Consider the following 72,089-nt stretch of genomic DNA (forward strand, 5'->3'; position numbering starts at 1 on the left):
CTACCGCATCATGTAACAGTTGAAACGTTGTTGTCCTAATGCGGTAAAAGAGAGCAGGAGCGAGAGAGTGGGATTGTATCAGAATGAACAAGGGGTTTTTGCTTGCCTGGCACTTCTGAAGATAGTATAGTTCATCATCAGTGTCATCGGTCACATTGTCGGAACCACGTCTATCGAGAGGGGACAAACACCGGTAACTGAGAAAGAACACAATCAATGCAATGCCACAATATGATGCATGATCATGACAAGGCAATATGCTGTGATTTGAGCTAATGCATCTAGCTATGATTTAAATGAAGTTGGTTTGAATACATGATTCAAATTCCAACTCCGTATATGATTATTTAAATGCCCTTTATTTGTTTTGTACAAAATAGAGGACAAACATTGTTCAAACATGCATGAAAATGATGCGGATGGATTCCTTGAATTTTTCTGATAAATTTTCATATATAATTTATTTCATTTGGAGCTATAGATTAATTTCTATGATTTTTCAAAGTTTTGGATATTTTCTGAATTAAACAAATCATTTAAGATTTATTTAAATTCCAGAAAAGGATTACTGCGTCAGCCTAACATCATCATGACGTCAGCAGGTCAACGGGGCACGGTCCAGGTCAAACCTGACCAGTGGGACCCACTGGTCAATGACAATGAGACACTTAGTGTCACAGACAGGTGGGTCCGTGCAACGGCCACGTCAGCAAGGTCAACGCCGACGCGTGGGGCCACTGTGTTTAGATTAAACTTAAACTATTTTTGTTAGCTGGTTAGTTAGGCAGTGGGGCCCGCGTGTCAGCGAGCCAGGGGGGTAGTTAGTGGGTCATTAGCCACTAATGATGTTGCCACGTCAGTACGCCGGAGTTGAACGCCGGCGACCAAACCCGACGGCATAGGATCTCCGAAGTTGCTCGGGACGATGATACAGGGGTCGGCTCGACGCGTTGGAGGCATAGAGGATGGAGGCGGAGCCCATGGGCACGTCAGAGGGGCGTGGGGGTGGCAGTGGATGTGACTACGGCGAACGGCGGCGACGGCGGTTCTCGGTCTCGCTTGGGGCCGAGAGATAGAGGAGGGGAGGAGCTCCAGGGAGAGAGGGGAAAGTGATAGGGGACCGAGGAGAGTCGCTTGGCAATGCTAGAAGGGCCGAGCCGTCGCGGTGGAAGCAGGAGGTAGCGTGTGCGTGTCGGGCACGCGCCCTCGTGCCCTCTGGCACGAGGTTGAGGACGACTGGCATATCTAGGTAGGCTGGGCCGGCTAGAGGACTTGGGCCAGGTAAGTGGGCTGCCAGGTAAACTCTCTCTCTCTCTTCTATTCTGTTTGTTTCTGTTTTTATTTTTCTGTAATTTTTTTGACTTAAATAAAATGCTAAGGCATTTTCAAAAACCCTAAAAATAATTGTGGGCACTTTTGAAAATATTTCCAATAGCCCTCAACCACTTTCAGAATTATTTGGGCATTTTTATTATTTATAGCAATTAAATGCCCAAATTCTAATACTCTATGAATTTATTCAAAAATCCAAAGTGACCTAGGAAAATGTGCACCATTTGTGGGAGAGGTTCTAGACCAATTCAAAAATGATGAACTTTTCCAAAGGAATTTTGGGTTCATTGAAAATGATTTTTTTATTTGAACCTGGTTGGATTCATCTGTGCTAGGGTTTCAATAGTCCCCAATTCAAATTCATTGAAATTTAAACATGATGCACACATGACTAGCTAGTCTAGGTCAAGGTAAAGGTAGGGATGTGACAACTCACCCCTACTAAACAAGAATCTCGTCCCGAGATTCAAGACGTGAGGTAAGAAGGAAGAGGGTCACAAAACTATCACAATCTTCTCGACCAACTGCCCTTCCCGAGGATGTTGATTTATTGCGTCATCTTGATCTTGATGTCTTTGCTTTCGGGATCTTCATCCAACATTATGACGGCAGAAGAAATTCTATAGGCATCGATCTCCTCGAAGATCGAGCACTCAAGATCAACTCATGGAGTGAGATATAAAACATCTCTTGAGCTGAGACACGAAACACACATCAGGGGTGTTGGAAAGAAGCGGATGATAAAGGTTCAATTTGGTAGGCAACAACTCCATGCTTAAGTAGGAGGGTGCATGGTTTCGAAGTAGCGAGGAGATAATTGTCATGATACCATAACGAGACATCTTAAGGAAGGTGACTCACAGAAATATTCCCTTAAGTGGCAAAAATAATTACTTTTGATTCATAGATCATTGAAACTCTTCATACCAGCCTAAGGCAATCACAATCGATCATTTGAAGGAGTCGGAAAAGGATGGCATACTCAGACTAGAATGGGTGATGTGGACTACCTTGTTGAAGACAACACAATGAGTGATTTTTGCTTATCACCATAAATAGATGGGACCCATGGTAGGACCACTTTGAAGATGATCCTAATTAGTAATTACTGAGAAGGTTAGTCCATAGTAGGATGACACAATGGCGGTGCAAGCTGGGAACAAAATGTAAATGTTGGGAATGTTTCAACCATCATATCTGCCTGAGATTCAGATCTGGTTGGTAACAGGATATTTCAGGCAACATGTCTGACAAGGAAAGGTTGCAACACAAATCAACGGGATGATGTTGCGAGGTTCTCGGGAAATGAACTATGATAGCAAGCTCCAAAACATGAGCTGGTTCTGCTACAAACCTGTTAACACGTTGTCCCAGACAAGCATGATCACATGGTAGTCTTACAACAAAATACTACCGAGTTCTGGTAGGGAACCATCATTAATGATATCGAAGTCTCCGCGCGGAAGTCTAAAGTAATGACCTTAGAACAGACTCCTTTATCTTGAACAAATCAATCAGTGGATTGGTGTGCTAGGAATTACCTATGGAATGGAGGTGGCCAAACCTATCAAACCAAAGAATACTTCGCGCATACATAACTGACTTGGGATGACTCCATAGGAAGCAAAACAAACTTTCTCAAAGTCACGACGGCAACTTGCACCAAATGCACGTGAATTAGAGGAAGTCACTTCTTGTATCCAAGCATGAGCTTCATGAACGGAACATGAAGGCATTGCTTACAAAGTTCCCAACACTAGGTTGATGTTCAACATGAATCATGGAGGAGACAAAATGCTGCTGATGGGCTCAAGAGCGACTCTTCGGAATTTCCATGTCACTAGACTTCCACCATTATCTGAACAATGTGTTAGTATTGGTCAGACCAAAAGATGTAATGGTGTATGCTCGAGGGATCAACCACGAGTAAGACAACATTACGAACATCGTTGGTACTGATTTGATTTGACGATAGCCCACACTCAAATCAACAGATTGATAAGACAATAGGTCCAACAACTGATCACAGGGACCAATCGATGGAGATATCATCTTTCTTCAACACACACTACACAAGAATATCCCTTTGGAACGAACTAAGTTAGGCAAGCTTTTATCTTCCAACTCTCCAAGTTGTTGTTCAGCTTAACCAACTAGCTCAGGGGTATCCAACAAGGATTCTTGGAGAAGGGGTGATTTATAAGAAAACCAACTTGATCATGAACTCAACATAGCGGTCAGGTGACAACCAGGTAATACTTCCGAGAAGATCTTCGGAAAATCACGAACCACCGATATGTTACTAAGCTCGAGAACAACCTTGCTTTTTAGGGCAAGATGATATGATCAAAAGAGTGAGGGATTGACATAATGCTAACTCATTAATCGAGGAGTGCACCAGAATAAGGACTAGATAACACGATCAATCTTAGGATGATGATTCAATAACCAACACGCTAAGAATGAGAATATTGTCCATTAACTACCAAGCAATGGAGTTGCTAGGAGTATTGATTTCACACATCACAACTCACTTGCCAGCATTCCGGTTACAATAACACGGGAGCCAAGGAATGAACAATGATGGCAAGAATTATCACTGCGTCAAAATTCATAAGAGATGGTGCAATTCCTATGATATTCTTGACATGAAGATGGTAACACTTCAAGGTAGAACAGAGCAAAAGCTGGATTGGCATTTTGATCTGCGGAATACAATTGCTTTGACCCAATCCTAGATATGGATGAGGTTCTGGAGTTTGTTTCTCCTAGTCATTCTGAACTAGAATGGCTTGATGGACCACAAGAACGATAAGCACCGATGAACGAATGCTCACATACTCTTGACTATCAATTGATAGATGAAGGTCGGAATATAACTGAAGGTGGACAACTCAAAGGAACATATAACTTTCTGAGTTGTGGATGCATAGATTAGTATGTCGAATGAGTTCAACATATTTCTTCCGGATAACCCATGCAGAAAGGTAGAACTGGCAGAATCACAATTATGAATGGAGAACTCCTCAGGAGTACTCTAATGGTGATCTTTTGGTTTAAAGAACTTCTGCCTTAATGATTCATGGTATTTGGAAGAAGGAAATAGCACGGACCTCGAGGACTATCGCAAAGGTTACTAATATCCTAAAGGAACTAGCAGCAATATCAACAGGAAGTGAACAGAGTGATTCTTGGGTCAAGAACACATGAGTAGAATACCTACTACTAAATGGCATCATGGGATGCTTTCAAGAATGATGGCCAGAATCATCACACTAGGGATACGAAAGCATTGCTAAATTCTCGAGGACACCTAGGGCCATAATACTAACTCCAACATACACGTCAAGGCAACAGAGTATCTCAACACACCGATTAGTGTGCTTAATCTGGCCCAAAAATACAACGGGAACATGGAGGAAAGATTTTCAAGTGCATTAGACTATTTAGAAACCGGGATGACTCGGACAGCATAACGGCTGTAAATACTGAAAATGATTTGAGACATCCTGCCAAAATGGTGGCATAACCACTCAACATCACAATATCAAGATTCCGAGACCAACTATGAACACACGGAAGTAGTAGAAACTGAATTGGGGCTTGAACTCAACAATCCTAGGGAACTATGGTTTAGTAACACATCATCCTGACAGATAGATGAGGAGGCCTAGTTCTTAACCCCATAGAAAAGATAAGATGACTCAGATGAGAAGGTCGTGAGGATAAGGAGTAAAAAGAGCCTTACGTTCCCATCCACAATCAATTCCCTTATATCACTAAAGCATTTCTAGACACAACTTTGACCAGCTTGGCTTGGTAATCCTGTTGGAAATATGCCCTAGAGGCAATAATAAAATGGTTATTATTATATTTCTTTGTTCATGATAATTGTCTATCGTTCATGCTATAATTGTGTTATCCGGAAATCGTAATACATGTGTGAATACATAGACCACAACACGTCCCTAGTGAGCCTCCAGTTGACTAGCTCGTTGATCAAAGGATAGTCATGGTTTCCTGACTATGGACATTAGATGTCATTGATAAAGGGATCACATCATTAGGAGAATGATGTGATGGACAAGACCCAATCCTAAGCTTAGCTCAAAGATCGTGTAGTTCGTTTGTTGTAGCTTTTCTCAATGTCAAGTATCATTTCCTTAGACCATGAGATTGTGCAACTCCCGGATACCGTAGGAGTGCCTTGGGTATGCCAAACGTCACAACGTAACTGGGTGACTATAAAGGTACATTACAGGTATCTCTGAAAGTGTCTGTTGGGTTGGCACGAATCGAGGCTAGGATTTGTCACTCCATATGACGGAGAGGTATCTCTGGGCCCACTCGGTAATGCCTCATAATAATGAGATCAATGTGATCAAGTGGTTGATCATGGGATCATGCATTACGGTATGAGTAAAGTGACTTGCCGGTAACGAGACTGAACAAGGTATTGGGATACCGACGATCGAGTCTCGGGCAAGTAACGTACCGATTAACAAAGGGAATTGTATACGGATTGATTGAATCCTCGACATCGTGGTTCATCCGATGAGATCATCGTGGAGCATGTGGGAGCCAACATGGGTATCCAGATCCCGCAGTTGGTTATTGACCGGAGAGGCTTCTCGGTCATGTCTGCATGTCTCCCGAACCCGTAGGGTCTACACACTTAAGGTTCGGCGATGCTAGGGTTGTAGAGATATTAGCACACGGTAACCCGAAATTTTTTCGGAGTCCCGGATACGATCCCGGACGTCACGAGGAGTTCCGGAATGGTCTGGAGGTAAAGATTTATATATAGGAAGTCCAGTTTCGGCCATCGGGAAGGTTTCGGGGGTCACGGTATTGTACCGGGACCACCGGAAGGGTCCCGGGTGTCCATCGAGTGGGGCCACCAATCCCGGAGGGCCCCATGGGCTGAAGTGGGAGGGGAACCAGCCCCTAGTGGGCTGGTGCCCCCCCCCCCTTGGGCCTCCCCTGTGCCTAGGGTTAGAAACCCTAGGGGTGGGGGCGCCACCCTTGCCTTGGGGGGCAAGGCACCCCCCTTGGCCGCCGCCCCCCCTAGGAGATTGGATCTCCTAGGGCCGGCGCCCCCCTAGGCACCCTATATATAGTGGGGGGAAGGGAGGGTTGCGCACCCAAGCCTCTGGCCTCTCCCTCTCCCTCCCGTGACACTCCTCCGTCTCCAGCGCTTGGCGAAGCTCTGCCGAGATCACTGTTGCTTCCACCACCACGCCGTCGTGCTACTGGATCTTCATCAACCTTTCCTTCCCCCTTGCTGGATCAAGTTGGAGGAGACGTCTTCCCAACCGTATGTGTGTTGAACGCGGAGGTGCTGTCCGTTAGGCACTTGGTCATCGCTGATTTGAATCACGTCGAGTACGACTCCATCAACCCCGTTCTCTTGAACGCTTCCGCTCATGATCTACAAGGGTATGTAGATGCACTCCTCTTTCCCTCGTTGATAGATGACTCCATAGATTGATCTTGGTGATGCTTAGAAAATTTTAGAAATTCTGCTACGTTCCCCAACAGTGGCATCATGAGCTAGTTCTATGCGTAGTTACTATGCACAAGTAGAACACAAAGTAGTTGTGGGCGTCAATATTGTCAATTATCTTGCCGTTACTAGTCTTATCTTGATTCGGCAGCATCGTGGGATGCAGCGGCCCGGACCAACCATACACGTACGCTTATGTGAGACCGGTTCCACCGACTGACATGCACTAGTTGCATAAGGTGGCTGGCGGGTGTCTTTCTCTCCCACTTTTGTCGGATCGGATTCGATGAACAGGGTCCTTAAGAAGGGTAAATAGAAATTGGCAATTCACGTTGTGGTTTTGGCGTAGGTAAGAAACATTCTTGCTAGAAACCTATAGCAGCCACGTAAAAACTTGCAACAACAATTAGAGGACGTCTAAATTTGTTTTGGTAGCAAGTGTTTTGTGATGTGATATGGCCAAAGGATGTGATGAATGATATATGTGATGTATGAGATGATCATGTTCTGGTAATAGGAATCACGACTTGCGTGTCGATGAGTATGACAACCGGCAGGAGCCATAGGAGTTGTCTTTATTTATTTATGACCTGCGTGTCAACATAAACGTCATGTAATTACTTTACTTTATTCCTAAAGCGTTAGCCATAGTAGTAGAAGTAATAGTTGACGTGACAACTTCAAGAAGACACGATGATGGAGATCATGGTGTCATGCGGGTGACAACGATGATCATGGAGCCCCGAAGTTGGAGATCAAAGGAGCAAATGATATTGGCCATATCATGTCACTATTTGATTGCATGTGATGTTTATCATGTTTTACATCTTATTTTCTTAGAACGACGGTAGCTTAAATAAGATGATACCTCATAAAAATTCAAGAAAGTGTTCCCCCTAACTGTGCACCGCTGCGAAGGTTCGTTGTTTCGAAGCACCACATGATGATCGGGTGTGATAGATTCTAACGCTCGAATACAACGGATGTAAGACAGATTTGCACACGCAATACACTTAGGTTGACTTGATGAGCCTAGCATGTACAGACATGGCCTCGGGACATAGAAGACCGAAAGGTCGAGCATGAGTCGTATAGAAGATACGATCAACATGAAGATGTTCACCGATGTTGACTAGTCCGTCTCACGTGATGATCGGACACGGCCTAGTTAACTCGGATCATGTTATACTTAGATGACTAGAGGGATGTCTATCTGAGTGGGAGGTCATTGAATAATTTGATTAGATTAACTTAATTATCATGAACTTAGTCTAAAATCTTTACAATATGTCTTGTAGATCAAATGGCCAACATTGTCCTCAACTTCAACGCGTTCCTAGAGAAAACCAAGCTGAAAGACGATGGCAGCAACTATACGGACTGGGTCCGGAACCTGAGGATCATCCTCATAGCTGCCAAGAAAGATTATGTCCTAGAAGCACCGCTAGGTGACGCACCCGTCCCACAGAACCAAGACGTTATGAACGCTTGGCAGACATGTGCTGATGATTACTCCCTCGTTCAGTGCGGCATGCTTTACATCTTAGAACCGGGGCTCCAAAAGCGTTTTGAGCAACACGGAGCATATGGGATGTTCGAAGAGCTGAAAATGGTTTTCCAAGCTCATGCCCGGGTCGAGAGATATGAAGTCTCCGACAAGTTCTTCAGCTGTAAGATGGAGGAAAATAGTTCTATTAGTGAGCACATACTCAGAATTTCTGGGTTGCGTAACCGCTTGACTCAGCTGGGAGTTAATCTCCTGGATGACGCGGTCATTGACAGAATCCTTCAGTCGCTTCCACCGAGCTACAAGAGCTTTGTGATGAACTTCAATATGCAGGGGATGGAAAAGACCATTCCTGAAGTATTTGCAATGCTGAAATCAGCAGAGGTAGAAGTCAAAAAGGAACATCAAGTGTTGATGGTGAATAAAACCACTAAGTTCAAGAAAGGCAAGGGAGTTGCAGCGCCCGGTAAGCAAGCTGCCGGGAAGAAGCCAAAGAATGGACCCAAGCCTGAGACTGAGTATTTTTATTGCAAGGGAAGTGGTCACTGGAAGCGGAATTGCCCCAAATACTTAGTGGATAAGAAGGCCGGCAACACTAAAGGTATATGTGATATACATGTAATTGATGTGTACCTTAACAGTACTCGTAGTAGCTCCAGGGTATTTGATACCGGTGCGGTTTCTCACATTTGTAACTCAAAGCAGGAGCTGCGGAATAAGCAGAGACTGGCGAAGGACGAGGTGACGACGCGCGTCGGGAATGGTTCCAAGGTCGATGTGATCGTCGTCGGCACGCTACCTCTACATTTACCTACGGGATTAGTTTTAAACCTCAATAATTGTTATTTAGTGCCAGCCTTTAGCATGAACATTGTATCAGGATCTCGTTTAATACGAGATGGCTACTCATTTAAATCCGAGAATAATGGTTATTCTATTTATATGAGAGATATGTTTTATGGTCATGCTCCGATGCTGAATGGTTTATTCTTAATGAATCTCGAGTGTAATGCTACACATATTCATAGTGTGAATACCAAAAGATGTAAGGTTGATAATGATAGTCCCACGTACTTGTGGCACTGCCGCCTTGGTCACATAGGTGTCAAACGCATGAAGAAGCTCCATGCAGATGGACTTTTAGAGTCTCTTGATTACGAATCATTTGACACGTGCAAACCATGCCTCATGGGTAAAATGACCAAGACTCCGTTCTCAAGAACAATGGAGCGAGCAACCAACTTATTGGAAATCATACATACTGATGTGTGCGGTCCAATGAGTGTTGAGGCTCGCGGTGGCTATCGTTATGTTCTCACCCTCACTGATGACTTGAGTAGATATGGGTATGTCTACTTAATGAAACACAAGTCTGAGACCTTTGAAAAGTTCAAGGAATTTCAGAGTGAGGTTGAGAATCAACGTGATAGGAAAAACAAGTTCTTGCGATCAGATCGTGGGGGAGAATACTTGAGTCACGAATTTGGCACACACTTAAGAAAATGTGGAATAGTTTCACAACTAACGCCGCCTGGAACACCTCAGCGTAATGGTGTGTCCGAACGTCGTAATCGCACTCTATTAGATATGGTGAGATCTATGATGTCTCTTACCGACTTACCGCTATCATTTTGGGGCTATGCTTTAGAGACTGCCGCATTCACTTTAAATAGGGCTCCGTCGAAATCCGTTGAGACGACACCGTATGAATTATGGTTTGGGAAGAAACCTAAGCTATCGTTTCTAAAAGTTTGGGGATGCGATGCTTATGTCAAGAAACTTCAACCTAAAAAGCTGGAACCCAAGTCGGAAAAATGCGTCTTCATAGGATACCCTAAAGAAACTGTTGGGTATACCTTCTACCTCAGATCCGAAGGCAAGATCTTTGTTGCCAAGAATGGGTCCTTTCTAGAGAAAGAGTTTCTCTCGAAATAAATAAGTGAGAGGAAGGTAGAACTTGATGAAGTATTACCTCTTGAACTGGTAAGTGGCGCAGCTCAAGAAAATGTTCCTGAGGTGCCTGCACCAACTAGAGAGGAAGTTGTTGATGATGATCATGAAACTTCAGATCAAGTTGCTACTGAACTTCGTAGGTCCACAAGGACACGTTCCGCACCAGAGTGGTACGGCAACCCTGTCTTGGAAATCATGTTGTTAGACAACGGTGAACCTTCAAACTATGAAGAAGCGATGGCGGGCCCGGATTCCGACAAATGGCTGAAAGCCATGAAATCCGAGATAGGATCCATGTATGAAAACAAAGTATGGACTTTGACCGACTTGCCCATTGATCGGCGAGCCATGGAAAATAAATGGATCTTTAAGAAGAAGACAGACGCGGATGGTAATGTGACCATCTATAAAGCCCGGCTTGTCGCTAAGGGTTATCGACAAGTTCAAGGGGTTGACTACGATGAGACTTTCTCACCCGTAGCGAAGCTGAAGTCCGTCCGAATCATGTTAGCAATTGCCGCATTCTATGATTATGAGATATGGCAAACGGATGTCAAAACGGCATTCCTTAATGGTTTCCTTAAGGAAGAATTGTATATGATGCAGCCGGAAGGTTTTGTCGATCCTAAGAATGCTGACAAGGTGTGCAAGCTCCAACGCTCGATTTATGGGCTGGTGCAAGCATCTCGGAGTTGGAACATTCGCTTTGATGAGATGATCAAAGCATTTGGGTTTATGCAGACTTATGGAGAAGCCTGCATTTACAAGAAAGTGAGTGGGAGCTCTCTAGCATTTCTCATATTGTATGTGGATGACATACTGTTGATGGGAAATGATATAGAATTCTTGGAAAGCATAAAGGCCTACTTGAACAAGTGTTTTTCAATGAAGGACCTTGGAGAAGCTGCTTATATATTAGGCATCAAGATCTATAGAGATAGATCGAGACGCCTCATTGGTCTTTCACAGAGTACGTACCTTGACAAGATATTGAAGAAGTTCAAAATGGATCAGTCAAAGAAGGGGTTCTTGCCTGTATTGCAAGGTACGAGATTGAGCATGGCTCAATGCCCGACCACGGCAGAAAATAGAGAAAAGATGAGTGTTGTCCCCTATGCCTCGGCCATAGGGTCTATCATGTATGCTATGCTGTGTACCAGACCTGATGTAAACCTTGCCGTAAGTTTGGTAGGAAGGTACCAAAGTAATCCCGGCATGGAACACTGGACAGCGGTGAAGAATATCCTACCTGAAAAGGACCAAGGAAATGTTTCTCGTTTATGGAGGTGACGAAGAGCTCGTCGTAAAGGGTTACGTCGATGCTAGCTTTGACACAGATCTGGATGACTCTAAGTCACAAACCGGATACGTGTAAATTTTGAATGGTGGGGCAGAAAGCTGGTGCAGTTGCAAGCATAGCATTGTGGCGGGATCTACATGTGAAGCGGAATACATGGCAGCCTCGGAGGCAGCACAAGAAGCAGTCTGGGTGAAGGAGTTCATTACCGACCTAGGAGTCATACCCAATGCGTCGGGCCCGATGACTCTCTTCTGTGACAACACTGGAGCTATTGCCCTTGCCAAGGAGCCCAGGTTTCATAGGAAGACCAGGCATATCAAGCGTCGCTTCAACTCCATTCGTGAAAGTGTTCAAAATGGAGACATAGAGATTTGTAAAGTACATACGGACCTGAATGTAGCAGATCCGTTGACTAAACCTCTCCCTAGAGCAAAACATGATCAACACCAGAACTGCATGGGTGTTCGATTCATCACAATGTAACTAGAATATTGACTCTAGTGCAAGTGGGAGACTATTGGAAATATGCCCTAGAGGCAATAATAAAATGGTTATTATTATATTTCTTTGTTCATGATAATTGTCTATCATTCATGCTATAATTGTGTTATCCGGAAATCGTAATACATGTGTGAATACATAGACCACAACACGTCCCTAGTGAGCCTATAGTTGACTAGCTCGTTGATCAAAGGATAGTCATGGTTTCCTGACTATGGACATTAGATGTCATTGATAACGGGATCACATCATTAGGAGAATGATGTGATGGACAAGACCCAATCCTAAGCTTATCTCAAAGATCGTGTAGTTCGTTTGCTGTAGCTTTTCTGAATGTCAAGTATCATTTCCTTATACCATGAGATTGTGCAACTCCCGGATACTGTAGGAGTGCCTTGGGTATGCCAAACGTTGCAACGTAACTGGGTGACTATAAAGGTACATTACAGGTATCTCCGAAAGTGTCTGTTGGGTTGGCACGAATCGAGACTGGGATTTGTCACTCCATATGACGGAGAGGTATCTCTGGGCCCACTCGGTAATGCATCATCATAATGAGCTCAATGTGATCAAGTGGTTGATCATGGGATCATGTATTACGGTATGAGTAAAGTGACTTGCCGGTAACGAGACTGAACAAGGTATTGGGATACCGACGATCGAGTCTCGGGCAAGTAACGTACCGATTGACAAAGGGAATTGTATACGGATTGATTGAATCCTTGACATTGTGGTTCATCCGATGAGATCATCGTGGAGCATGTGGGAGCCAACATGGGTATCCAGATCCCTCTATTGGTTATTGACCGGAGAGTCTTCTCGGTCATGTCTGCATGTCTCCCGAACCCGTAGGGTCTACATACTTAAGGTTCAACGACGCTAGGGTTGTAGAGATATTAGCACACGGTAACCTGAAAGTTGTTTGGAGTCCTGGATGAGATCCCGGACATCACGAGGAGTTCCGGAATGGTCCAGAGGTAAAGATTTATATATAGGAAGTCCAGTTTCGGCCATCGGGAAGGTTTCGGGGGTCACTGGTATTGTACCGGGACCACTGGAAGGGTCCCGGGGGTCCACCGGGTGGGGCCACCTATCCTCATGGGCTGAAGTGGGAGGGGAACCAGCCCCTAGTGGGCTGGTGCGCCCCCCCCCCTTGGGCCTCCCCTGCGCCTAGGGTTAGAAACCCTAGGGGTGGGGGCGCCACCCTTGCCTTGGGGGGCAAGGCACCCCCCTTGGCCGCCGCCCCCTAGGAGATTGGATCTCCTAGGGCCGGCGCCCCCCCTAGGCACCCTATATATAGTGGGGGGAAGGGAGGGCTGCGCACCCAAGCCCCTGGCCTCTCCCTCTCCCTCCCGTGACACTCCTCCGTCTCCTAGCGCTTGGCGAAGCTCTGCCGAGATCACCGTTGCTTCCACCACCACGCCGTCGTGCTGCTGGATCTTCATCAACCTCTCCTTCCCCCTTGATGGATCAAGTTGGAGGAGACGTCTTCCCAACCGTACGTGTGTTGAACTCGGAGGTGCTGTCCGTTCGGCACTTGGTCATCGGTGATTTGAATCACGTCGAGTACGACTCCATCAACCCCGTTCTCTTGAACGCTTCTGCTCGTGATCTACAAGGGATTGTAGATGCACTCCTCTTTCCCTCGTTGATAGATGACTCCATAGATTGATCTTGGTGATGCGTAGAAAGTTTTAAAATTCTGCTACGTTCCCCAACAAATCCTACAGGCAGTCAGGCTCTGATACCAAAGCTGTCAGGACCCCGATTCCAAGTGACAACGATCTAGCCGGTAACACCTCATATCACTTTGCGGCCTCACGCACGGTATTCCCACGGGTGTCGCCTTACCATGGCCCGGGACCGTTTGCGCCTTTTGGCTCACGTATATGATAGTGTTGCTAGCATCCATATGAGAGAGAACCCGGGCCGACATGACTAGTCGTGAACCCAAAGTGGCACTAACTTACGGGGACAGGCATACATGAATTAACATCGAGCATGTCGGTTAGCAGCGTGCGAATCCGGGCTGTAGCACTAGGCTAACAGGACTCCGGTGAACCGTGAACCGGGCTATAGCAGGCTAGGAAGGACTCCGGATGTCACCGCATGACATTTCCCTGAAGGGACAGACACAATAACGAAGTGAATCACATGCCGGCCAGTCAAGTGTTCCGGAGCAGTAGTGGTGGGCTAGCAGGACTCCGGTGAACCGGGCTGTAGCGGAGTACTATGGCTCATGGAAGCACAAGACTACATTTCTCCATAAGAGAGGCTACCTATTCGCACACGAACACGTCACGTGTACCCTCGACGCTGGGGGTGATGCACCGCAGCTCGCGTCGAAGGAGTCTCACCAGAAGCGCGATTCGCAAGTCGACTGGCGAGAGCTTTTGAGGAGCCGAAACACCACACTCCCGGGAGGGACCCCGTCGGGGAGTGCGGAGGCTATGGGCTGCCCTAGGTCGGTCCAACCGCCCCTAGAGCCTCGGGATTCGCAGCTCTCCAACATGAAGAAGAATGAAGAACGAGGAAGCAAGAACGGTGGAGAGACAAAACGTAGATGAAAAAGTAGTAGATGTGTTTTTTGCGATTGTGTGTTGTTCAATCGGCCGTCACCTCTCATCTATTTATGAGGCGGCTGGACTTTCCGTACAAGAAAAGGACTAAAAATTCCTAACCTAACTCGGACAGGAATCTTTGGCAATTTCTGGATCAATCTCGGTCTCACTGATTGGTTTGCTTCGGTCCCACCGAGTGAACGTGGCCAACTCTCTGTAACCTTCTGTAATTTACGAATCAATCTTGGTCTCATCGATTGGTTTGCTTCGTTCCTACCGAGTCAACATTGCCAACTTCCTGGTAAATTTTCGGACAAACTCGGTCTCACCGATCAAATCAACTCGGTCGGTCCGAAATGACTCTGCAGCTTCTGTTTCTGACCTTGTTTTGCCTCCACGGGTTGCATACGACCTCGGATTAAGACGATATTTATATCAAAATCGATCGTTTCGACGAGACGAAGACAATTCATGTAGATCATTTTTCCATACGAGGCAGTTCTGGGGTGTAATCAGCTGAATAGTGTTCTGAATACAAAATCTTGGTATTTCGAATACAACTTCGTCCTTCGAGATAAGATCGGATGCCGATGGCCTAAACTTCAAAGATGTTCTTATCGACAATACGAAACTTTTTTATGTAGATCACTTCTCCATTTGAAGCCATATTATTTACATTCTTGACCGTGCCAAAATCTGGTGTCAACACATGCCCCCTGTTTTTCGGCAAAACTTGCGTGCCGAAAAATAATTTGCAATGTATTTGTTCTAAGGACGATGTCAACACTCCATTGGCCATTTATTTTTCTCGGGACCGATACTTATGTATCGGCCATGTTTATGCTAAGGGCGATAGTTATCTATCGGCCATTGCCTATCTAGGCTTCTTGCCACACACTTGGGTGATATTTCTTTAAATATTTGCCATTGAGAGCTCGAGGTAACAATGTGCCTTGTACAGATTCCACCAAATATGAGTTTCCGGGAACCACTCTTGTAATCCTAAAAGGACCTTCCCAACTTGGAGACCATTTCCCGAATTTTTTATCTCTTGAACCAATCGGCAGAATCACTTTCCAGACGAGATCACCAACTTGAAAATTCTTCAACTTAACTTTCTTATTGTAACTCTCACAACCCTCAACTTGTCTCTCTCTATGGACTTCAAAGCGGCCAAACGTTTATCGGCAACCTCATCAATATTGTCCATCATCAAGTTATAAAAGTCCACTGCCGATAAATCATTTTGTTTGGCTATTCTCAAAGCATTCAAATTTACTTCCACTAGTAAAACAGCCTCTTGACCATATACTAGCTCAAATGGAGTCACCTTCGTAGCACCATGCCTTGAAATTCTATGTGCACACAAAGCTTCAGATAACAACTCATGCCATCTCCTTGGATTATCCTCAATCTTCTTCTGGATGAGTTTGATTAGAATTTTATTGCTACACTCAGCTTGTCCATTGGCTTGGGCATAATATGGAGAGGAATTGAACAACTTTATGTTATAAGATTCGGTAAATTCTCTGACTTGGTGTGACATGAAAGATGAACCTTGATCTTTAGTCAATGTTTTAGGAATGCCGGTTCTATGAATAATGTGCTCGGTTATGAATTTAATTACCTCTGTATGTGTCATTTTCTTGAGAGGTATTGCTTCAGACCATTTAGTGAAATAATCGGTTGCTACCAATACGAACCGATGCCCCTTTGAGGAAGACGGATGAATTTGTCCAATAAAGTCTAAACCCCATCCTTTGAAAGGCCACGGCTTGATAATGGGATGTAACATAGCAGCAGGAGCCAACTGAATATCACCAAACTTTTGACAAGCTTCACATCCTTTATAATATTTGAAGCAATCATTAATCCCAGCACGTCGTAGTAACCATTTCATCTTGGGAGCCGAGTGATGAGTGCCACAAATACCTTCATGGACCTCTCCCATAGCAATTCTCGCTTGGTCCTCGTCCAAGCACTTTAAAGGAACATCATCGACCGTTTGGCGATAGAGACCAGCATCTCTCATTGTGTATTTGAAAGCCATACGCTGAACAGCCCTGTCTACCCTTCTACGAGGATCACACAAATAATCAATGATGGGTTTCCTCCAGTCTTGATTTTCTCCTGCATTGAATATTTCATTAGCGGCTGAAACAGTGGACTCCGGTTCGGCCTCCCCTATGTTGGCAAGACTAGACATCGGCTTTTCAGAAATATGAAACATGCCATGATCAACATGATAGCCGGATGCTTGTTGTGCCAACTCATTTGCTTTCCAATTTTCATGTATAGATATATGAGTAATGCTAAAATAATCCAAAGTAGAAATTATATCTAGACATTTATCAAGATAGACATTAAGTGATTCGTCAAAACATTGAAAGACTTTGGATATTTGCTGCACTACTAATAATGAATCACCATACCACTAAGAATTGGTCTATGCAACATGTATTTAATGACCTCGGTCTGACAAGCTCCTATGCAAGCACTCGGCACTAAATAATGTCTCAATTTTGTGCAAGCATAATATAAACATAGACATAATTTTTCAAAAAATGTATACCTTGTCTCGGTGTCCAATAAACGGCGGCTCAAATAAGTGATGGCATGCTCTTTTCCTTCGGTTGAGTCAGAACAACACCAATAACTCCTTCCTCTGCTGCAATGTAAAGCCTGAAGGGTTCCCTATGCTTGGGTGCTTTCATCACCGGAGGAGTGCATAAATAAGTCTTGATCATATTAAATGCTTCTTGTTGTTTTGCCCCCCAAGTGAAATCAGTATCATTATTTAACCGAAGATAGGAGTAAACGCATCAACCTTCCCTGACAGATTAGCTATGCACCTCCTCAAATAATTGACCTTGCCAAGGAAATTTTGCATATCTCTCTTGTATGTTGCAGCCTCCACTTTTTGTATGGCCTCTATCTTTTTGGGATCAATCTCTATGCCATCTTCATGAATAATGAAACCCAAAAACTTATCAGCTGACACACCAAATGCACACTTCAAAGGATTCATCTTCAGTCCATACTTTTTCATTCTTTCAAAAGCTAAACGCAAATCGGCCAAGTGAGATTCAAAAGCATCCGATTTGACAACAATATCATCAATATAGACCTCAAGTATGACACCGAGTAAATCATGAAAAATTATATCCAAAGCCCTTTGATACGTGGCGCCGGCATTATTTAATCCAAAGGTCATCACCATCCACTCAAATAAACCAAGGAAACCAGGGCATCGAAAAGCCGTTTTGGACATGTCCTCTTCGGCCATAAAAATCTGGTTATACCCCGCATTACCATCAAGAAAGCTAATGACCTTATGTCCAGAAGCATCATTAATAAGCATATCGGCTATTGGCATAATATACTCATCTTTAGGTGTAGGTCTATTTAAATCTCTGAAATCAATGCACACCCTCAACTTGCTGGAGCCTTTCTTCTCTACTGGTACAATGTTAGAAATCCACTCGGGCATACCTGCAAGGCCTAATAAAATTAGCTTTAAGCAAACGATCGATCTCTTCCTTGATCCGGTCATACATTTTTGGATTAAACTTTCTAGCCAATTGTTTGTATGGTCTAAAACCGTCCTTTAGTTAACCGATGCTCCACTAGCTCTCGGCTTAAACCTGGCATTTCATGGTATTCCCATGCAAAGCAACAAACATATTCTTTCAACAACTCGATCAACTTAGCCTTATGATCGGCTCTTAAATTTTTGTTTACAAATGTCGGCCTAGGAATTGAACCATCTCCTCTATCTATCTCTTCTAATGGATCGGCTGATGTAAAACCTTCTCCTAATTTATCCATATCATCAAACTCTTCTATGGACTCATACATATCGTTCTCATTGGAGCGATATTCTACAAGACGCTTTTGTAACCACTCTGAGTTAGGATCCATTTAAATACATCATACATTGGAGCCAATTATCGCCAACCGGCTTTAAAGAAACGGGCACGAAACCACTTTTTGTGGCGCTAAGAAAATTAAATTCTAACAAGTCGCGCCCCGTCAAACAAGTAGCATTGGGATGTTGCCAATCCACCGATGCATCGGCCAAAGCAACACAGGCCGAATTATCCGCATGAATGACTTCTACTTCATCATCAACCCATTGAATCAAAAACTGGTGCATAGTAGATGGCACGCATTGGTTTGCATGAACCCAATCGCGGGCTAATATCACATTGTAGTTACCTTGCACCTCGGTGACAAAGAATGCGGTAGCCAAACTTTTGCTTCCCACCGTAAGCTCCACATACATTACACCTTTGGCTTCAGTTTTCTCTATGCCTTCAAATCCATTAAGCACCATGTTGGTCTTTATTAAATCTTCATCACGCAGCCCCAATTTTTTGTAGACCGAATATGGCATAAGATTCACCAAGCACCACCATCGACAAGCATTCTAGCAACTGGCGATCCATTAATATGACCTTTAAGGAACAATGGCTTCAAGTGCATCACTGGTTCTTTTGGCTTCTCGAATATAGCATTTTTAGGACCAAAATCTAGCTGAGCTACTTCCCCTTCTTCATCTATAGCACGAAATTCAGCGGGTAAGTAATACACCATATTAATATCCATACCTTCATGAACAGGTGTAGACTCATAATCAAGCATTTCATCTCCTTCCGCAAGCATGTCCACTGACTCCGAAATATCTCGAAGGGAAGAGGAAGTAGTAGGCAAAGTGGACGATGTAATAGTAGCTGCATCGTCCCCCGTTGGTGGTGTAGGTGTTGCTATGATCAATGCAGAAGCTGCCATGTTTTCCTTTTGCTTTGGCCTCCAAACTTGTTTTGGGGGTACCATGGGACGACTTTCATTGAATAATTTATCCCATAGCTTTTCTGCTTCTTGTTCCTCTATCTCATGACTCCTCATGCGCTGCAATCTCCTTTTTTGCGCCTTGGTCAGACCGGAAGGACACCACTTAGGCTGAGTATATTTTGGATCCCTTGACTTGGCCTTGCTTGTGCTAGCTTCATGATCATTAGCCATGGGACCCTGCCGGGCAGCAGCCACATCCTTATTAGAATCAGCCGGATTATCAACAATAATCCGCTCTTTGATTATTAATTCTTTAGTTCCTATCATAATAGTTTCAGCACTAGTACTCTTCTCCTTTTGCTTGCCAGGCTATGAAATTTCAGCACTTGGTGATTTGGCACGCCACACTTGCCTGCTGACCCTTTTTTGATTATCTTGCATTGGCCGATAGACACCATTGTTCAAACGGCCTCGTGTGGGATAAGAAAGCATTTCATGAACGGGCCTCCTTGGTTCTGCCCAACCCGGATGAAAAGCATAAGGGGCCATTGGGGGCTGCCCCCATCCTCCATTAAAACCACCTATGTAGTATGGCGCATAGGGGGGTGGCGCCGTCCCTGGTCCCGGTGCCCATGACCCATATGGCCTTGCATGATGCCGAAATTCTTCCCGAGGAGGTGACCTTGAGCGCTTCAAATTTGATGACCGGTTAGAGCTAGAACCGGCCGCTTGATTGGCATACTTGGACAACAACATATCAAAAGTAGGATTGATTTTCTTGCGATGTACTTTAGCTTCATTTGTCTTCCACTTGCCAACCTCTGGACTCTTGGGTTTAACAAATTTGACACGAGTGTTCTCTTGCACTTGTGGTTGCCCCCCGAGTGTAGGATTCTTGATGGTGATCTTGATTATCTCCTTGCCATCAGGTTGCTTATCAAGCACAACTTGTCTCCCCAAGACCTTGTCGCTCCCCTTATCTTTCCTGGGCTCACCAATGACAATATTATTCTTTTTAGCTGATTCGGCTATGCTGGGCCGAATTAACATCTTCTTCCCCTCCAAATCCATGGTGTTCATTGGGAAAGGCTGCTTATCAATTTGCATCTCAGAAAAACTCAATCGTCCGTCATTAATGGCCGATTGTATTTGTCGTCGAAAAACATTACAATCATTAGTAGCATGAGAAAAAGAATTATGATACTTGCAATAAGCACGCCGTTTCAGCTCTTCAAACGGTGGTAAAGTATGAGATATTCTAATAATCTTTGCTTGCAATAAAGCATCAAATATTCTATCACACTTAGCAATGTTGAAAGTAAATTTCATCTCCTCATCACGATTCTTATGAATCGACTTTAAATCATTTCAAGTAAATGGTTTGGCCTTAGATGGCCAAACAAATTCAGCAGCATAAATATCACCCTCATTGTCCGAGTGGTCACTACCATACTCAACCATATTCATCTTAGGATGATCAATTTTATATCTATGCACCTCTTTAAGATCTTTGCTTCGGCTTTCTTGAGCCAAAGCCCTTTGCAAGACTTGGTTGATATTTAAAAACTCATGTCCTTCTAGCCTTTCTCTAATGTGAGTTCTCAAACCACTAAGCACAAGATCAGCTAAATCTCTCTTGGTTATTACCAAACTATAGCACCGGTTTTTTGTATCTCTAAATCTCTTGACGTAATCGGAGACCGATTCTTCATGCTTTTGTCTAACCGATGTAAGATGTGACAACTTAAGCTCATTATCACCACTATAAAAATGATCATGAAACTTCTGTTCCAAGTGAAACCATGTAGTAATAGAATCGGGTGGTAACGTAGAAAACCATGAGAAGGCAGTACCGGTTAAAGATAAAGGAAAATAATGTATTCTCCACTCATCTCGTGAACTTGCCTCACCTAATTGTGCCAAGTACTGACTAACATGCTCCCAGGTGGTTTTTGTGCCCTCTCCATTAAACTTAACAAAATCTGGAATTTTATATCCTGGAGGTCATTGAATTGCACCAAAGTATTCTGGATATGGCTTTTAGTAAATACGGTTCCTTGGTAACTCAACTCCAAAATTCTCTCAGAGCATCTTAGCCATCTCCCCTCTAAGATTAGCTAGGCCATCATCCACGGTGGACGATGAAGCTTGTGGTAGTAGCATGGGAGGAGTAGGGTTAGTAGTTGCAGGTGTGATTTGTTCCATGTATGCCGAATTGTAATTCGGCAGTGATCTAACAGTGTTTGCTCTTGTAGGTAGGGTTTGGTTCGGCGTCACCACCGAACTTGGCATACTCATGATAGGATTAATGGGTGCGGCAACAATTTGATTTGTGGGGTTAGGATAAAAATTCATCGGCATGGGAGGTGCCGATGAAATGGGCAAAGTTGGACTAGAGATTTCTACAGTAACAGGCACACCAACATTACCACTAGATGATTGAGGCATACTATTTTTAGCATTACTATTTTCCAAGAAAATTTGATATAAGAGATTATTGCTATCAGTAATGCGACTATCAATTTCAGCCCATACCTCGGGAGAGAAGGTATTACTTACAGAGGGTTTAACCTCTTCATCATGAAGAGGAGGGAACTTGATTTCTCCAACCGGAGTGATATTGCATTGGCGATCCTTCTTGCACTTATCTAGGAACTCCTGCATCTCCTTCTCTTCACGCGCCTTCTTGTACTCCTCATAAGCTTGGCGATGTTCCTCCGGTAACTCCTCAAAATTGGGCTCGGTTATGTTATCGGCGTTGATTTCCGAGGGCTTGGGAATCTTATCGTTGCCAGACATGATGGATGATGATGATGCTTCATCTTGTCCCCAGTGGAGTCGCCAAAAAGTGTGTTCGCACACGAATACGTCACGTGTACCCTCGACGCCGGGGGTGATACACCGCAGCGCACGTCGAAGGAGTCTCACCGGAAGCGCGATTCGCAAGTCGACCGACGAGAGCTTTTGAGGACCCAAAACCCCACACTCCCGGGAGGGACCCCGTCGGGGAGTGCGGCGGCTATGGGCTGCCCTAGGTCGGTTCAACCGCCCCTAGGGCCTCAGGATTCGCAGCTCTCCAACATGAAGAACGATGAAGAACGAGGAAGCAAGAGCGGGGGAGAGACAAAACGTAGATGAAAAAGTAGTAGATGTGTTTTTTGCGACTGTGTGTTGTTCAATCGGTCGTCACCTCTCATCTATTTATGAGGCGGCTAGACTTTCCGTACAAGAAAAGGACTAAAAATTCCGTCCAAAACATCAAAAACACTAACCTAACTCGGACAGGAATCTTTGGCAATTTCCGGATCAATCTCGGTCTCACCAATTGGTTTGCTTCGGTCCCACCGAGTGAACATGGCCAACTCTCTGCAACCTTCTGTAATTTACGGATCAATCTCGGTCTCACCGATTGGTTTGCTTATGTCCTACCGAGTCAACATTGCCAACTTTCTGGTAAATTTTCGGACAAACTCGGTCTCACCGATCAAATCAACTCGGTCGGTCCGAAATGACTCTGCAGCTTCTGTTTCTGACCTTGTTTTGCCTCCACGGGTTGCATATGACCTCGGATTAAGATGATATTTATATAAAAATCGATCGTTTCGACGATACGAAGACAATTCATGTAGATCATTTTTTCATACGAGGCAGTCCTGGGGGCGTAATCAGCCAAATAGTGTTCTGAATACAAAATCTTGGTATTTTGAATACAACTTCGGCCTTCGAGATAAGATCGAATGGCGATGGCCTAAACTTCAAAGATGTTCATATCGACAATACAAAACTTTTTTATGTAGATCACTTCTCCATTTGAAGCCATATTATTTAAATTCTTGACCATGCCAACATCTGGTGTCAACACTACGAAGGATAAACAACTAGTTTGTCGGATCCCACACATACCAAGAATTTCAATCATACACACAATATGATCGATATGTGTAAATACAACATGGCATCACAACAAAACTCTACGACTCAAAGTATTTATTCATTAGGCTTCGAAGAGCCAGATAAAACAAACATGGGTCTCATGACCCAACATTCAGAGCATACAAGTCAAAGCACATGCGGAAGCTTAACATGTCTGAGTACAGACATCTACAAACGAAAAAGGCTGAGAAGCCTGACTATCTACCAGATCCTGTCGAGGGCACAAGATCATAGCTGAGGTATCAAGCTAAACGTGGAAGTCCACACGGAACTACTAGCAAGACTAACGTCTCTCTGCAAAATATAAAATAGGCAAACGTGAGTACAAATGTACCCAGCAAGACTTACATCAGAACTAGCTACATATGCATCAGTATCAACAAAGGGGGTGGTGGAGTTTGACTGCAGCAAGCCAGTTTTGACTCAGTGGCTATCCTAAACTATGAATGCAAGTAACTCTTTTGAGGTGGCGCACACGAGTCCACATATTCACCATATCAATACACCACTATGGATCCACTCCTGTCTCCCTACGAGAACGCCATCCATAACACTCACGCTTATCTTGCGCATTTTAGAGTATCCACTTTCACTTGTCTATGAACTATGCAAGGGGTCCAAGTTTCCATATCCGAGGAATCCGGCTATTCGAATAGATAATGATAACCCTGCAGGGGTGTACTTCTTCACACACGCTCTCGCCACTTACCACCATGTACACATCGTGTATCTCGGCAACCTTCAAGCGGAAGCCTGGCGAGGGAGTCGGCCACGACCTGACTAACCGACAAGTCTCTAGTCCAGGTTTATCGCCTATTCGGGTTCCATCCGCAAGGAGATCCGGCCGGGGTGTCGCTCACGGCCCCAAACGATGTGGGAAAGGTTTCCAAGCCCACCATCCGGGTGCCACTTGGTACACCGTGCCACTGTGCCTAGTCTATCCCAAGCCCACCTGTACCAGGTGCCACTTGGTAGACTACTAACACAACCTACAAACACCAGAAACTAGTTGCAACTCCTGGACAGTGATCAGGTTGATTAATAAGTCGAGAGGGGCACTTAAGCATTCCAATGCATGGTAGTAGCTGTTCATGGATCATAAACACAGAACTCGGTTCCTAAGGACGGCTTCAATGAGACAACCCACCATGTATTCCTACATGGCCTCTCACCGCTACCTTTACCAAATCGTGTTCACACACTTAGCTCTCAATAGTAGGACATGTTCACAACTTACCAAATCATCCCCGATGAATCAGACCTGACACAACTCTAAGCAATAGCAGGCATGACAAACAATCATGAATGAGTAGGCACATCAGGGATCAAACAACTCCTACTCATGCTAGTGGGTTTCATCTATTTACTGTGGCAATGACATGTCATGCAGAGGAAAGGGGTTCAGCTACCGCAGCAAGTAACAGTTGAAACGTTTTTGTCCTAATGCAGTAAAAGAGAGCAGGAGCGAGAGAGTGGGATTGTATCGGAATGACCAAGGGGGTTTTGCTTGCCTGGCACTTCTGAAGATAGTATAGTTCTTCATCGGTGTCATTGATCACATTGTTGGAACCACGTCTATCGAGAGGGGACAAACACCGGTAACTGAGAAAGAACACAATCAATGCAATGCCAATATGATGCATGATCATGACATGGCAATATGCTGTGATTTGAGCTAATGCATCTAGCTATGATTTAAATGAAGTTGGTTTGAATACATGATTCAAATTCCAACTTCATATATGATTATCTAAATGCCCTTTATTTGTTTTGTCCAAAACCGAGGACAAACATTGTTCAAACATGCATGAAAATGGTACAGATGGATTCCTTGAATTTTTCTGATAATTTTTCATATATAATTTATTTCATTTGGAGCTATAGATTAATTTCTATGATTTTTCAAAGTTTTGGATATTTTCTGAATTAAACAAATCATTTAAGATTTATTTAAATTCCAGAAAAGGATTACTGCGTCAGCCTGACATCATCATGACGTCATCAGGTCAACGGGGCCAGCATCGTCCAGGTCAAACCTGACCAGTGGGACCCACTAGTCAGTGACCCTGAGACAGTGTCATGGACAGGTGGGTCTGGGCAACAACTACATCAGCGAGGTCAACGCCGACGCGTGGGGCCACTGTGTTTAGATTAAACTTAAACTATTTTTGTTAGCTGGTTAGTTAGGCAGTGGGGCCCATGTGTCAGCGAGCCAGGGGGTTAGTTAGTGGGTCATTAGCCACTAATGACGTTGCCACGTCAGTACGCCGGAGTTGAACGCCGGCGACCGAACCCGACGGCGGAGGATCGCTGGAGTTGCTCGAGACGGCGATACAGGGGTCGGCTCGAAGCGCTGGAGGCATAGATGACGGAGGCGGAGCCCATGGGCACGTCAGAGGGAGAGGGGGTGGCGGTGGCTGAGACTACGGCGAACGGCGGAGACGGCGGTTCTCGGTCTCGCCTGGGGCCGAGAGATAGAGGAGGGGTGGAGCTCCAGGGAGAGAGGGGAAAGTGACAGGGGACCGAGGAGAGTCGTGTGGCGATGCTAGAAGGGCTGAGGCGTCGCGGTGGAAGCAGGAGGTGGCATGCGCGCGTCGGGCACGCGCCCTTGTGCCCTCTGGCACGATGTTGAGGACGACTGGCATATCTAGGTAGGCTGGGCCGGCTAGAGGAGTTGGGCCAGGTAAGTGGGTGCTAGGTAAACTCTCTCTCTCTCTCTCTCTCTCTCTCTCTCTTCTATTCTGTTTGTTTCTGTTTTCTATTTTTCTATAATTGTTTTGACTTAAATAAAATGCAAAGGCATTTTCAAAAACCCTGAAAATAATTGTGGGCACTTTTGAAAATATTTCCAATAGCCCTCAACCACTTTCAGAATTATTTGGGCATTTTAATTATTTAATGCAATTAAATGCCCAAATTAAAATACTTTATGAATTCATTCAAAAATCCAAAGTGACCTAGGAAAATGTGCACCATTTTTGGCAAAGGTTCTAGACCAATTCAAAAATGATGAACTTTTCCAAAGGAATTTTGGGTTCATTGAAAATGATTTTTTTTATTTGAACCTAGTTGGATTCATCTGTGCTAGGTTTTCAACAGTCCCCAATTCAAATTCATTGAAATTTAAACATGATGCACACATGACTAGCTAGTCTAGGTCAAGGTAAAGGTAGGGATGTGACACGTTCTCCATCTCCTGTTGCCAACACCGCTACCGGCCCGGCAGCGAACGAGCAAAGCATCATCACTGCACTCCTCCGTGCGGCGGGACGGCCGCACCGCCACCCTGTCGCTGACTCCGGCCGGCTCATCGTCTCACGCTTGCCGCGCACCCACAGACGCACAGGTTGCGCTGCTCATGGCACGCGAGCTCCTGCGCTACTGCCGGGTCGATGACCTCTACGAGGACTGGTTAGACCGCATCACTGAGCTCGTCAGCGCCACTGGGGGCTCTCCTGCACCATCCCTCTAGCTGCCTCGCCCACCTCCAGCCGCGGGCGATGTTGCTCATAGAGCGCCTCCGCCGCCTCCACATAAAGATGGCGCCCTTGCCCCGAGGCGCGCAGCTCACTGAGCACCACTGCCCCCTCCGCGTCAAGACGGTGTCCTCGCCCCAAGACGCATGGTCCCGCGGCGTGATCTGCCACGCCTTATGCCCGCGCATGAAGAAAAAAGCTCCCAAGAGCTCCCCCAACCGCTAGAAAACGCTCCAGCGCTCCCGGCGCCACGACAAGACCGCGTGCGGCCTGTGGCGGCGATGCGCGGACATCAAGGGTAGGCTTCGCCCCTGCAGGGGGCCCCCGTGGCCACCGCGCCTTCGCTCCCGAGCTGCGCACCGTCGTTTGGCTAGGCAAGTTCATGTCGGATCTGCCCCCACGCTACGACGGCACCCCGACCCCGTGCAGTTCCTGCAGCTCTATGAGCTAAGCATCGAGGCGGCCAACAGCGACCAAAAATTCATGGCGAACTGGTTTCCCATAGCTCTCAAGGATGGCGCCCGCTCATGGCTCCTGAACTTGCCCGCGGGATCGGTCTCCTCCTGGGGTGAGATGCGCGAACGCTTCATCGCCAACTTCTAGGGCACTCGCGACCGTCCTCTGGCCGCGGTTGACCTGCGCCCCATCAAGCAACAGCCAGGAGAGACCCTGCAGAAGTACATCCAGCGCTTCAACAGCGCCCGCCTCAAGATCCCCAAGGTGACGGACGAGGCCATCATCTTAGCATTCTCCGATGGCATCCGCGACATCAAGATGAAGGAGGAGCTTGCCATCCACGAGGAGTTGTGCACGACTTTGGAGCTATTCAACATAGCGACCAAGTGCGCAAGAGCTGAGGAAGGGAGTCTCTCCCTCCTCGAGCTCCCTGCTGCCGACCCAGAAGAGAAGAAGGCCAAGGTCAAGGACGTGAAGCGCAAGGGAGTGGCCGTACTCGCGGCAGAGCCAGACACGAAGCGCGGCCGGGACCACCCTGAGTCGTCCAAGGGCAGTCGTCCATTCTCCGCCTTCCATAATGTACACAGCCACAACGCCAACGATTGTCAAGAGCTCAGGGCTATCCAAGATGGACGCTTCAGTCGACGCCCCGAGTGCACCGACCGGGGCTACGGATGAGGAGGATGACGAGGTGGAGGACGCTGGGACGACCGCGGCCCCCGCCAGGAGTGGCGCGACCGGCCTCATCAGGACCACCGGCAGGAGCAGCCTCGTGAGGCCGTCTGGCGCGACCAGCCTCCTGAGGTCCGTCCTCAGGGCAATCCTGGTCTTCCTCCACTGCCGCCACCACCAAGAAGGAACGACGACCACCACCATGACGAGGGGGCTGGGGGCTTCCAGGAACCGTGGGCCATCGCTTGCATTTTGGGTGGCGCTCAGGCCCCGGCTTCCCAGTGCATCTTCAAGCAGTTCTCTCATGAGGTGAATGCAGCCCTTCCCAGGCTCGAGGCCACGCGCCTGCTCAGGTGGTCCAAGTACGCCATCACCTTCAGCTCGGCGGACTAGCTCAAGTGCGTGGCGACCGTTGGCGTCCTCCCGATGCTCTGTTCACCCATCATCAGCAATGTCCAAGTCACTAAGACCCTCATCGATGGCGGCACGGGGCTCACTGTCCCCTTCTGTCGAGACGTTCGACGGCCTCCAAGTGCCATACGATCAGCTTCAACCCACCAAGCCTTTCTCATGAGTGACCGACGGCTCCACCACCCTGATAGGGCAGGTCAGCGCGACAACTACCACACCGAGCTCGTCGACTTTGACGTTGCTCACATCCATCCACCGTACAATGCCATCCTCGGGTATTCGGACCTGGCCAACTTCATGGCAGTGACCCACCATGGCTACAACGTGCACAAGATGCTAGGAAGCGGCGAAATCATCACAGTCCCCTGCGAAGAAAGAGATGCGGTGTGGTCCCTCGAGCGCGCCTTCCAAGCCGTAGCAATCGAAGAACCTGACAGCAAGGGCGCATACCCTCCTGAGGCCAACCCCCAAGAAGAAGAAGCAGCTACTCCGCATAGGGCCTCAGGGGAGCGGCGCCTCCAGCGGTACCACGTCAGGATCGGCGCCCGCACCTGGGGCGCCTCCCTCCCTCGCATAGGAAGGCGCGCCCGGCGCCCTCCTCGGGCAGGGCTCGGGGACTCTCGTCTGGAGGGCCTTAGACCTGGCCAACATCACGAGGGAGGCGCTCGGGCACCACATGGAGGCGTGCTTCGCGCCACGTTTCCCCCAGAAGGGCACTAGGCGAGGAGTGCCCGACGCTCAGGAGTTCATCATCAAGACCACCAAGGAGCTTCAGGAAGCAAGGGCAATACGCGGCGACCGCCGCCTACCTGGTGCAGCTCCCCATCCAGGCGAAGGTGGTGAGCTGCGCATCTGCATCAACATCCCAGGGATCAACAGGGTCGCATCTCAAGAACTGTCACAGCCCTAGAATTGTTTGCAATAGTTGCATAAGAGAGCATCCATGCATCATGTCTAATTTCTGAAAGTTGAATTGAGGTTTCTTGAAACCCTCAGAAATCAGTTCAAAAATAACCAAGTTTAAAAATCTTCTCTAATGAGTCCAATAAAATGTTCTTGTTATTTCATAGAATTATTGGCAAGAGCTAAAATTCAAACCAATATTTTTATGAGCTCAGAAACATTTATTTTGGCCATTTAAATTAATCCAATAATTATTTGCTTTGGATTTATAATTAATATATATTAAATATAACTTCAATAATTCTGGAAGTTTGTGAGTGGCTTTATATATATTTTAGCAAGCCATATAATAACCTACAGAATTTATGAAAATGATTTAGTGGATAAAACTAAATCAAAACAGAGAGGAAATAAAATAGAAAACAGTAATTAAAATAGAAAATAGAGAAGGAGGGAGTACTTGGGCCTTACCTGGCAAAAGAGGCCCAGCCCACCAGGGGCTGAGTGGTCTTCTTCCTCCTGCCAGGAGGATAGGCAGGTGCGTGGCGAGCGCGCCGACGACGCCTTGCCACCTCCTGCTTCAGCCGCACGACCCCGGCCCTCCAGACGTGCCACGGAGACGCCCAGCGCTCCCTCTCGCTTCCCCTCGTCTCCCTGGACCTCACTCCCCTCTCTGCTCTCTCTCTCTTTCTCGCGACCGAGCGGAGCTCGTCGCCGCCGACGTGCACCACCGCGGCCACCGACCTCCCCACGCCAATCCGGATATTCCACGAGCTCCACGTCGACCCATGCATCCTCTGCACCAAGCCATGAGCCGCCAGGAGCTCCGTGACGACCTCCCCGACCCCTTCTTCCTCCTTGGGTCGCCGGAGATCCTCTTCGCCGCCCGCTTGCTCCGACGCTTCCCCGAGCCATCCGACACCGCCAAACGACGCGTTGTGAGCCCCGCCGCCTTTCCCCCTGTTCTCCCTCGCTCGTTCGTCCCCTAGTCGTACTTGCCACCGCACCTGTGAGCTTCCCGCCGCCATCCATGTCGCCGTCGAGCCTAGAGCTCGATTCACCCGAAGCCGAGCACGTCTGCGTGCTCAGCAGCCCCCCAGGAAGCGAACGCCACCACCCAAGCCTCCCGCCTTGCACCCTAGCCTCGTCCCGCTTGATCCCGTGGCTCCGGCTACCGCCAAGCTCCCTGCCGACGGTGTTACTAGCCACCCCGCGACCAATGGCCTACGCGGTTGGATGCGGCGCACCTTCAGCCACCCATAGATGCAAACTACGCGCAAAACCGAGCCCCGTAGCAGGTTTCCGGCGAACTTCCGCCGCTGATCTGGTCATCGCCAGCCTAAGTCCGACGAAGATGACGTGGTGACGTTATTAGCGGCTAATCCCACAATTAGCAGCCTAGCAAACACTAATAGCGGGCCCCACCACAGGGTCAAACCCCAGTCAGCGCTGGATTTGATTGTGGGTTAGTCCCTGTGTCAATGACACGTGGGTCCCTCCAGTCAGGTTTGACCCTGGTCAATTCGGCTGACCTGCTGATGTAGTAGTGACACAATCCTGATGTCATTAATGATTTTCTGGATTTAAATAATCCAGAAAATTAGCAAAACATCTAAAAGTCATAGAAAATCAACCGTAACTCCAAATGAAATAAATTATATATGAAAAATTATCAGAAAAATCCAATCTATCCATCTGTACCATTTTCACGCATGTTAGAACAACTTAAGGCCACTGTTTAGGACAAATCAAATGAATGGTATTTAAATAACCACATGTGGAGTTTGAATTTGAACTTTGGGTTCAAACCAACTTCATTTAATTGTGCTGCTAGTTGCATTAGCTCAATCAACAACATGTTGCCATGTCATTATCATGCATCATGTTGTGCATTGCATTGATTATGTTCCTTCTCTGTTGCCGGTGGTTGCCCCCTTTCGATAGATGTTGTACCGACGATGTGATCGTTGACACTGTTGAAGACCCAATGATATCTTCAGAAGTGACAGGCAAGCAAAACCCCCTTGTTCATTCCAATACAATCCCACTCTCTCGCTCCTGCTCTCTTTTACTGCATTAGGACAACAATGATTCAACTGTTACATGCTGTGATAGTTGAACCCTTTTCCTCTGCATGACCTGTCATTGCCACAGTAAATAGATGAAACCCACTAGCATGAGTAGGAGTTGTTTGAGCCCTGATGTGCCTACTCATTCATGTTTGTTTGTCATGCCTGCTACTGCTTAGAGTTGAGTCAGGTCTGATTCATCGGGGATGAATCGGAGGTGTGTAAACATGTCCTACTGTTGAGAGCTAAGTGTGTGAACACGATTTGGTAAAGGTAGCAGTGAGAGGCCATGTAGAAGTACATGGTGGGTTGTCTCATTGAAGTCGTCCTCAGGAACTAAGTTCTGTGTTTGTGATCCATGAAACAGTTACTACCACGCATTGGGCCCGAAACCAATGGACCCTCTCGGCTTCTTAATCACCCTAGTACTCTATCCAGGAGTTGCAACTAGTTTCTGGTGTTTGTAGGTTATGTGTTGGCAGCCGTGCGTAGCGCTGACCCTAGGGGTGGGCTATGATGCGGTAGATACACCATGGCACGGTGTACCGGGCGCCCGTTTGGTGTCTCGGGAACCCTGTTCACATCGTTCGGGGCCGTATGTGGAAACCTCGGCCCGACTCCCTGCGGATGGAACCTGGATAGGTGATAAACCTGGACTAGAGACTTGAGTGTTTAGGTAGGCCGTGGCCGACACCCTCGTTGGGCTTCCGCTGGAAGGTTGCCGAGTACATGTCGTGTAAACGGCGGTAAGTGGTGAGAGCGTGTGTGAAGAAGTACACCCCTGCAGGTTAACATCATCTATTCGAATAGCCGTGTCCGCGGTAATGGACTTCTGGGTTGCCTATAACAGTTCATAGACAAGTGAAAGTGGATACTCTAAAATGTGCAAGATAAGCGTGAGTGCTATGGATGGCATTCTCGTAGGGAGACGGGAGCGGATCCATAGTGGTTTATTGATATGGTGAATATGTGGACTCGTGTGCGCCACCTCAAAAGAGTTGCTTGCAGTCGTAGTTCAGGTTAGCCACTGAGTCAAAGCTGGCTTGCTGCAGTTAAACTCCACCACCCCATTTATTGATACCGATGCATATGTAGATAGTTCTGATGTAAGTCTTGTTGGGTACATTTGTACTCACGTTTGCTTAATTTATGTTTTGCACAGAGATTTCAGTCTCGCTAGTAGTTCCACGTGGACTCCGACGTTTAGCTGATACCTCAGCTACGATCTTGTGCCCTCGGCAGGATCTGGTAGATAGTCAGGCTTCTCAGCTTTTCATTTGTAGATGTCTGTACGCAAACATGTTAAGCTTCCGCATGTGCTTTGATTTGTATGCTATGATTGTTGGGTCATGAGACCCATGTTTGTAATATCTCGCTCCTCAGAGCCTAATGAATAATTATTTGAGTCGTAGAGTTATGTTGTGATGCCATGTTGTATTTACACATATCGAGCATATTGTGTTTATGATTGAAATGCTTGGTATGTGTGGGATCCGACAATCTAGTTGTTTATCCTTGGTAGCCTCTCTTATGGGGAAATGTAGTCTAGTGCTTCCATGAGCCATAGTAGTCCGCTACAACCGGTTCACCGGAGTCCTGCTAGCCCAGCACTACTTCTCAAGACACTTGACTGGCCGGCATGTGTTTCACTTGGTTCATGTGTCTGTCCCCTCGGGAAATGTCACGCGGTGACATCCGGAGTCCTGCCTAGCCTGCTACAGCCCGAGATCCTGGAGTCCTATTAGCCCAGTGCTACAGCCCGGATTCACACACTGCTGACCGACATGCTCGACGTGATTCATGTATGCCTGTCCCCATAGGTTGGTGCCGCTTTGGGTTCACGACTAGCCATGTCGGCCCGGGTTCCCTGTCATATGGATGCTAGCAACACTATCATATACGTGAGCCAAAAGGCGCAAACGGTCCCGGGCCATGGTAAGGCGACACCCGTGGGAATACCGTGCATGAGGCCCCAAAGGGATATGAAGTGTTACCGGCTAGATCGATGTGACTTGGAATCGGGGTCCTGACATCTTTGGTATCAGAGGCTGACTACATGTAGGATTACCAAGCCAAACTGGTCAAAGTTGTGTCTAGAAATGCTTTAGTTATGTAGGGGAATTGATTGTGGAAGGGAACATAAGGCTCTTTTTTACTCCTTTACCCTATGCCCTTCTGATCTGAGTCAACCTCTTCCTTTCTACGGGGATTAAGAACTAGGCTTCTCATCTTTCTATCATGATCATGTGTTACTAATCCGTAGACTTGTAGGATTGATGGATTCAAGTCTCAGTTCAGTTTCTATTATTTCTGTATGTTCTTAGTTGGCCTCAGAACCTTGATATTGTGTTGTTAAGTGACTATGCAAATCCTTGTGAATGTCTCAAATCTTTTTCTGAGCATTTACAGCCGTTATGCTGTTCGAGTCATCCTAGGTTTCTAAGTAGTCTGATGCATTTGCAAACCCCTTCCTCCTGTTCCTGATGTCCATTTGGGACAGATTAATCACACTAATCGGTGAGTTGAGGTACTCTGTTGCCTCGACATATATGTAGGAGCTATTATTATGACCCTAGGTGTTTTAGGGAGTCACCTAGTAATCTAGCCATGTTTGTGTTCCCGGTGTGATGATTCTGGCCATCATTCTCGAAAGCATCCCGTGATGTTATTAGTTAGTAGGTATTCTATTTATGGGTTCTTGAACCCGAGGTTCACCCTACTTACCTCATGTTGATAGTGTTGCTAGTTCCTTTAGGATATTAGTAACCTTTGCGACAGTCCTCGAAGTCCATGGTATTTCTTTCTTCCCAATACCATGAACCATTAAGGCAGAAGTTCTTTGAACCAAAATATCATAATCAGAGTACTCGTGAGGAGTTCTCCATTCATAATTGTGATTCTGCCAGTTCTACCTTCCTGCATGGGTTATCTGGAAGAAACTTGTTGAACCTGGTTCGACATATTAATCTATGCATCCACAACTCAGAAAGATATACGTCCTATTGAGTTGTCCCTCTTCATTTGTATTCTGACCATCGTCTATCAATTGATAGTCAGGAGTAATTGTGCATCCGTGTCTATCAATGCTTATTATTCTTGTGGTCCGTCAAGCCATTCTATTCCAGAATGACTAGGAGAAACAAGCTCCGGTACCTCATCCATTTCTAAGATTGGGTCAAAGCAGTTGTATTCCGCAGATCAAATGCAATCAAGCTTTTCGTTCTGTTCTACCCTGAAGTATTACCCACTTTATGTCAAGAATATCGTGAGAATTGCACCATCTCTTATGAATTCTTGATGCAGTGATACTTCTTGCCATCATTTTTCATTCCTCGGTCCCGTGTTGTGGCAACCGGAATGCCGGCAAGTGAACTATGATGTGTGAAATAAATACTCCTAGCAACTCCGTGGCTTGGTAGTTAATGGACATTAATATCATTCTTAGTGTGCTGATTATTGAATCATCACCCTAAGGTTGATCGTGCTACCTAGTCCTTATTTCTGGTGCACTCTTCGATCAATGAGTTAGGATTATTCAACCCCTTTCTTATTTGATCATATCATCTTGCCTCGAAAGCAAGATTGTTCTCGAGCATAATAACATATCGGTGGTTCGTGATGTTCCAAATATCTTCTCGGAAGTATTACCAGGTTGACACCTGACGGCTATGTTGAGTTCGTGATCAAGTTGGTTTCTGATAAACCACCCCTTCTCCAAGAATCTATGTTGGGTACCCCTGAGCTAGTTGGTTAAGCTAAACAACAACTTGGATAGTTGGAAGATACAAGGCTTTGCCGAATTTGGTTCTTTCTAAAGGGATATCTTTGTGTTTGTGTGTGTTGAAGAAAGATGATATCTTCACCAATTGGTCCTCGTGATCAGTTGTTCGATCTATTGTCTTGTCAAAACTTTGACTTGAGTATGGGCTATCGTCAAGTCAAATCAGAACCAACGATGTTCATAATGTTGTCTTACTCGTGGTTGATCCCTTGAGAATACACCATTACATCTTTTGGTCTGACCAATGCTATCACCGTGTTCACATGATGGTGGAAGTCCAGTGATGTGGAAATTCCGATGAGTTGTTGTTGAGCCCATCAACAGCATTTTGTCTCCCCCATGATTCATGTTGAACATCAACCTAGTGTTGAAAACTTGTAAGCAATGCCTTCATGTCCAGTTCATGAAGCATATGTTGGTGTAAGAAGTGACTTCCTCTAATTCATGTGTGTTGATGAAAGTTGTCACCGTGAGTTCGAGAAAGCTTGTTTCTGTTCCTCTGGAATCATCCCAAGTCAACCATGCATGTGCGAAGTATTCTATGGTCAGATAGACTGATCATCTTCATTCCATACGTATCCCTAGCACACCAAGCCACTGATTGACTTGTTCAGGGAGAAGAAGTTCTCCATAAGAGCTAATCATATGACTTATGCAAGGACTTCGATATCCTTGATGATGATTCCCAACCAGGACTAGGTAGTGTTTCATTGTAAGACCACCATGTGGTCATGCTTGTCTGGGATAGCATGTTCACATGTGTTTAGCAGAACCAGCTCATGTTTTGGAGCTTACTACCATAGTCCATTTCATGAGAATCTCGCAATGTCATCTCGTCGATTTGTGTTGCAAACTTTCATTTTCTTTCTAGACTCGATGAGTCTGTAATATCCTGACACCAACCAGATCTGAATCTCAGGCAGATGTGATGGTTGGGACGTTTTCCCAAGAGCTATAATACTGGTCTCTCTGTAACCCGGTAAAGTGGATGTCGTGGCCAACACACCCAGCCGGAAGACCTATTATTGTAGTATCTTGATTGAGTAAGTTGGCCACCTCCCCATAAGGATTATGTAGGATTTACTCCAGTAGTTATTCCTTATGGATTCCTGAGCTCCCGGAGTCTGACCTGCTACTTGATGTTCTAGATACCAAACCATTTCAATGAATGCGTTAGGCTAGCACATCAAGGAGAACATTAGAAGCGTAGCGCTAAATGTCTCTCGGTCGATCATCCAGATTTTGATCCCTTGGCCTCGCTAAGGTGAAATCTGAGAAAGTGTTATCTTTCTTTGCATCTGCATCTTCCACCATTATTCATCATGGTAGCATGTTGTGTTGCCAGGATCCTTGACACGGATATTGGTAAAACCTTGATGAATACGGAAATGCTCAACTTCTTGAGAGCACGCGTAAGCACTAGGATTTATCGTCGGCATTAACTGGGAGCCGTTCTCGGTTTCTTCGATTATGCCATAACCTTTCAAATAGTGGAATCTCTCTCTACTGTTGGGTTTCTCCCCAGTTACTAGAATCATTCCCAGCATTTGCATTTTGTTCCCAGCTTGCACCGCCATTGTGTCATCCTACTACGGACTACCCTTCTCAATAATTACTGATCAGGATCATCTTCAAAGTGGTCCTACCACGGGTTCCATCCATTTCCGATGTTAAGAAAATCATCCATCGCGTTTTCTTCAACAAGGTAGTCCACATCATCCATCCTAGTCCGAGTCTGCCATTTCTTCGAGCTATTTCAAACGATCAATTGTAAATTGCCTTAAGCTGGTATGAAGAGTTTCAATGATTTATGGATCAAAAGTAATTCTTTATGCCACTTAAGGGAACAGTTCAACGAGTCCCCTTCTCCGAGGTGCCTTGTTATGGGTTCATGACAATTATCTCCTCGCAACTTTGAAACCTTGCACCACCTTACTCAAGCGTGGAATTGCTACCTACCAACTTGAATCCTCGTCGTCTGATTTCCATCACCCTGATGTGAACTTTGTGTCTCAATTGGAGAGATGTTCCTATGTCTCACTCCATGAGTTGATCCTGAGTTGTTCGATCTTCGAGAACATCGATCCTTCTAGAGTTTTCCCTTCCGTCTCGTTGTCATGTTGGTTGGAGTTCTCAGAGCAAGACATCGAGACAAAGATGGTGATCGAATCAACGTTCTTATGAAGTGCAACTTGGATCATGAAGATTGGGTTAAGTTTGCGTCCCCCTTCATCTTACCCTACGCTTGAATCTCGGGACGAGATTCTTGTTTAGTGGGGGTGAGTTGTCACAGCCCTAGAATTGTTTGCAGTAGTTGCATAAGAGAGCATCCATGCATCATGTCTAATTTTCTGAAAGTTGAATTGAGGTTTGTTGAAACCCTCAGAAATCAGTTCAAAAATAACCAACTTTAAAAATCTTCTCAAATGAGTCCAATAAAATGTTCTTGTTATTCCATAGAATTATTGGCAAGAGCTAAAATTCAAACCAATATTTTTATGAGCTCAGAAACATTTATTTTGGCCATTTGAATTAATCCAATAATTATTTGCTTTGGATTTATATTAAATATAACTTCAATAATTCTGGAAGTTTGTGAGTGGCTTTATATATATTTTAGCAAGCCATATAATAACCTACAGAATTTATGAAAATGATTTAGTGGATAAAACTAAATCAAAACCGAGAGGAAATAAAATAGAAAACAGTAATTAAAATAGATAACAGAGAAGGAGGGAGTACCTGGGCCTTACCTGGCAGAAGAGGCCCAGCCCACCAGGGGCTGAGTGGTCTTCTTCCTCCTACCAGGAGGACATGCAGGTGCGTGGCGAGCGCGCCGACGACGCCTTGCCACCTCCTGCTTCAGCCACACGACCCCGGCCCTCCAAACATGCCATGGAGACGCCCAATGCTCCCTCTCGCTTCCCCTCGTCTCCCTGGACCTCACTCCCCTCTCTGCTCTCTCTCTCTTTCTCGTGACCGAGCGGAGCTCGTCGCCGCCGACGTGCACCACCGCGGCCACCGACCTCCCCACGCCCATCCGGATATGCCACGAGCTCCACCTCGACCCCCGCATCCTCTGCACCAAGCCATGAGCCGCCAGGAGCTCCGTGACGACCTCCCGGACCCCTTCTTCCTCCTTGGGTCGCCGGAGATCCTCTTCGCCGCCCGCTTGCTCCGACGCTTCCCCGAGCCATCCGACACCGCCAAATGATGCGCTGTGAGCCCCGCCGCCTTTCCCCCTGTTCTCCCTCGCTCGTTCGTCCCCTAGCCGTACTTGCCACCGCACCTGTAAGCTTCCTGCCGCCATCCATGTCGCCGCCGAGCCCATAGCTCGATTCACCCGAAGCCGAGCACGTCTGCGTGCTCGACAGCCCCCCCAGGAAGCGAACGCCACCACCCAAGCATCCCGCCTTGCACCCTAGCCTCATCCCGCTTGAGCCCGTGGCTCCGGCCGCCGCCAAGCTCCCCGCCGACGGTGTTACCAGCCACCCCGCGACCAACGGCCTACGCGGTTGGATGCGGCGCACCTTCAGCTACTCGTAGATGCAAACTACGCGCAAAACCGAGCCCCGTAGCAGGTTTCCGGCGAACTTCTGCCGCCGATCTGGTCGTCGCCGGCCTAAGTCCGACGAAGATGACGTGGCGACGTTATTAGCAGCTAATCCCCCAATTAGCAGCCTAGCAGACATTGACAGCGGGCCCCACCACAGGGTCAAGCCCCAGTCAGCGCTGGATTTGACCGTGGGTTAGTCTCTGTGTCAATGACACGCGGGTCCCACCAGTTAGGTTTTGACCCTGGTCAATTCGGCTGACCTGCTGACGCAGTAGTGACACAATCCTGATGTCATTAATGATTTTCTGGATTTAAATAATCCAAAAAATTAGCAAAACTTCTAAAAATCATAGAAAATCGACCATAACTCCAAATGAAATAAATTATATATGAAAAATTATCCGAAAAATCCAATCTATCCATCTGTACCATTTTCATGCATGTTAGAACAACTTAAGGACACTATTTAGGACAAATCAAATGAATGGTATTTAAATAACCACATGTGGAGTTTGAATTTGAACGTTGGGTTCAAACCAACTTCATTTAATTGTGCTGCTAGTTGCATTAGCTCAATCAACAACATGTTGCCATGTCATTATCATGCATCATGTTGTGCATTGCATTGATTGTGTTCCTTCTCTATTGCCGGTGGTTGTCCCCTTTCGATAGACGTTGTACCGACGCTGTGATCATTGACACTGATGAAGACCCAATGATATATTCAGAAGTGTCAGGCAAGAAAAACCCCCTTGTTCATTCCAATACAGTCCCACTCTCTCGCTCCTGCTCTCTATTACTGCATTAGGACAACAATGATTCAACTGTTAGATGCTGCGGTAGTTGAACCCTTTTCCTATGCATGACCTGTCATTGCCATAGTAAATAGATGAAACCCACTAGCATGAGTAGGAGTTGTTTGAGCCCTGATGTGCCTACCAATTCATGTTTGTTTGTCATGCCTGCTACTGCTTAGAGTTGAGTCAGGTCTGATTCATCGGGGATGAATCGGAGGTGTGTAAACATGTCCTACTGTTGAGAGCTAAGTGTGTGAACACGATTTGGTAAAGGTAGCGATGAGAGGCCATGTAGGAGTACATGGTGGGTTGTTGTAGGATCGAAAGTATGTCTAGAGGGGGGTGATTAGACTACTTGACCTAATAAAAACTTAACCTTTTCCCAATTTTAGTTCTTGGCAGATTTTAGCTAATTTAGGACAAGTCAAGCAATCATCACATAATTCAAGCAAGCATGCAAAGAGTATATAGGCAGCGGAAAGTAAAGCATGCAACTTGCAAGAATGTAAAGGGAAGGGTTTGGAGAATTCAAACGCAATTGGAGACACAGATGTTTTTCCCGTGGTTCGGATAGGTGGTGCTATCCTACATCCACGTTGATGGAGACTTCAACCCACGAAGGGTAACGGTTGCGCGAGTCCAAACAGGGCTCCACCCAAGGGTAACGGTTGCGCGAGTCCACACAGGGCTCCACCCACGAAGGGTCCACGAAGAAGCAACCACCCACAAAGGGTCCACGAAGAAGCAACCTTGTCTATCCCACCATGGCCATCGCCCACACAGGACTTGCCTCACTAGCGGTAGATCTTCACGAAGTAGGCGATCTCATTGCCCTTACAAACTCCTTGGTTCAACTCCACAATCTTGTCGGAGGCTCCCAAGTGACACCTAGCCAATCTAGGAGACACCACTCTCCAAGAAGTAACAAATGGTGTGTAGGTAATGAACTCCTTGCTCTTGTGCTTCAAATGATAGTCTCCCCAACACTCAACTCTCTCTCATAGGATTTGGATTTGGTGGAAAGAAGATTTGAGTGGAAAGCAACTTGGGAAGGCTAGAGATCAAGATTCATATGGTAGGAATGGAATGTCTTGGTCTCAACACATGAGTAGGTGGTTCTCTCTCAGAACATATGAGTTGGAATGGTGTGTGTGTTCTGATGGCTCTCTCCTCGAATGAGAAGAAGGTGGAGGGGTATATATAGCCTCCACACAAAATCCAACCGTTACACAGTTTTCCAATCTCGGTGGGACCGAATCAATAAACTCGGTCGGACCAAAAATGTAAACCTAGTGACCGTTAGAGATTTCCGGTGGGACTGACATGCAACTCGGTAGGACCGATATGGTTAGGGTTTGGGCATAACGTAATCTCAGTGAGACCGATTACACAAACTCGGTGAGACCGAATTTGGTAATTAGCTAACCAGAGAGTTGGTCAGGCAAACTCGGTGGGACCGATTTGCTCTTTTGGTGAGACCGAGTGGAACTCAGTGAGACCGAAAAGTTACAAAGGGGAAACACTGAGTTTATATTGCAATCTCGGTGGGACCGATTCGCTCTTTCGGTGAGACCGAAAAGTTACGAAAGGGAAACAGAGAGTTTGCAACCCCATCTCGGTGAGACCGAGATCCCTATCGGTAGGACCGAATTGCTAGGGTTTGGCAGTGACTAATGACAAGTGAAACTCGGTGGCGCCGGATAGGAAGAATCGGTAGGACCGAGTTTGGCTTAGGGTTTAGGTCATATGTGGATATGGGAAAGTAGTTGAGGGTTTTGGAGCATATCACTAAGCACATGAAGCAAGAGGCTCATTATGCAACACCTCATCCCTCCTTGATAGTATTGGCTTTTCCTAAAGACTCAATGTGATCTTGGATCACTAAAATATAAAATGAAGAGTCTTGAGCTTTTGAGCTTGAGCCAATCCTTTGTCCTTAGTATTTTGAGGGTTCCACTTTCACATCCATGCCATGCCAATCATTGAGCTTTCCTGAAATAATCATCTTGGAATAGCATTAGCTCAATGAGCTATATGTTGTTATGAATTACCAAAACCACCTAGGGATAGTTGCACTTTCAATCTCCCCCTTTTTGGTAATTGATGACAACATATAGATCAAAGCTTCGACAAATGATAATAAGCATGAAATATATCGTCGCTTTGAGAAGTATGTGATAAGTAAGAGCTCCCCCTAAATTTGTGCATATTTAAAATTTGCTTTGGACTGCAAATGCACAAAGAGTTAGAGTCATGGGTTACTCTTCCATGTCACATACATCTTGGTGGAGCGCTCAAAATGATAAGAATGAAATACATGCACTCATCACCAAGAATAGTGAATGATCACACAAGATAGATAGTATAATAGCAATAAGCAAGCATTAAGTGTAGCTTATGATCAAACACATGATCATCAATGTCTCACAAATAATGACGTAGTATCTCAAGCACTCAAAAGCAAACAAGTTTGAAAAACCACCAAATAAAGCAAGAGAGAAAAGCAACACTCTCTCTCTCTCGAAGCCTATGATCTATACATCTTCTCCCCCTTTGGCAACAAGTTACCAAAAAGTTCCTAGAAAATGCATAGTGCTAAATCGACGCTCAGGCTTGATCTTCTGGTGGTGGTGGAGTCCGGATCACTCCAAGGACGAAGGCTTCGGTAGATGCTGAAGTAGACGCTGGAGTTGGAGCTGAAGTAGACGCTGGAGCTGAGGCTGTAGCTGGTGCAGAAGTGGTGGCTCTGGTGTCAGCAACTGGCACGGCGATGACCTCGCGCCTCGTGGCACTCTGGAAAAGGCATGAGTGGTAGTCCTGCCTCTCCTCTCCTGCATGTCCTCCTGGAGCTGCTCCACTGCAGACTGAACTTCCGTTACTTTGACATCCAAGTCATAGAACTTCTGTTCCATGATTCTCTCTAGGCTCTGCTGATTCTGAGTGAGGGTGGCCAGACTTTGCTCAATCCTCAGCATGGATGCAATCAAGTAACCAAGCTGCTCTTGTTTGGTCTTCAAGAAATACTCAGATGCCTCCTCTTGAGTAGGCATCTTGGCGGCTTTCTCCTTCCTTGCCTTCTCCTTCTTTGCAAATGCTTGGGCAGATGATGGCTCGTTCTCAGTCATGACAACTTGATTGTCCTCGAAATCTGGACGGATGGGCAGGTGTTCCTTGTCCAATAGATATATGCCCGTGCCCATCTTGGAGTTGATGAGCTCCTGAATTTGAGGGGCATATCCGCAGCTCCTCTTCTGATCTGCTGCAGTCCTCTTGATAGCTTCCACTATGAGGCTCATCACCTTGAACTTCTGAGGCACATCAAACACATGTAGCAAGTTGATAGCATGGCCTCTGATCATCTTGTGATCACCTGACTTGGGCAATAAGGTGTGCCTCAAGATCCAATTGATAGTCGGGAGCCCTGACAGAAGGTAATGTACTGATCCAAACTTGAAGGTATCAAGTGCTTCATTTGGGATCTCCTTGTACATATTCGACATCGAGTTGTGGTCCATCTTCTTCTTGGCATAGATATCCAAGTCATCATCTTGCTCCTCTGGGGTGTGCCCACTCAGCAACTGTGGATTGGTACCTTGTACCCTCAGACATCCATGTGATCCTCCCATCTGGATAAAAGTGAGCTGTGGAGTAGAACTGCATGATAAGCTCCTCGTTCCACTTTGTGAGCTTCTGCCCAACAAAGTCAGCTACTCCACAAGCTATGAAGCTGTCTTGTACTCCGGGATAGTGCTCCTCATTGTCCTTGATATATTCCTAGTCGACCCATCTCATATCGCAGACAATGGGCTTCTTATCTAGCAGCACAGTCTCATAGAAATCTTGCTGCTCCTTAGTGTGAAACCTGTAGTCCACTGCTGTCCTTCTCCTTGAAGCATATGGGTCTGCTTCTCTCCATTTCCTCAGCCCTGAATCTCTCCTGAGCTTCATGTCCTCAGCCACAGGATGAGCATCGTTGTGGTCTGGGATCTTGGGCTTTAGCTTTCTCAGGACATTCTCTTCCTCTTCTTCAGCAACAGTCTCAGGCACTGGGGCCTTGTTCTTCTCAGCTGCAGGAATGCTCCTTGTATTTCTCTTAGGCTTTGGCTTTGGAGCTGGCTTCGCCTTGCAAGCAGCTCCCCCTGATTTTATGGCATCTCCCATTAGCTTGGGTGCCTTGGGCGCTGGTGCAGCTGCCTCTTCTTCTTCCTCCTCTTCCATGATGGAAGCTTTGCCAAGCACTCTAGCAACAGTCTTCTTCACCCTTTCCTTCCTTTTCTTGCCCTCAGCTACAACTGGCTCTATGGGCTTCTCAGTTGACATTCTGGCCTTTGACATTGGTTGCCTGCCTGCTGGCCTTTTGATTTTCAGACCTGGCTTAGTGCCTTGAGCTGGCTCAACTTTCTTGTAAGTGGCCTCTTCCTCTGCCACATAGTCCTCATCTTCGGAATCTGAAGTCCTCTTCTTCCTTTGTCTCGTGGCAGCCTTTGGCAAATTGCTAGGAGTGCTCATGCTGCCTTCATCAGAAGAACTTGAGGGACTAGTGCCCTCACTCATCACCACTTGCTGCTCTGACATATTTTGGCTATCACTTTGATTAGACATGCTCCAAACTGACTACTGGCCCTGTGAATAGATTATAGATGAGATAGAAAAGATGAGCATCACAAAATGCAGAGATTTTTGCAAAAGAATGATCCAAAAACTTAGTTTTAGTTTCCCACTGAAATCATCTCGGATCTACCGATTTTCAAACTCGGTGATACCGAAGCAGTTTTGGAACCTAAACTAGTGAACTCGGTAGGACCGAGTCACAGTTCGGTGGCATCGAGACTGCTAGGGTTTCACTGAGTTCAAAAATCGGTCACACCGATAAGTCATTCTCGGTCAGACCGAGTCTCACTTGTGCAATGGCATAAGCCAAATCGGTGGGACCGAGTTTTTCAACTCGGTGGGTCCGAGATAGTTTCGGCGGAAACCTAAACCTAGAATTTTCGAATCAAACCTAATCTATGAGCGTTTTGACTGGATAGGAGTGTTTCAATCGTGGCTAGAATCAATATGATCACAATGTGCTAGGAATAAGATTGGGGAATAGCACAAAGATCAAGTCCATACCCTAGTTCAGCGGGGACTTGCTACGGCGGCAACGGCGGGGCAGAATTCCTGTTGACAGCGACGGGGACCAGCGACTGGAGGCTGCTGGTGGCGAGAAGACGATCCGGAGACCACGAGGGCAGAGCAGGCTATCGCGCGGGCGAAGGGGTTCGGAGAAATTTCCAAAATTTTGCCCGTGACTATATATAGCCCGACCCTGTCGGTGTGACCGAGTGGAACAACTCGGTGGCACCGAGATTCATAACTGCAAGCAGTTACTGAAACTCGGTGTGACCGAAGTATTCAAATCGGTTGCACCGAGATCGAAAACCTAGATCAACTTAATGATCTCGGTAGGACCGAAAGTGGAGTATCGGTCAGACCGAGAATCATAAAGAGGTTTTGGAATTTTAAGTCTATGACGAATCGGGGACTCCGAGCGCTCCTCACACAGAGTGGTTCGAATCTGACTTGATCAAATTTTGTGATGCAGCATGAATAGAGTTTGAGACGAGAAAAGCATAGATAGCTAGAGGAGGTTCTTAGGCATTCTTGTCCATCCACTTGGCAAAAGAAGATAAAACCGAACAATCAAAACAACAAGTGGATGTCCTCGAATGAGTAAAATATGCAACCAGCATGCTCACACAATAAGATGGCAAATGAAATATGTGGCAAGGCATGCACAACCAATTCTAGCATCTATCAAGCAATTTGCGATGACAAGGTCATCTATATATGAGTATATTGACTTAGGAGTCAAGTGAGAACACTTTATCATAGGTCATACTCATCGTTTAAGCTCAAGTGGGGTTACCACTTTTACATAAAGCATTGATTTGTTCACATCTTTAGAGTTGCTTTAGCTCAAGTCTTAGAGTAAAGCTCCCCCTAGACGTGATATCCCCCCTAAGGGGGATGAACTAACCTTGGGTTTTGTCGATGATGACTTCATGTAGATATTGAAGATGTGGATGCTCAATGTTGATGTAGATCTCTTGGAGCTATCCATTTGAGTGAATTGCACTTTCAATACCTACATTGGTTAGTCCCACAAGGAACAAGCAAGGATATCCATAGACATAGAGTGATGTACACAAAAGATGATGTCCATGAAAACTTTTAGGTTACCTTGTCCCTTGTCTTACCAACAAGAGGGTTTGTGACTCCTTGAACTAGTGTAAGATGTGGAAGTTGATTGCACTTGTTCTTGCCAAAATGATAAGAGTGAAGTATGTTGGCGGAGTCACCCTCAAGAACTCTCTAGTTCTTCTTCTTTTGGATCCACATCATCTTGATGGGAATCCTTGGAGTTGTAGTCGTACTTGATGAAGTGGAACTTGAAGTAGTCTTGGGAATCCACTTGACTAAGGTCTTTGGAGCTTCTTCAAATGCATCAATTTCCTCTTGAAGCTTGTCCTTGCCTTTTTGCTTGTAGTCTTGTGGTGGAAGATCATCTTGAGATTGTGTCCCCTTGAAAGAAGTATACTTATCTTGTTGAGGGACAAACTTTGTCTTGGGGTATTGATCTTCTTCCCACTCAACTCCATTGGCATTGAACTTTCGTTCAAAACCAACACCTTGATTCTTCCGGTGCATTCCTTGCTTGCGCACAATTTCCTCGAATTGCTTACTCCCGGCAAGGCTTTTGTACACTCCTTTCTCTATAATTCCCTTCAATAAGCTATTTTATTGCTCAAGTGTAACTTAGCTAAGAGAATCATTAGTGGAATCAAGAGAACTACTAGAAGCAACAATATTGGATTTAGCATGATCATTGTTACTACTAGAGGAAGAATCTTTCTTGTTACTAGACTTGACTTGAGGCATGTAAGTGGATAAGAGTAAACACTTGGCAATGTAAGAAGAACTTTTCTTGCGGAGATCATCATTGATTGCCTTTAAGAACTCATGCTCTTGCTCAAGATTGAGCTTTTCAAAGCGTAATTTCTCATGAGCTCTTAAAAGTTCTCGATGATCTTCGAAGATGGTTTCATGAGCTAACTTAAGAGTGTTTAGTTCTTTAGTTAGGGCCTCAATTTTCTCCTTATCATTCTCATTCGTTTTATCTTGATTAGCATGATTAATTGGTCTTTCATCATAATATTCATCACTAGAGTTGTCACCAAGCAAATCATCACCTAACAAGTCATCTTAGGACCTTTGGCCATGAAATCAACATACTCGGGGTGTGTTACCTTAGGACCTTTGGCCATGAAGCATCTTCCAATTCCTTCATTTGGTGAGTCAAATATGTCATAGGAGTTGGTTGACACAAGTGCTAGACCGGCAACACCTTCATCTTGAGTATCTTCGGAGCCGGAGTAATAACTTCTCTCGGAGTGGCTGTCGAAGTCGGAGCCGGATACCCATTCGCCAACATGAGCTTGATGTCTTTGTCTTGTGTAGCTCCTTGATGATTTTTCCTTCCTTTCCGAATCCTTGCTTCTCTGTGAGTATCTTCGTTCATAACGATCATCTCTACTCCTTCTCTCTCTTGGTGGTGATCCTTTGCTTCTTCTTTTTGGAGAATCTTCTCTTCTCTTGTAGGGAGCCGTACACTCATTGGAATAGTGTCCGGGTCTTCCACAATTGTAGCAGTTTCGCTCTCGACTAGAAGATCTTTTGTCATTGTAGGACCTTGAGTTGGAGCTTCTATCTTTGCTTCTACTCTTGTAGAACTTGTTGAAGTTCTTCACCATTAAGCTCAATTCTTCATTGAAGTCTTGTTTCTCACTTGATGATGTAGGGGCTTCACATGAGGCTTTATAGGCACCACTTGATTTGTTGTGAAGTTCCTCTTTATCCTTAAGTGACATCTCATGAGCAACAATTCTTCCAATTACCTCCATTGGCTTGAGATCTTTGTAATTGGGCATCATTTGGATCAATGTGCACACGGTATCATATTTTCCATCCAAGGCTCTTAGAATCTTCTTGATGATGAATTTATCGGTCATCTCTTCACTTCCTAAGCCGGCAACCTCATTTGTGATGAGAGCAAGCCTAGAGTACATTTCAGCGACACCTTCACCATCCTTCATCTTGAACTTGTCAAGTTGGCTTTGAAGCACATCCAACTTGGATTCCTTGACGGAGTCGGTACCTTCGTGCATATCAATCAAAGTGTCCCAAATTTCCTTCGCATTCTCAAGGCGGCTGATTTTGTTGAATTCTTCGGGGCACAATCCGTTGAAGAGAATATCACAAGCTTGAGCATTGTATTGCAACATCTTCAACTCATCCGCGGTAGCTTCATAGTTCGGTTCTCTCCCATCAAAGAATTCACCTTGCAATCCAACACACACAATAGCCCAAACGGCGGGGTTATGTCCAAGAATATGCATTTTCATTTTATGCTTCCAACTAGCAAAATTAGTACCATCAAAGTAAGGACCTCTACGGTGATAATTTCCCTCGCTAGACGCCATACTCTCCTAGGTTGTGAAACCAAGGCTATGACCACCAAAAGCTATGGAGATCAAAGCAAATGGAGACCAAAGCTCTGATACCACTTGTAGGATCGAAGGTATATCTACAGGGGGGTGATTAGACTACTTGACCTAATAAAAACTTAACCTTTTCCCAATTTTAGTTCTTGGCAGATTTTAGCTAATTTAGGACAAGTCAAGCAATCATCACATAATTCAAGCAAGCATGCAAAGAGTATATAGGCAGCGGAAAGTAAAGCATGCAACTTGCAAGAATGTAAAGGGAAGGGTTTGGAGAATTCAAACGCAATTGGAGACACGGATGTTTTTCCCGTGGTTCGGATAGGTGGTGCTATCCTACATCCACGTTGATGGAGACTTCAACCCATGAAGGGTAACAGTTGCGTGAGTCCACACAGGGCTCCACCCAAGGGTAACGGTTGCGCGAGTCCACACAAGGCTCCACCCACGAAAGGTCCACGAAGAAGCAACCACCCACAAAGGGTCCACGAAGAAGCAACCTTGTCTATCCCACCATGGCCATCGCCCACACAGGACTTGCCTCACTAGCGGTAGATCTTCACGAAGTAGGCGATCTCGTTGCCCTTACAAACTCCTTGGTTCAACTCCACAATCTTGTCGGAGGCTCCCAAGTGACACCTAGCCAATCTAGGAGACACCACTCTCCAAGAAGTAACAGATGGTGTGTAGGTAATGAACTCCTTGCTCTTGTGCTTCAAATGATAGTCTCCCCAACACTCAACTCTCTCTCATAGGATTTGGATTTGGTGGAAAGAAGATTTGAGTGGAAAGCAACTTGGGAAGGCTAGAGATCAAGATTCATATGGTAGGAATGGAATGTCTTGGTCTCAACACATGAGTAGGTGGTTCTCTCTCGGAACATATGAGTTGGAATGGTGTGTGTGTTCTGATGGCTCTCTCCTCGAATGAGAAGAAGGTGGAGGGCTATATATAGCCTCCACACAAAATCCAACCGTTACACAGTTTTTCAATCTCGGTGGGACCGAATCAATAAACTCGGTCGGACCGAAAATGTAAACCTAGTGACCGTTAGAGATTTTCGGTGGGACTGACATGCAACTCGGTAGGACCGATATGGTTAGGGTTTGGGCATAACGTAATCTCGGTGAGACCGATTACACAAACTCGGTGAGACCGAATTTGGTAATTAGCTAACCAGAGAGTTGGTCAGGCAAACTCGGTGGGACCGATTTGCTCTTTTGGTGAGACCGAGTGGAACTCGGTGAGACCGAAAAGTTACAAAGGGGAAACACTGAGTTTATATTGCAATCTCGGTGGGACCGATTCGCTCTTTCGGTGAGACCGAAAAGTTACGAAAGGGGAACAGAGAGTTTGCAACCCCATCTCGGTGAGACCGAGATCCCTATCGGTAGGACCGAATTGCTAGGGTTTGGCAGTGGCTAATGACAAGTGAAACTCGGTGGCGCCGGATAGGAAGAATCGGTAGGACCGAGTTTGGCTTAGGGTTTAGGTCATATGTGGATATGGGAAAGTAGTTGAGGGTTTTGGAGCATATCACTAAGCACGTGAAGCAAGAGGCTCATTAAGCAACACCTCATCCCTCCTTGATAGTATTGGCTTTTCCTAAAGACTCAATGTGATCTTGGATCACTAAAATATAAAATGAAGAGTCTTGAGCTTTTGAGCTTGAGCCAATCCTTTGTCCTTAGTATTTTGAGGGTTCCACTTTCACATCCATGCCATGCCAATCATTGAGCTTTCCTGAAATAATCATCTTGGAATAGCATTAGCTCAATGAGCTATATGTTGTTATGAATTACCAAAACCACCTAGGGATAGTTGCACTTTCAGTTGTCTCATTGAAGCCATCCTCAGGAACTGAGTTCTGTGTTTGTGATCCATGAAACAGTTACTACCACGCATTGGGCCCGAAACCAATGGACCCTCTCGGCTTCTTAATCACCCTAGTCCTCTGTCCATGAGTTGCAACTAGATTCTGGTGTTTGTAGGTTATGTGTTGGCAGCCGTGCGTAGCGCTGACCCTAGGGGTGGGCTATGATGTGGTAGATACACTGTGGCATGGTGTACCGGGCGCCCGTTTGGTGTCTCGGGAACCCTGTTCACATCGTTCCGGGCCGTATGTGGAAACCTCGGTCGGACTCCCTGCGGATGGAACCTGGATAGACGATAAACCTGGACTAGAGACTTGAGTGTTTAGGTAGGCCGTGGCCGACACCCTCGTTGGTCTTTCGCTTGAAGGTTGCCGAGTACATGTCGTGTAAACGGCGGTAAGTGGTGAGAGCGTGTGTGAAGAAGTACACCCCTGCAGGGTTAACATCATCTATTCGAATAGCCGTGTCCGCGGTAATGGACTTCTGGGTTGCCTATAACAGTTCATAGACAAGTGAAAGTGGATACTCTAAAATGCGAAAGACAAGCGTGAGTGCTATGGATGGCGTTCTCGTAGGGAGACGAGAGCAGATCCATAGTGGTTTATTGATATGGTGAATATGTGGACTCATGTGCGCCACCTCAAAAGAGTTGCTTGCAGTCGTAGTTCAGGTTAGCCACTGAGTCAAAGCTGGCTTTCTGCAGTTAAACTCCACCACCCCCTTTATTGATACCGATGCATATGTAGATAGTTCTAATGTAAGTCTTGCTGGGTACATTTGTACTCACGTTTGCTTAATTTATGTTTTGTAGAGAGATTTCTGTCTCGCTAGTAGTTCTACGTGGACTCCGAAGTTTAGCTGGATACCTCAGCTACGATCTTGTGCCCTCGGCAGGATCTGGTAGATAGTCAGGCTTCACAGCCTTTTCATTTGTGGATGTCTGTACTCAGACATGTTAAGCTTCCGCATGTTCTTTGATTTGTATGCTATGATTGTTGGGTCATGAGACCCATGTTTCTAATATCTCGCTCCTCGGAGCCTAATGAATAAATATTTGAGTCGTAGAGTTATGTTGTGATGCCATGTTGTATTTACACATATCGAGCATATTGTGTGTATGATTGAAATGCTTGGTATGTGTGGGATCCGACAATATAGTTGTTTATCCTTGGTAGCCTCTCTTATGGGGAAATGTAGTCTAGTGCTTCCATGAGCCATAGTAGTCCGCTACAGCCCGGTTCACCGTAGTCCTGCTAGCCCAGCACTACTGCTCAGGACACTTGACTGGCCGGTATGTGTTTCACTTGGTTCCTGTGTCTGTCCCCTCGGGAAATGTCACGCGGTGACATCCGGAGTCCTGCCTAGCCTGCTACAGCCCAGGTTCCCGGAGTCCTGTTAGCCTAGTGCTACAGCCCGGGTTCACACGCTGCTGACCGACATGCTCGATGTGATTCATGTATGCCTGTCCCCATAGGTTGGTGCCGCTTTGGGTTCACGACTAGCCATGTCGGCCCGGGTTCCCTGTCATATGGATGCTAGCGACACTATCATATACGTGAGCCAAAAGGCGCAAACGGTCCCGGGCCATGGTAAGGTGACACCCGTGGGAATACCGTGCATGAGGCCGCAAAGGGATATGAAGTGTTACTGGCTAGATCGATGTGACTTGGAATCGGGGTCCTGACAAGAATGCTTCTGGCCTTCGCACGCTGGGTGGTGCGAAGGTCCACCTCACAGCTATGTTCGCATGCCATTTGGCCTGTCGAGCGTGGAAACCACCTTCCAGCGCAGCCTACAGAGCATCCTGGCAACCCAGGAGGCCAGGCATCACGCGTTCCTGGCAGAGATGGAGACGGTCCTCAGGGAGCCACCTGAGCCCCTAGAGCCTCCCGAGGCTCAGGGTCTTGGCGGCTCGTGAGGAGCGACTTCTTCAGCGCGCGCCTTCAGCAAGCGCCTTCAGCTACCCCAACGCTCCTTCGACAACAAAACCATGTGACATTTTCCAAGTTCATTCAGCTGGGAGCACCCCCAGGCTGCATCATTCCCAGGTCGCGTGGGCCTGTCCCCGCGACATGTATCCTTTTTGCGTCTTTAGCATACTTTACCGGGGGCGCCCCTCGGGCTGCATCATCCCCAGGCCGCTTGGGTCCGTCCCAGCGGCATGTATCATTCTCTCATCTATCTAAGCTATCTGGTTCCCATGCATGAGTTATTTATATCCATCACCTGGTTGATCGCCACCCGCCACGAGAGCCACTCATGCCGGCACGGCGCTTGTGCTCGGGTGCCCCCTGCAATGCTGACAAATCTGAGCGGTCGAGCTCTGGCTCGCGGCACACCCGCGCACGTCACCTCACTAGACCCTTAGTGCCTTTACCTTCTTGTGGAGCGACCAGCGACAGACCGACAATCATAGTGGCAATTTGTGTCCCTCCTGACAATAACCTGCAGGAACCTCCTGAGGACAACAGCAGAGGCGGAGGACGGTGAGGGGAGCGCCATATCTGGGCGCGGTGGCCGCCGGCGAGGTCGGTGACTGGCAGAGGCAGCGGCGGAGGGCAGAGGCGGCGTGGCGCGATGGGCCGGGCGGGCCCCCCTCGGGCTCCCTGGGACGAATCGGCGGTGGGGCAGCGGCTACCACATGGTGGCTTCTCACTGTCTCGGGGTGGCGGCGTGAAGCGTCCGGCGGTGGTCGGACATGTCTAGTGGGCGAGGGGAAAATTTAAGGGTTTGGACTACGGGAATTTCGGGGAGACACATATTTATATGTAGGGGGAGCTAGGAGAGTCCAAATGAGGTGCGGTTTTCGCCCACACGATCGTGATCCAACGACGAAGAGCATGGAGGAGGTTTAGATGGGCTAGTGGGCTGTTTTGGAGGGGTGCTGGTCTGCAAAGAGAGAGAGGCTTTTGCGGTTACCCGGTTAACCGTTGGGGCATCAAACGACCTCCAAATGGAACAGAAATTTGACAGACGTCCTACCGGTAATGTACCAAGGCCACTCAACAAATCTTGACCCATTCCGAGAATGTTTTTCTCCCACTCATGAAATGGGATTAGAGGGGTGCAACGGGTGCATGTGGGAGTATGGGATTGCGAAACGGACAACGGGAAGAATGATCGGATGCATGAGACGAAAACGAATGCAAATGAGATGCACATGATGACATGAGATGAAATGCATGACATGAACAAAATGCAAAACGAAGACAAAAACCCAACCACGAAGGGAATATCATATCACATAGCCGAAAATGGCAAGAGTCGGAGTTACAAATATGGAAAGTTACACCCGGGGTGTTACAACACTCCACCACTACAAGAGGATCTCGTCCCGAGATCTAGGACTATAAGAAATCCGGATATTCGGAACAGAGGTGGTCCTCGCGTTCCCAGGTTGCTTCTCGGTTAGAATGGTGCGACCACTTCACTTTCAGGAATTTGATTGACTTATTACGAGTCTTGCGCTCGGTTTATTCAAGAATAGCAACGGGATGCTCATGATAAGACAAATCTTCTTGGAGGTAAATCTCTTCGAAGTTGATACTGCGCTCAGGCGTCTTGAAGCACTTCCGAAGCTGTCACACGTGAAATACATCATGCACATTTGCGAAGTTGGACGGAAGCTCAAGTTGATAGGCGAGGTCGCCTCTTTTGCCAACGATCTTGAAAGGACCAACATATCTCGGGGCAAGCTTCCCTTTGATACTGAAGTGACGAGTGCCTTTCATTGGAGAGACACGGAGGTAGACATGGTCTTCGATCTCGAAAGCCAAGTCACGGTGCTTGCTACCATAGTAACTCTTCTGGTGCGATTGCACAACTTTGAGATTTTCATGGATGACTTTACACATTTCTTCAGCTTTTGTGATCAAGTCGTTGCCAAGAAGTTGGCGTTCACCAGTCTCTGACCAATTGAGAGGAGTACGACAGTTTCTGCCATATAGAATTTCGAATGGGGCCTTGCCCGAACTTTCTTGGAAGCTGTTGTTGTAGGAGAACTCGGCATATGGAAGACAATCTTCCCACTTCATACCGAAAGAGATGAAACAAGCCCTAAGCATGTCTTCGAGGATTTGATTGACTCGGTCAACTTGCCCACTTGTTTGAGGATGGAAAGCGGTGTTGAAGCGAATGTTGGTGCCCATGGCCTTCTGGAAGGAGTCACAGAACTTGGAGGTAAAAATGATTCCGCGGTCTGAAGATATCAATTGTGGGATACCATGCAACGAGACAATTCTAGAGGTGTATAGCTCTGCCAACTGAGCTGCTGTGATAGATTCTTTGATTGGAAGGAAATGCGCCACTTTTGTGAGATTGTCAATGAAACAAAAATAGCATCATTCCCATGCTCGGACTTAGGAAGTCCAGTGACAAAGTCCATTTTGATATGGTCAAACTTCCATTCTAGAATGGCAAGACGTTGGAGGAGACCAGTTGGTCATTGGTGTTCTGCTTTCACCCTTCGGCAGACATCACATTCATTTGCAAATTGAGCAATCTCTCGCTTCATTCGAGTCCACCAATACGACTGCTTGAGGTCATGGTACATCTTCGAACTGCCCGGATGAATGAAAAAGAGAGAATTGTGCGCTTCGTTCATTATGACCTTCCTTAGATCACCTTTAGGAACCACAATCCGGTCCTCGAATAATAAAGTGTCTTTGTCATCAATGCGATAGCACTTGTATTTGGGTAAGCCCTTGGCAATACCGCGTTTCACCTTCCTCGCCATGGTATCAAGTAGTTGTGCCTCACGAATTTGCTCTTCCAAAGTATGAGTGATTTGAAGGTTGGCAAGAAAACCTTGAGGAACAACTTGGAGATTGAGCTTGCGGAAAGCTTCACAAAGATCCAGTTGGAATGGCTTGAGAATTAAGCTGTTGCAATAAGCCTTCCTGCTCAAAGCATCTGCAATAACATTGGCCTTTCCAAGAGTATATTCAATACTTGGATTGTACTCTTGAATCATTTCAACCCAACGAGTTTGCGTGAGGTTGAGTTTGGTTTGAGTGAAGATATACTTGAGGCTCTTGTGATCGATGAAAATGTCCACTGGCCTTCCCAACAAGAGATGTATCCATGTTATTAATGCATGGACAACTGCCGCCAACTCAAGATCGTGAGTGGGGTAGTTCCTTTTGTTGGGCTTCAACTGATGAGAGGTATAAGAAACAACTTCCTTCTCTTGCATTAACACAGCGCCGAGACCTTGCAATGAGGCATCGCAGAAAACTTCGAATGGCTTGGATTCGTCAGGAGGAGTTAAGACAGGAGCTGAGACAAGCTTCTCTTTGAGAGTGTTGAAAGCAACATCACACTCAGGAGCCCATACATACTTGACATGCTTCTGGAGGGGGTTTGAAAGAGGCTTTGCAATCTTTGATAAATTCTCAATGAATCTTCGGCAATAGCTTGCAAGACCAAGAAAACTGCGGAGCTGCTTAACATTCTGAGGAGGCTCCCAATTCACAATTGTAGAAACCTTCTCTGGATTAACAGCAATGCCCTTGGCGGAGATGATGTGACAAAGGTAGAGAACTTCATCGAGCCAAAACTCACATTTGGAAAATTTCTCATAGAATTGATACTCTCTGAGCTTGTCGAGCACCAAACTCAAATTCTTGGCATGATCCTTCTTATTCTTGTAGAAGACCAAGATATCATCGAGATACACCACGACCATTTCATTTGTGTAAGGGTTGAAGATGAAGTTCATCATGCGAGAGAATGATGGAGGAGCATTGACAAGGCCGAAAGACACGACAGTGTATTCATAAGAGCCAAAGCTTGTTCTGAATGTTGTCTTGGGGATATATTGTTCACGAATGTGAATCTGATGATAACCCATACGGAGGTCAAGCTTGGAGAATACTTTAGCACATTTAAGTTGCTCGAATAGCTCATTGATATTGGGAAGAGGATACTTGTTCTTTATTGTCTTCTTGTTCAATGGACGGTAGTCGACACAAAGTCAGTCTATGCCATCATTCTTCTGGACAAAAAGAACACCACAACCCCACGGAGATGAACTCGGTCTGATCAAATCCAGATGCTCTTGTTCATTGAGTTGTTTCTTCAATTCCTTCAAATCCTTAGGTCCAAGCTTGTATGGACACTTGTAAACAGGTTCAGTACCAGGCTCAAGATCGATAACGAATTCAACTGGCCGGTGAGGAGGCATTCCCGGAAGCTCTTCTGGAAAGACATCTTGGTACTCACAAATGACTGGAATCTGCGAAATTGCATCTAACTCACCCTTCTCATTGAGAGCAAACAATCGAATGGTTTCATCCCGAGCGACATAGCTGAGCACATCCTCAGAAGAGTGTGTCAATTGAATCTCCCTGGCAGCACTATCAAGTTGAGCCTTGTGCTTAGAAAGCCAGTCCATGCCGAGAATTAGATCAATATCCGGGCCACCAAGAACAATTGGGGAAGACAGAAATTTATAGTTGCCCATCTTGATAGAAACATCAAGAGCTATCAAACTAGAGCTCAATCGTTTACCCGGAGAAATGATAGTTATTTTTCTACCCAAATGTGAAGAAGTGAATTCATGCTTGCCAAAAAATGGACTTGACATGAAACAATGCGATGCACCATTATAAAATAAGACTTTTAAAGGAATATCATTAACTAGAAGGTTACCCAAGATCACATCTGAAGAATCCTCTACATGAGGTGTGTTCATCATGTCCACCTTAGCATGCTTGGGATATGCTTGACCACTTCATTGCTTGAAGATCTCACAGGAGGAGGAGGCGGAAGGTGCCTTTGGCTAAAGCACTTGTTTGCATAGTGACCTTTCTGCTGACACTTGTTGCAAGTCACCTCTGAGAGCAGACGGTGATAAGGGGTAAGGGAGTCCAGGACTAAGGGGTCCTCGGGCGTCCGGCCTATTGGACATGGGCTGGGCTGATGGGCTATGAAGATACAAGACCAAAGACTCTCACTCGTGTCCGGATGGGACTGTCCTTGGCGTGGATGGCTAGCTTGGCATTCGGATAAGAAGATTCATTTCTATGTAACCGACTTTGTACAACCCTAGTCCCCTCCAGTGTCTATATAAACCGGAGGGATTAGTACGTGGGGACGATCATAATCACATAGGCTAGACTTCTAGGGTTTTAGCCGTTATGATCTCGTGGTAGATCAACTCTTGTAATACTCATATTCATCTAGATCAATCAAGTAGGAAGTAGGGTATTACCTCCATAGAGAGGGTCCGAACCTGGGTAAACATTATGTCCCATGTCTCCTGTTACCATCAACCTCAGACGCACAGTACGGGACCCCCTACCCGAGATCCACCGGTTTGACACCGACATTGGTGCTTTCACTGAGAGTTCTGTTGTGCCATCCTCAGAAGGTTCGATGGATCCATCCATCATCTACAACAACACTGCCCGGGGAGATGTCTTTCTCCCTGGCCAGATCTTCATATTCGGCGGCTTCGCACTGCGGGCCAACTCGCTTGGCTATGTAGAGCAGATAGACAGCTACGCGCCTGGCCGTCAGGTTAGGTTTGGAAGCTTGAACTACGTCGCTCGTATCCACGTAGACTTGATATTCGATGGATTTGAGCCCATGGCAGCCACTCCCTGCCATCGCGATGAACATGACCTAGATCTGTCATAAGACTATACCTAGGAGATTGTGCCTGTAAGCGCTCTGGCCCTAGACCCGGAGCAGCTTGGGCCATCCAAAGACGGTGGATGTTCCAAGCTGTCTCTGAGTCCCTTGGCAGACGGACTGATGACTGCTAAACCCAGTTCATGACCTAGATCTGGCTCAACTCATTAAAAACCCTCTCTTTAGCAGGTGACTCACAGCCGAATTATATCCGGTTTGAACTGGGGACTGATGACGGGGATTTCACTTCCTACCCACCTCCAACGTAATAGCCACTGACGAAGATCTAACCGACATGCTCGACTACGACTCCGGAGACATCGACGGTATGGACGACGATGCCGAAGAGGAGCAGGCTCAAAACCCGCCATTTACCGGGTGCCGGACGGCCACCTCCTCCTATGAGTATACATGGTGGATACACCCAAGGAAGTTAACAGTGATGACAAACAAGACCCAGTGGAAGATAAACCACCTACGATACAGCCAAAGCGCCAACTACAGCGGCGCCACTCTAAGTCATGCCGTGAAAAAGATAGCCATACCGGCACAGGAGAAAGCAATACCCTAGACGATGCCAGAGACAAAGAAGACCCTGCTGAGCCAGCTTCCAAATAGGCCGAACGGGAAGATGGGCGAGTTAGCCCTGACGAACAGGTTGCAAACGAAGACTCGGAGGACAGTACTTATCTTCCACCCTCCAAGGACGAGGTGAGCCTCGGTGGCGAAGAATTTATCATGCCTGAGGAACCTTTCGAGCAGGAGTGCTTTAAGCAACAGCTAATAGCCACTGCAATGAGCCTGAAAAAGAAGCAGCAACAGCTTCAAGCTGATCGATATCTGCTCAACGATAGATGGACTAATGTCCTGGCAGCAGAAGAATACGTCCTCGAGCTCCCAACCAAAAGCTACCCAAAGCATATACTCCTACCCCAATTTGATTACGAGGCACTTGAGCCCGTACCATCAGCGCATAATGCGACTGATCGACCACCACGTGGACGGGACAAAACGGTAACTCAACCCGAACACCGGCCCGTCCTATCTCGCCGTAAGGACAGAGACAAAACTGCTCAGGAATACACGTATGATGTCCGGCAGGGCCTAAAGAATAATGAAGGCCCGACCAGATCGATCTACGGATCATGGGGGCATGCCCCAACGCGCGGCGATGGCCATCAAGGCGAACATGGCAAGCACAATTACGTCGGAGCCGAAAAACTCAGACGGACTCCATCCGAACTGCATCATGACCTGGCCCGATATAGGGGCGCTGCACACCCTCTTTGCTTCACTGATGAAGTGATGGAGCACAAATTCCCAAAAGGGTTTAAATCCATGAACATCGAATCATACGACGGAACAACCGATCCAGCAGTATGGATCAAAGACTTTCTTCTCCATATCCACATGGCCCGCGGTGATGACCTCCACGCCATCAAATATATCCCACTAAAACTAAAGGGAACAGCGCGACACTGGCTAAACAGCCTTCCAGAGAACTTCGTTGGCAGCTGGGAAGACCTGGAAGACGCCTTTCGCAATAACTTCCAAGGTACATATGTCCGGCCACCAGATGCCGATGACTTAAGTCACATCATCCAGCAGCCCGAAGAGTCAACCAGGTAGCTCTGGACCAGGTTCCTAATTAAAAAGAACCAAATTGTCTAGTGTCCGAATGCCGAAGCCCTCGCGTCCTTTATACACAACGTCCGAGATGAGTGGCTCGCCCGCCACCCCGGTCAAGAAAAACCAAAATCCATGGCAGCCCTTACCGCTCTATTGACCCGCTTTTGCACGGGAGAAGACATCTGGCTGGCTCGTAGAAGCAACAACGCCAATGATCCGGGCACTTCCGAAGTCCGAGACGGCAACGGCAAGCCACGAAGCAATAAACACAAGTGTCGCAGTGTTAATGAAAGAGCGCAAGACACGGCGGTCAACGCCAGATTTAGTGGCTCCAAACCCGGTCAACGGAAAAATGCCATTCAAGGCAAATAGAGACGAACCATCCAATCTAGACAAAATATTGGATCGGCCCTGCCAGATTCACGGCACCCCCGATAAACCAGTTACTCACACCAACCGAAGTTGTTGGGTCTTCAAACAAGCCGGCAAGCTTAATTCCGAACACAAAGGGAAGGGGCCGCCCAGTGACAGCGGTGATGAAGAGACTCGCCGGCCGAATACCGGGGGTCAGAAGCAATTCCCCCTGAAGTAAAAATCGTAAACATGGTATACTTGACGCACATCCCTGGAGGGAAACGCATGCGTGCACTACGGGATGCATACGCCATAGAGACGTTCCCCCCAAATTTCGCCATATCCATCCCTAAGGTTCGGCGGCCACAGTCTAAGTACCAAGCGGACTCATCAAGCCGCATTACTGATCGGCCATTTAAACTACCGGCCTCTATTAACTGGGACCGATCAATCTCAGAGCTGGATTAGCAGTTCGGTCTCCGTTGTTCGCCTCATATACCTGCGAAGTTTGTACCGCGTGTACATAATTGGGTACTTAAAATACCCTGGTCATCGGCAAAGGCACAATACGGACAGGCCTACAAGCTCCCTCATAGCCTTCTCTTCTTTTCTTTTCTAACTTTTTTATCTTTCCTCACAGGTGGTTCAAAGACCGGTCATCTCACGGACACTGTCAGAGTTCGCCTTCGTTCAACTACCCAAAGGTTATTCCTATTGAGTCCTTTCACCGAGGCAAGGTGGTGCAGACGTGCGATAGCAGGTCCGAGTAACTCTCAGTAGACCGCACTCTCTATTTAGAGCTTGTAAAGTGCCTTCTCCCTCAGCTGTCGACCACCGACATGTCAAATAGCCTGGGTCATGGCGTTATTATTTGTAAAATGGCAATTGACGCATCAATCAGGTTCTAGTGAACATAATTCATATTCAATATCCACTTTTTTCTAAAAGAATAGAACGTTGCTTCTTCAGTTGTTTCACACATGCACCTTCGCACAAATCACCAGGGGCACAATACGGGAACAAATAAATTGCCGACAAGTCCGAACAACTTTATAGCGCACTTCAGCGTCACGAGTTTGGCCTTATATGCATCAGCTCTGAATCATGTCTTTGGTCAATAGTTGGGTTGCCCGGCTCCTGTTCTTACTACCTTACGTTCCACTCTATCTGCTAGGGTAGTAAAGGGAGAACTACTACGATTGTGTCTTGGTTTACCCAGATGAGCACCTCACTAGAGAAAGCCAAAAACTAACTATCATGATGCGGTGAGAGCTGGTCAACCACTCGATGACTTATCAGAATCATCCGCGATTCCTTACGTATTACACGAAGGACCGTTCTTCCGGTCACCTATGTAATGCACCATATTCGGATAGCCGTGTACATACCAGGGGCTATATCTTAGAGCCATCGTCAAACTCCTATGGCTAAGTGAAAGTGTTAAAAACCTATAGTCCAATTGCCTAGTTCTCCGCATTGACACCTCCTTCACGGACCAAGACGTTGGGTCAAGAGTGATCAAGTGCTTTTTCGAACACCCCTGTATTTTATGCGATGGGGCTGAAGCCGACGACTGGAAAACTTTCAGATTATACAAAAACGGCCGCACAAGAGGAGCCAAAACTTTTAAGCATGGCCTTAAAATATCATAATATTGTTTTTACAAATTTGGTACAATCACTCAAAGACCATATCCTTTGAGCACTGAACTTCTATCAAGAGGGCACCCTCTAGGACATCTTCAAAATAATGCTTCGGCGGGTGTTTGTCCTTGCCCCCGGGCGGACTCGTCGCTGCAACATCGGCGGCATTCATCTTTGCCCAATACGTTTTGACATGGGCAAAGGACATCTGTGCACCTTCAATGCACGCTGATCGCTTCACGGCGTCGACACGCGACACCACATCCATAAGCCGCTGCACCAAACCGAAATAACTATCCGGAATTGGCTCAGTCGGCCACAGCCGGACCACGAAGTCCTTCATGGCAGAACTGGATATCTTGTGGAGTTCGGCCCACTAGGACATCTGTTCGTTCAGCAATAGCAGGCGCTTTGGCATGCCGAATTGCGTCCAAAAAAGCCTCTCCGTTGCATACCCTTCTTGCGCTTGGTAAAATTGCGTTGCATCGGAGGTGCTCTTCGGCAAGTCCAAGAATGCGTCTGGAGAACTCCACATTCGATTAAGAAGGGCATACTTCCCATCGCCGAATTTAGTCTGTAATAAGAAAGGCTTACCAATCGCTATCTCCCCAGCTTGTCGGATCTCCTCCCGAGCCGCCCTAGACTCGGATCGTGCTTCCCTCGCACCATGTACGGCATTATCGAGATCGACCATTTTGGCTTTGTTATCCCTCTGAGGAATTCGCACCGGACAGTGGCTTCCTTTAGCTCACGTGCCTTGATAGACATTCTCTCCTCGCACTGGCGCCGAGTAGCCTGTTCAGCTTTTAACTCATCAGCTGCCTTCTCGGCAGCCACATTACTCATCCGGGCTTGCTCCTTGGCTCGGACAAGTTTAGCCCGAAAGGCCTCCACCGCGGCAACACTATCTGCAGTTATGCACTTCTCAGTATATAATGATTAGCTTCGTGCTCATATTATTATACCAACATACACTGACCGCCTCAAAACATACCTTGCGCCTCGTCGAGCTGCCTGTTAATAAGCACGATGTTGTCATCCGCCACATTAAGCTTCTGCTCCAGATCTGCAACCTCTGCAGCGTGGGCAGTCGTCGTGGATTTAACAGCATGTGTTCCAATTAATTTGATTATTTCCTAGGCATATATTTTTCGATCCTCTGATTGCCTTCCTTTGGACGCCAACCAGAGTCTCAGGGGCTACTATGCATACACAGGTGCATTTTGCGTATAGAGCACAATCAAAAACAGTACATTACATACCTCGAGGCCTCTTAGCAGGCCCGTGAAAGCTTCATTCAATCCGCTTTTCGCGAACGTAATCCTTTCAACCACCTTACCCATTAAGGTACGATGTTCCTCTGAGACGGACGAATATCGCAACATGTCCATCAGGGTATCCGGCGCCTCCGGTGTTACGCCCTCGATGCGGCTATATCTCCCACGTGTCGAAGCACGACTTAGAGGCATAACCGCATTGAAAGCAATGTCGCAAGTGAGGTAATCTTCACACAACCCATGTAATACAAAAGGGGAAAAGATACATAGTTGGCTTACAATCGCCACTTCACACAATTACAAGAATAAAGCATTACATCATCCAAATACAATCAAGGCCCGACTACGGAACCAAAATAAAAGAAGAACCCCAAATGCGACAAGGTCCCCGATCGACCCCAACTGGGCTCCACTACTGATCAACTAGAATGAAACAACACAAAGGACAAGATCTTCATCGAGCTCCTACTGAACTTGGTTGCGTCATCTGCACGGACTCATCGGCACCTGCAAGGTGGTTTTGGAAGTATCTGTGAGCCACAGGGACTCAGCAATCTCGCACCCTCTCGATCAAGACAATTTAAGCTTATGGGTAAGGTAAAAGGTATGAGGAGTAGCTGCAGCAAGCGACTAGCATATATGGTAGCTAACATACGCAAATGAGAGCGAGAAGAGAAGGCAAAGCACGATCGAGAAACTATGATCAAGAAGTGATCCTAGAACAACCTACGTCAAGCATAACTCCAACACCGTGTTCACTTCCCGGACTCCGCCGGAAAGAGACCATCACGGTAACACACGCTGTTGATTCATTTTAATTAAGGTCAAATTCAGGTTTTCTACAACCGGACGTTAACAAATTCCCATCTACCCATAACCGCGGGCACGGCTTTCGAAATTTCAAATCCCTGTAGGGGTGTCCCAACTTAGCCCATCACAAGCTCTCACGGTCAACGAAGGAATAGACCTCCTCCCGAGATATTCCGATCAGACTCGGTATCCCGGTTCTACAAGACATTTCGACAGGGTAAAACTAAACCAGCAACACCACCCAGATGTGCCGACAAATCCTGATAGGAGCTGCACATATCTCGTTCTCAGGGCACACCGGATGAGCAAGACGTCGGGTAAGCCAACCCAGAGTTGCCCCTGGTAGCCTCGGACATCGCTCAGTTGGACCAACACTCACAGGAGCACTGGCCCGGGAGGGTAAAATAATGATGACCCTCAGGAGCGCGACTCTTAAGGGAAAAGAAAAAGGCTAGGTGGCAAATGGTAAAACCAATGTTAGGCATTGCTGGAAGAGCTTTACTTAAGGCGAACTATCAAGGGGTTCCCATTATTACCCAACCACGTAAGGAACGAAAAATCCGGGAATATAACACCGATATGACGGAAACTAGGGCGGCAAGAGTGGAACAAAACACCAGGCATAAGGCCGAGCCTTCCACCCTTTACCAAGTATATAGATGCATTAATTGAAATAAGATATACCGTGATATCCCAACAAGTAAACATGTTCCAACAAGGAACAACATCTCCATGTTCCAACAAGGAACAAACTTCAATCTTCACCTGCAACTAACAACGCTATAAGAGGGGCTGAGCAAAGTGGTAACATAGCCAAACAACGGTTTGCTAGGACAAGGTGGGTTAGAGGCTTGGTTCAACAATATGGGTGGCATGATAAGCAAGTGGTAGGTATCGCAGCATAGGCATAGCAAAAGAGCGAGCATCTAGCAAAGCAAAGATAGTAGTGATTTCGAGGGTATGATCATCTTGCTTGAAATCCCGCAAGGAAGAAGAACGAGTCCATGAAGAAGACAAACGGACATAGACGAATGGGTCCTCACAAACACGACGTTAGCGGAACCAACCCGAAGAAGCAAACACCGGAAAGAAACACACAACATAGTAAACAACCAACACATGAACATGGTATGATATGCGGGATGCGGTATGTGATGCATATGCATGATTTGACAAGGAATGCATGAACCTGGCCTCAACTTGGGAATCCAAGTGTGCCACTAGAAATATGAGATGAAATCGCTTGAAAATGATATAAAGAACGCCGGAATCGGAGTTACGGTTTGGAAATGGCAAGCGATTCAAATATGGCCACGTTCTGCGATTTATAGCAGGTAGTCATCTAAATGCAACAAGATGAACATGCTACAGCACTCAAACATGGCATAAAAATACATGGAAGGTATGCATTCATGATGCTTAACAAAAGTATAGCAATGAGCTATGGCCAATTAATCCATTAATAGGTTCAAACAAGCATGGCAAAAATGCATATGGTAAACAGATTTCAGACTTAGTGAAATTAACACTGGTCTGGAATTTCAGATCAGATAGCACTCTTCGGAGCAACAAAACTATATGCTACAGGACCTGAAGATGGCAAAGTAAAGCATGGCATGAAGCTACTCAAAGAGCTTAACAAAAGTCCCTTAGTTACCTTGAGCCAAAAGGGATTGGAAAATACAATTGCAAGCATGTGAACATGGCAAAAACATAATCAGTTCTCAGACTTAGTGAAAACTGGAGCATGCTGAAATAGATATCAAGTATGCATGTTTACGAGCTCGATGCACTCACTACAGAGCAAGGCATGACAATATAAGCATACAACCATCAATAATACACATAATACAAGCTAGACATGGCAAGAACAAAAGTATAGCATGCACAGATCAACTACAACATCCTCGGCAAAATTCTAACAAGTAGACAATCTGCCCAGATTCACAAAATGACAAAAGTAGAGCTCGATTGACTCAGGCTAAGGTGCTCCATAATTGCAAACAAAGACATGGATGGATAGAGCACTACAAGATTAACAAAACATCCTTACTGATCATCCTCAAAAGAGGCATGGATCACTAGGAAACAACATGAACATATGGCATCATGAGATAAACAGCTCAAGTACTTAGTGGAAATGCCAAGTCCCTGAAATCAGCATTACCAAGTGCCTCACTTTGCAAGCTTGTGCTAGTCACCACACACATCACAAAAATACATGGTTTGCACCTCTAGAAAGATGGCAAAACCCTTAACAAAACATATGTAGAACTCATGGGCATATCATGCACACAATAATCATGGAAAAAATGACAAATATCTAAATGGAGCAGCAGATCTGACAATTATCTCAAGTAGCACTCTTCTAATAGCATTTCGGGCATCAAGATGAACACAAATGAAAATGATGCAATGAGATGAAATGATGTTCTCTCTGAGGCGAACATTTTGATATGCTATATGCATGAATCGGAGCTATGGATACAAAGTTACGGCACGATGAACATGGCCATATGAAACGTGAAAATTTCGGGGAAAAGTCAACGGGTGGACGAGGTGGTTCCGGGACGAAGCGATCCGGGGACGGGCGCGGGTGTTTGGTTCGAAGGGCTGGTGGATCCGATCCCGGTCCGCCAGATCCGGCCGGATCGAACTCCGGCGATGGCGGCGGTGGCCGGCGACTGGAGCGGCGTGGCACGGTGGCCGGTGTATGATGGCGGCGGCGGCGGCGACCTCGGGCAGGAGGCGGGGTCGCGTAGAGGCAAGGACGCGGGCGGCTCGCGCGGAGGAGGTCGTCGGCGGGCGAGGGCGGAGATGGGCGGCGCCGGCGGATGGAGGTGGTGGCGCGTGCTCGCCGGACTGCGGCGACGGCGGCCCACTACGGCGGCGCGGCGAGCGGGGCACCGCGGTCGGGGAAGAAGAGGGAGCCGGGGCGCGCGGGCGCGGCCCAGATCTGCGACGGGGAGGGCCGGACACGGGCCCGGCGGAATTCGGCGGGAGGCGGCTGGCGGCGATGCCACGTGGCAGGATCTGGTTGGATGCGGCGGCGGGGAGGGCGACGTGGCACACTCCCATTGGACGGGGCGATGTGGCCGGCGGCGGTGGATGCGTCCGCCGACGAGACGGACATGTCCGGCGGCGCTGAGGGAGGAGTTTAGGGTTCATCTGCGCGAAAATTCCACGAGGGACACATATTTATAGGTAGAGGGAGCTAGGAGAGTCCAAATGAGTTTCGGTTTTCGGCCACGCGATCGTGATCGAACGCTCTAGATGATGGAGAAGGTTTTGGTGGGTTTTGGGACAAATTGGAGGGGTGTTGGGCTGCAACACACACGAGGCCTTTTCGGTCCCTCGGTTAACCGTTGGAGTATCAAACGAAGTCCAAATGGTACGAAACTTGACAGGCGGTCTACCGGTAGTAAACCAAGGCCGCTTGGCAAGTCTCGGTCCAATCCCGAAATGCTTAACCCCCACACACGAAACAAAGGTAGAAAGGATCATCGAAGGAGAACGGAGCACCGGAATGCAAAACGGACAACGGGGAAAATGCTCGGATGCATGAGACGAACACGTATGCAAATGAAATGTGCATGATGACATGATATGCAATGCATGACACGCAAGCAAATACAAGGCAACAACAGCGAATAACTGGATGACACCTGGCACATCGGTCTCGGCGCGTTACATCCGGATTCCGGGAAGCAGCTGTGGGAGTATGGACTCCCTTTGAAGGGATATGTTTGTCCGACCCTAGAGTCGTCTCTGGCCATAAACCAGATAGTCCGGGGCCTTTATTGTTGGCCCCCGTAGGGACCGTACTTCCCGGACCTTGGGTGACTGAAGTTTCACCTTGGGGCATTGTCTTCATTATCCCCTGCACCACTTGTTGATCGGGAGAGATCCTCCGGGACGACACCTCGAAGCCGTTCGCCCTATTCGGCGAGGAATCCTATGGAGGCATTTCGATTTCCTTCATTTCCGGAACAAGATCCCCCGAAGAGGATTGTTGAGGAAGACTGTGTGTCGGACTGCAAAAACGTGTATTCTAGATGTTACCCTTGTAACGGGAAAAGGAACAGGATATGTTTAAAACACCATTATTCACTTACGATTCTGCTAAAGGCTTGTCCTTATGGAGGAACTGCACGACAATGTCATCTTCTGATCCCAAACCGCCTAATAGGAGTGTCTTACCTCGCTTAGGAGCCTTTACCTCCCAACCTTCGGAGGCGGCCCTTTTCTTACCATGGGGTGAAAGGATGTCCGCTTCTCTTTCTCTTTTATCTTCGGAAGAGGGAACCTTAATCCCCCCGGACACAGTGTTTGGTGTATCTTCAGAATGGAGGCCGCCTTTGGCCTTCCAGCTCTCCTCATTGTCCATTTTTCACTAGCACCTGGAATGGTGTCGGGACAAGCATCCTTGTCAGCACAGGACTAGCTAAGTCTTCGGGAAGGGGGCTCGAACACCTAATTCGCTCTGCCTTCTTCGTCCAGCCCTGGAAAAAGATGGTTTTCTCAATGCCTTATCACTAGATATTTAATTAAGCTGTGTTCGGAAGTTGAGCACTTACCGAGGTATCCGGATGGTTGCAGTCAAGGCCGATGTCCTCGGTAGTATCCGGCCACTGTTTTTGTGTCCCAAAAAATAACTTCCACATTCCTTTGTGCGTCGTGCCGAAGAAGTGTTGAAGGGTTCATGATCCTTCCGGATTGAACTCCCACATGCGGAGGGGCCATCGCTGGCATGGGAGGACCCGACAGACTAACATTACTTGAATCACGTCGATGAGATAAGTGTCCTTCTCAAGGAGACTCCGGATGTGGCTCTATAGAGTCTGCACTTCGTCGATTGATCCCCAGTCCAGCCCCTTGTTGATCCATCATGCGAGCTGAATTGGGGTGCCGGATTGGAACGCAGGTATAGCTTCCCACTTGGTACCATGGGTTTCAGTGATGTAAAACCACTCCCGCCGCCATAAGTTAGAACATTCTGTGAAGGATCCTTTTAACCAAAGAGCATTGGTGAGCTTGCTCACCATGGTGCCACCACACTCTGCTTGCTTCCCTTCGATCACCTTCGGCTTCACATTGAAGGTCTTAAGCCATAAGCCGAAGTGTGGGGGAATACAGAGAAAGGCCTCGCACATGACGATGAATGCCGAGATGAGAAGAAAAGAGTCTGAGGCTAGGTCGTGAAAATCTAGCCCATAATAGAACATGAGCCCTCGAACAAAGGGTGAAGAGAGAACCCTAGCCCTTAGAGGAAGTGGGAAATGAATACGACCCTCTCGCCAGATCTGGGTGTAGGAATAACCTGCCCTTGAGAAGGAAGCCTATGGGGGATTTCCGCGGTCAGGTACCATGCCGCCCGGAGCTTACCAATAGCCTCCAATGTGACAAAGGAAGCCACCCACTGGCCTTGAGAACTAGGCCCAGACATGACTAGGTAGCTCGAAGCAATTAAGTTGAACCTTGGGTGCTGGAACTCAAGGTCGAAGAGGTTGATGAAAGGGTCGGCGTAAAAAAGAAAGCCGGGTCGTAACCCCTTTATAAAGACGATGAATATCGAACGTCTCCTCCTAGGCCTTAAAACCTGCCTATTCCTAAGGAATCATACCAACAGAACGGTTGGGATATCCACACCCGTATTGATGAGAATCCTGTAATAAGGGGACACAATCTCTACTTCGACAAGACATGCCAATAAAACTGCGACAGGTTAAAAGAAAAAATGATTCAAAACAATAACCGGATAGGGACGTGATGTCACGTTACAAAAAGTTATCAGCAGATCCGGACACGTCCGTTGTGTTTGAAGATTGTGATGGAGTATTCGGAAGAGGAACCCGCCCTGCAATGTCGAAGACAATCTGCGTGCCGGACACCTCGTCATTGAAGCCTGGTTCAGGGGCTACTGAGGGAGTCCAGGACGAAGGGGTCCTCGGGCGTCCGGCCTGTTGGACATGGGCCGGACTGATGGGCTATGAAGATACAAGACCGAAGACTCTCACTCGTGTCCGGTTGGGACTCTCCTTGGCGTGGATAGCTAGCTTGGCGTTCGGATAATAAGATTCCTTTCTATGTAACCGACTTTGTATAACCCTAGTCCCCTCCGGTGTCTATATAAACTAGAGGGTTTAGTCCGTGGGGATGATCATAATCACATAGGCTAGACTTCTAGGTTTTTAGCTATTACGATCTCATGGTGATCAACTCTTGTAATACTCATATTCATCTAGATCAATCAAGAAGGATGTAGGGTATTACCTCCATAGAGAGGGCCCCAACCTGAGTAAACAATGTGTCCCCTGTCTCCTGTTACCATCAACCTCAGACGCACAGTTCGGGACCCCCTACCCGAGATCAGCCGGTTTTGACACCGACAAGGGGCACTTGACCTTGGAGTTTGAGTCTGAGACTTGTTCTGATAGCCTGGGTTGTGTGGGTGGGAAGATCCATGGCCACCTTTGTTCTTCTGCTGGTAGGGTAGACGAAACGGTGGAGGAGGAAGCCAGAATTTCTGTTGCTTAGCTACCACTTGTTAGGAAGAAGAAGACTGAACTGCATCCCTAATTTTCTTCTTAGAAGCCTCACACTTGAGATGAGCACCTTCTTGCTTGAGAGCCATGTTGTAGAATTGATCAAACTTAGTCGGCTCAACAAGAACGAGACCTAACTTTTGATATTCTTTGAGGCCACCCTTGAAGTGATAGATCATGCTCTTTTCATCAGGAACATCCTGCCTTGCGAACGAGCAAGTTTCTGAAACTGGATGTTGTATTGGTACACGGACACGCTTCCTTGCTTGAGATTGCGGAACTCCTCATGCTTTCTCTCAACAACACTTGTTGGAATATGATGAGCTTTGAAATCCCGGCAAAAATCATCCCAGGTGATCACACGACCTCCTCTGGAATCTTTGTATTGTTGATACCAATCAGCAGCTTGGTCCTTGAGTTGAAACGAAGCAAACTTGACAAAGTCCTCAGGCTTGACATTGCTACATTCAAAATGCTTGCAGATGTCCACGAGCCAATCATCGGCGTCCGTGGCCTCGACACAGTTGCTGAAAGACTTCGGCTGATTTGCAAGGAAGTAGTTGAGGGTAGCAAACTGAGGTTGATTGTTGAACTTCCCTTGACCTTGATTTCCTTGGTTTCCTTGGTCTTGGTTGCGCTCTTGCAAGAGTTGAAAAACCATCTAGGTGTTGGCATTGGTGGCTGCCATGACAGCTTGACATGCCTCCAGAGGCGGAGGTGGAGGTGGAGTGTTCGCCTGACTCGCTTCATCATGTTCCGGATTCAGACGCGTTGGAGGAGCCATCCTGAAAGGGTGACATCCGTTAGAACCATGATAGAAAATCTAAATCAACGGATAGAAATTGCAACATATAGTCCTCACAATAAACATCCGAACAGACTTGAATGAATGCATTCCAAAGTTAACATCAGACATCCGTTAAGGTGAGAAGCCACATAGATAAAGGTTGATGAATGAAACAACAAGGTGCGACTGGAAAAAATAAATGGTAAGGATTACCCAATCAAAAACCAAATATCTACAGGAAGAAATACTAGTGCTACTTGAATTCCCACCTATAAACTCCCGAAACTTTCTGGTTATGCAATCTGGTGTTGGGGATACAGGGAGGCACAATATATATCACACAACTAACAAGCCCTACGCTCCTACTGTATCCGTCCATCAACACATAACCAAGAAACCCTCGGAAATCATGTACCTCAACCTTCAAAAAGCATCTGTTATACGAGTTATGGCAATACTCCCGAACTGACACCCCAGTACTGGGTGGCGTCGAGGTTATCTCACTAACAACTTCTTAAAAAAGATTTTCGCTGTCGACGAACTCAGGTATTCCAGAACTGCAACGATAAAATTGTGACGACAACACATCGGAGCTCAACTCCCCGGGATACTGCCACAACCCCTAAAGGTCAGGAGGCACCAAGAACAATGTTCTCGTCACAAGAATATCAGAACAATTCCAAGATACCCGCGTGATCCTAAAAAAATTCATGAAATTTGAGGAGGGGAAAGTCAAAACATCTATGTCGGGAGGCCTCACCAGAGCGACGAAGGGATTGAGGAGTAAAAAGAATCCTACTCTCCGTTATATATAATCCTAAGACTCAAACCATTTTGTTCTAGACCCAACAACATCAGTGATTCAATCAAGCAGGGGGCTCCTAAGTCATGGATGGCTCTGATTACCAACTTTTAACGCCCATGATGCGGCTATAGCTCCTATGTGTCGAGGAACGACTTAGAGGCATAACCACATAGTGGTTTTGTTGTAAGAAGGGTCATCTTCACAACATCCCATGTAATGAACAAGAAAGGGATGAATAGAGTTGGCTTACACTCGCCAAATCATACAATATTCAAATAAGTCATACATCATCCAAAATACACTCATAGTCCAACTAGGCACAACCAAATGGAAAGGAAGATAAGCCCAACTGCTAAATCCCCGATCGCCCAACTGGGCTCCACTACTGATCATTAGGAAAAGACACGTAGTAACGACCAAGGTCCTCGTCGAACTCCCACTTGAGTTTGGTAGCATCACCTGCACTGGTATCATCGGCACCTACACCTATTTTGGAAGTATCCGTGAGTCACGAGGACTCAGAAATCTCACACCCGCGAGATCAAGACTATTTAAGCTTATGGGTAGCATATGGTAATAAGGTGGACTTGCAGCAAGTGATAAGAAAATATGGTGGCTAACATACGCAAATAAGAGTAAGATGAGAAGCTACGCAACGGTCGTGAAGCTAGAAAAG

Source organism: Triticum aestivum, chromosome 6A (assembly GCF_018294505.1).
Source record: "Triticum aestivum cultivar Chinese Spring chromosome 6A, IWGSC CS RefSeq v2.1, whole genome shotgun sequence".
NCBI classification, from domain to species: domain Eukaryota; kingdom Viridiplantae; phylum Streptophyta; class Magnoliopsida; order Poales; family Poaceae; genus Triticum; species Triticum aestivum.